Source organism: Schistocerca serialis, chromosome 8, assembly GCF_023864345.2.
Source record: "Schistocerca serialis cubense isolate TAMUIC-IGC-003099 chromosome 8, iqSchSeri2.2, whole genome shotgun sequence".
Taxonomy (NCBI): domain Eukaryota; kingdom Metazoa; phylum Arthropoda; class Insecta; order Orthoptera; family Acrididae; genus Schistocerca; species Schistocerca serialis.
The window spans coordinates 167,883,285-167,955,373 of NC_064645.1; positions in this window are offsets into that span (position 1 = coordinate 167,883,285).

The following is a 72,089-nucleotide window of genomic DNA, read 5'->3' on the forward strand; positions in this document are numbered from 1 at the left end:
CAACATAGTTTCTATTTCATAGTGGGCGAGCCACTACAGATTTCGGCTGTGTAACTTTTGTTCGCGTCGATACCTGTACGGCTTCGCACCTACGTGCTCATCATCAGTGTAAATTTACTTATGCCATTGACTATATTTTCTATTAAATGTTCTGTTAAGTTAAACGCAGTACCGAAGCGTTTCACCTTTTCCTGCTCCTACTCACTTCCTACATTCGGCCTACCCTTCAGTTTACAGGAGCAGACCCGCGCGCCGCCGTCCAGGCGGGATACACAATATTATGTGGAAACAAAGTGATTGTTTCTATTCCTTGTGCAGGTAATCCGTTTATTTGATTCTAATTGTAACTGGGAACTGAAGTGAAAAGCCGGCCGGTGTGTACGAACGGTTCTAGGTGCTTCAGTCTGGAAACGCGCGACCGCTGCGGTTGCAGGTTCGAATCCTGTCTCGGGCAAGGATTTGTGTGATGTCCTTAGGTTAGTTAGGTTTAAGTAGTTCTAAGTTCTAGGGGACTGATGATCTCAGATGTTAAGTCCCATAGTGCTCAGAGCCATTTGAACCATTTGAAGTGAAAATTTTGAAATTGAATAACTTTGATTAACACAAATTAGCTTCGGGAAGGTGAGTAAATCAAATGAGCGCTGTGAGGAATGACACCAGTTTGTTCGGTGGCGTCGTAACTTTAGAAAACAGGTTTCATATACCACAAAAAATAAATAACCGTAGCATATTAAATGGTTCAAATGGCTCTGAGCACTATGGGACTTAACCGCTGTGGTCATCAGTCCCCTAGAACTTAGAACTACTTAAACCTAACTAGCCTAAGGACATCACACACATCCATGCCCGAGGCAGGATTCGAACCTGCGACCGTAGCGGTCAGGCAGTTCCAGACTGTAGCGCCTAGAACCGCTCGGACACTCCGGCCGGCGTAGCATATTAGCCGGAACGATTGTTGACGACGTTCTCATAGGTGCAAGGCTGTCGCCTGATGACACACGTGCACACGAAGCTGCATCGTAAGAAGAATCTACTGGCTGTTGCCTCGGTTGCCTTTTCTCCCTGTAGGCAGTCGTGAGTCGCCTCTCGACCAGCGGGTTACCCGCTCGGTCCTTCGGGAAGGCAGCGCCTCCCAGTCACTGTAGGCGGCCGGCCGGCGCTGTTCAATGCGCGCCTTGTGTAGCGGCCGCTCGGGTCTGAGAGCGTCGGCGCCGATTCCTATCGAAGCGGAACGCGCTCTGCCGAGCCGTCCATCAAACGCTTCCCCGCCCATTCATCACCGGCTATACCTTCTCAATGGGAGGCCTTCAGATTTCTGCGAGAGAAGGGACTGGCTGTCTGCCAGAGGCAGAAGGCTTCAACTTCTTTTGGGTTGCCCGCTGCTCAACTAAAGGTTCCTTGTCTTAACTGACCGTAACCTTGGCTGGCTGTCGGTGGCTAAGAGTCCTTCCAGAAAACCGATAAACATCTGCACTTCGTTCGTCGGCAGTAGTCACTTTTTTACGTTGAGCTACTCCTGAATGCTCTCCACAGTCGCTGTAGACATATACGAAAATCTATACAACTGGCCATTAAAAATGCTACACCACGAAGATGACGTGCCACAGACGCGAAATTTTACCGACAGGAAGAAGATACTGTGATATGCAAATGATTAGCTTTTGAGAGCATTCACACAAGGTTGGCGTCGGTGGAGACACCTACAACGTGCTGACATGAAGAAAGTTTCCAATCCATTTCTCATACACAAACAGCAATTGACCGGCGTTGCATCGTGAAACGTTGTTGTGATGCCTCGTGTAAGGAGGAGAAATGCGTACTATCATGTTTCCGACTTTGATAAAGGTCGGATTGTAGCCTAACGCCATTGCGGTTTATCGTATCGCGATATTGCTGCTCCCGTTGGTCGAGATCCAATGACTGTTAGCAGAATATGGAATCGGTGGGTTCAGGAGGGTAATGCGAAACGCCGTGTATCAACCCAACGGCCTCGTATCACTCGCAGTCGAGATGACAGGCATCTTATCCGCATGGATGTCACGGATCGTGCAGCCACGTCTCGATCCCTGAGTCAACAGATGGGGACGTTTCCAAGACAACAACCATATGCACGAACAGTTCGATGACGTTTGCAGCAGCATGGACTATTAGCTTGGAGACCATGGTTGCGGTTACCTTTGAAGCTGCATCACAGACAGGAGCGCCTGCGATGGTGTACTCAACGACGTACCTGGGTGCACGAATGGCAAAACGTCATTTTTTCGGATGAATCCAGGTTCTGTTTACAGCATCATGATGGTCGCATCCGTGTTTGGCGACATCGCGGTGAACGCACATTGGAAGCGTGTATTCGTCATCACCATACTGGAATATCACTCGGCGTAATGGTATGGGGCGTCACCTCTTGTTGGCACTGACGGCAGTTTGCACAGTGGACGTTACATTTCAGATTTGTTACGACCCGTGGCTCTACCCTTCATTCGATCCCTGCCAAACCCTACATTTCAGCAGGATAATGCACGACCGCATGTTGCAGGTCCTGTACGTGCCATTCCGGATACAGAAAATGTTGGACTGTTGCCCTGACCAGCACATTCTCCAGATCTCTCACCAATTGGAAACGTCTGGTCAATGGTGGCCGAGCAACTGGCTCGTCACAATACGCCATTCACTACTCTTGATGAACTGTGGTATCGTGTTGAAGCTGCATCGGCAGCTGTACCTGTACGCGCCATCCAAGCTCTGTTTGACTCAATGTCCAGGCTATCAGGGCCGTTATTACTGCCAAAGGTGGTTGTTCTGGGTACTGATTTCTCAGGATCTATGCACCCAAATTCTGTGAAAATATAATCACATGTCAGTTCTAGTATAATATATTAGTCCAATGAATACCCGTTTATCAACTGCATTTCTTCTTGGTGTAGCAGATTTAATGGCCAGTAGTGTATGTGGTCAATCAACGTCAATATGAGTATTGAAATGAGACAAAAACCCATAATATCATCAAATTTTATTTGAGTGTGGGCTATTATGGTTCATCACGAATACATGATCAATCTGCCTCTGTAGGACTAAAGTAATAGGCGAGAACCGATGTAATGAACACATTTGCTTGCACTATTGTGATCTATGGAAATTATAAAAATATTGTAGCTTGAACGAAGTACACTGAATCATGGGATAGCGGTAGGAACATACTCGAAATTTCCGTAAGAGCGTGCAAAAATGTAACAGGACATAAAGGATGACCCACTGAACAGTTTCAGACAGGGAACCTGTGGTCGGAGAACCCAGCTTATGAAGATATGAAAGTGAAATTGTCTACCGCTTTGTCTAGCAGTACTGTTTTTCAACTTATTTACAGTTAACATGTCTACAACTTTACAACTAATGTGCTGTTTTTTCACATGTACACTCTTTATTTTCCAGCAAGGTAGCAAGGAGGACGAGCCTGATTACCTCGAGCAATTAAACAGAGAACCGACTCGTGGAGATAACATCTTGGACCTACTGATAACAAATAGACCCGAACTTTTCGACTCTGTACGTGCAGAACAGGGAATCAGTGATCATAAGGCCGTTGCAGCATACCTGAATATGAAAGTTAATAGGAATATAAAAAAAAAGGGAGGAAGGTTTATCTGTTTAGCAAGAGTAATAGAAGGCAGATTGCACACTACCTAACAGATCAAAACGAAAATTTCTGTTCAGACACTGACAATGTTGAGTGTTCATGGAAAAAGTTCAAGGCAATCGTAAAATGCGTTTTAGACAGGTACGTGCCGAGTAAAACTGTGAGGGACGGGAAAAACCCACCGTGGTACAACAACAAAGTTAGGAAACTACTGCGAAAGCAAAGAGAGCTTCACTCCAAGTTTAAACGCAGCCAAAACCTCTCCGACAAACAGAAGCTAAACGATGTCAAAGTTAGCATAAGGAGGGCTATGCGTGAAGCGTTCAGTGAATTCGAAAGTAAAATTCTATGTACCGACTTGACAGAAAATCCTAGGAAGTTCTGGTCTTACGTTAAATCAGTAACTGGGTCGAAACAGCATATCCAGACACTTCGGAATGATGATGGCATTGAAATAGAGGATGACACGCGTAAAGCTGAAATTCTAAACACCTTTATCCAAAGCTGTTTCACAGAGGAAGACCGCACTGCAGTCCCTTCTCTAAATAATGGCACAAACGAAAAAATGGCTGACATCGAAATAAGTGTCCAAGGAATAGAAAAGCAACTGGAATCACTCAACAGAGGAAAGTCCACTGTACCTGACGGGATACCAATTCGATTCTACACAGAGTACGCGAAAGAACTTGCCCCCCTTCTAACAGCCGTGTACCGCAAGTCTCTAGAGGAACGGAAGGTTCCAAATGACTGGAAAAGAGCACAGGTAGTCCCAGTCTTCAAGAAGGGTCGTCGAGCAGATGGGAAAATTATAGACCTATATCTCTGACGCCGATCTGTTGTAGAATTTTAGAACATGTTTTTTGCTCGAGTATCATGTCGTTTTTGGAAACCCAGAATCTACTATGTAGGAATCAACATGGATTCCGGAAACAGCGGTCGTGTGAGACCCAACTCGCTTTATTTGTTCGTGAGACCCAGAAAATATTAGATACAGGCTCCCAGGTATATGCTATTATTCTTGACTTCCGGAAGGCGTTCGATACGGTTCCGCACTGTCGCCTGATAAACAAAGTAAGAGCCTACGGAATATCAGACCAGCTGTGTGGCTGGATTGAAGAGTTTTTAGCAAACAGAACACAGCATGTTGTTATCAGTGGAGAGAGGTCTACAGACAAAGTAACCTCTGGCGTGCCACAGGGGAGTGTTATGGGACCATTGCTTTTCACAATATATATAAATGACCTTGTAGATAGTGCCGGAAGTTCCATGCGGCTTTTCGCGGATGATGCTGTAGTGTACAGAGAAGTTGCAGCATTAGAAAACTGTGGCGAAATGCAGGAAGATCTGCAGCGGATAGGCACTTGGTGCAGGGAGTGGCAACTGATCCTTAACATAGACAAATGTAATGTATTGCGAATACACAGAAAGAAGGATCCTTTATTGTATGATTACATGATAGCGGAACAAACACTGGTAGCAGTTACTTCTGCAAAATATCTGGGAGTATGCGTGCGGAACGATTTGAAGTGGAATGATCATATAAAATTAATTGTTGGTAAGGCGGGTACCAGGTTGAGATTCATTGGGAGAGTTCTTAGAAAATGTAGTCCATCAACAAAGGAGGTGGCTTACAAAACACTCGTTCGACCTATACTTGAGTATTGCTGCCGGCCGAAGTGGCCGTGCGGTTAAAGGCGCTGCAGTCTGGAACCGCAAGACCGCTACGGTCGCAGGTTCGAATCCTGCCTCGGGCATGGATGTTTGTGCTGTCCTTAGGTTAGTTAGGTTTAACTAGTTCTAAGTTCTAGGGGACTAATGACCTCAGCAGTTGAGTCCCATAGTGCTCAGAGCCATTTGAACCATTTTGAGTATTACTCATCAGTGTGGGATCCGTACCAGATCGGGTTGACGGAGGAGATAGAGAAGAAGCAAAGAAGAGCGGCCCGTTTCGTCACAGGGTTATTTGGTAACCGTGATAGCGTTACGTTGTTTAACAAGCTGAAGTGGCAGACTCTGCAAGAGAGGCGCTCTGCATCGCGGTGTAGCTTGCTCGCCAGGTTTCGAGAAGGTGCGTTTCTGGATGAGGTATCGAATATATTGCTTCCCCCTACTTACACCTCCCGAGAAGATAACGAATATAAAATTAGAGAGATCAGGGCGCGCACGGAGGCTTTCAGACAGTCGTTCTTCCCGTGAACCATACACGACTGGAACAGGAAAGGGAGGTAATGACAGTGGCACGTAAAGTGCCTTCCGCCACACACCGTTGGGTGGCTTTCGGAGTATAAATGTAAATGTAGAATGTAGTAGATGTAGATTACCTGGAAGTCATGATTCATATTTTGTTTACTTCACTTGCCATAAGGCTGCTCTGTTCTATCGTATTTACAGTGTATCATGACAGAAGATGGTATGAATCAACAACAGACCCATTCATTACTCGGTGCTATTCAGAGACGTACAGTACAGAACGATGGAGCATTACCAGTACAGCAATTCCTGGTCGTTGGATTGGAAGGGGAGGTTCTATTCCACAGCTTGCGAAGTAACCTGATTTGTATTCCTTTGTTTATTTCTTATGGGATATCTAACGCCACTTGTGTACGTGAGCCAAGTGGATATGGAGATGGAATTAGTTCCCAGAATTATAGCTGCGTGCGATGTGATTCGAAGCACACCAAGGTTATTTGTCAGAGTGCGTCGGAATCTAGTTCGTCGATGTCATGCTTGCATTGAGATTGATGGCCGTTAGTCTCAGCACATTTTGTAAGATACAGCACAAAGGGTACGTTCATTGTGTCAATAATGGCATTTGTAGTAACTAATGTAGCTAAAGAAGTATACAGTAATGAGATTTTATTCCTACTTCTCCTTAAGCCGACTACTCCGACCCCAGGTTTCTTACCTCAACTTGTTCAGTGGAGCATCCGTATGTCCAGTTAAATTTTTGCACGCTATTATGGAAACGTCCTGTGCAAAGATGTCGGTAGTATCGCTCATGCCGGCCGGTGTGGCCGAGCGGCTCTACGCGCTGCAGCCTGGAATCACGCGTCCGCTACAGTCGCAGGTTCGAATCCTGCCTCGGGCATGGATGTGTGTGATGTCCTTAGATTAGTTAGGTTTAAGTAGTTCTAAGTTCTAGGGGACTGATGACCTCAGATGTTAAGTCCCATAGTGCTCAGAGCCATTTGAAGTATCGCTCACACAAGGTATACAAGGGCGTAACTGTCATTTGTATGCAGGTGATATGTGAGAAGGTTTCCGACGTGATTATGGCCACACAACGGGAATTAAGAGACTTTCAACATGGAATGGTAGCTGGAGATAGTATGGGACATTCCATTTCAGAAAAAGTTAGGGAATTCCTTATTCCGAGATCCACAATGTCAAGAATGTGCCAAGAATACAAAATTTCAGTCACCACCACGGACAACACAGTGGTCGACGGTCTGCACTTAACGACTGAGAGCAGCGGCGTTTGGGTAGAGTTGTCAGTGTTAGCCGACAAGCGACACTGCGTGAAATAACTGCAATCATTGTTGGAAATACGACGAACGTATCCGTTAGGAAAGTGCGGTGGAATTTGGAGCTAATTACGGCAGCAAACGCCCGACGCGAGTGCCCTTGCTAACAGAAAGACATCGCCTACAGTGACTCTTCGGGCTCGTGACCATATCGGTCGGACCCTAGACGACTGGAAAACGGTAGCCTGGTCAGATGAGTACCGATTTCACTTGACAACGGCTGATAGTACTTTTCGGGTGTGCAGCAGACCCCACGAAGCCATGGAGCCAAGTTGTCAAAAAAGCACTGTGCAAGTTTTTGTGCCGGCCGCGGTGGCATAACGGTTCTAGGCGCTCAGTCCGGAACCGTGCTACTGCTACTGTCACAGGTTCGAATCCTGCCTCGGGCATGGATGTGTGTGATGTCCTTAGGTTAGTTAGGTGTAAGTAGTTCTAAGTTCTAGGGGACTGATGACCACAGGTGTTAAGTCCCATAGTGCTCAGAGTCATTTGAATCATTTTTTTTGCAAGTTTTTGTGGCTCTATAATTGACTGTGATGTGTTTACATGGAATGGACTTGGTCCTCTGATCTTACTGAACCGATAATTGACCATTTTTAGCAATTCATAGACTTTATGTTCCCAACCATCGATGGAATTTTTATAGACGACAATGCATCATTTCACCTGGCCACAGTTGTACACGATTCCTTTGAATAACATTCTGGACAATTGGAGTGAGTGATTGGGCCACCTAGATCGCCTTACATGAAAGCCATGCGGCATTTATGGGACATAATCGAGAGGACAGTTCGTGCATGAACTCCTGCACAGGCAACACGTTCTAAACTATGGACGGCTATAGAGGCAGCGCGGTTCAGTTTTTCTGCAGGGGGCTTTCAAAGACTTCTTGACTCGAGTTGCTGCACTGCGTCGGGCAGAAGGACTTCCGACACGATGTTAGGACGCATCCCATGACTTTTGTCGCATCAGTTTACGTGTGTTGTCTTGAGTCAGGAGACCGCTTTGATGCAGCTACCTGTGATAATCTTTCGTGGACATGTCTCTCAAGACTGCACAACTACTGATACCTACATCCATTTCAAGGTACTTGCTGCATTCCAGCCTCGGGCTCCATCATTAATTTTTATCCCTGATCCCCCTTTACGAAAGTGACGCGAGTCCACGATGGCTCAGGATATGTTCTGTCAACAGATTGGGAAATTTTTGGTAAGTTCCTAGGGGACCAAACTGCTGAGGTCATCAGTCCCTAGGCTGAAACGCTACTTAAAGTAACTTAAAATAACTTACGCTAAGAACAACACACACAGCCATGCACGAGGACTCGAATCTCCGACGGGGGTAGCCGCACGAACCGTGGCAAGGCGCCCCTGACGGTGCGGCTACCCCGCGCTGTTATCAACAGACCCTTAATTTTCTTTTTTCTCCCAAATCCTATTCAGTACCTACCTGTCTAATCTTCAGCACTCTTCTTTAGCACCATTTCAAAAGGTTGTAACCTTCTTGTATATAATAATTTCCCATACAAAACTGACTGAGAATTGGAACTGATAAATTTTGGACGTAAGCAGCGCTATGTCATGGCCCTGTGAAATCAACCTGAATAAACTGAAAAATTCTTACCTCTTAATGGTGTCGCCGGACAACGCTGTCTATACATCTGCTCCTAAATGGCACAGCTTAGTGCAATATTGGCCTATCTACTACTACTGAACAACATTTGTCTGAGATTTGCAATATTAAAAAAAAAAAACTGGCTTTGCTTTTTGACACAGGTGCAAAGCTGGTCCACTGAGTATTAAACAACACATGAGAATGATCTTGGAAAATTTGTAAAATATTTAAATTCAAGTAAATGACTAGTAAAAAATTATGTTCTGAAAAACGTTATTCTTGAAAACATTTCTGCAAACCATTACATCAAAAAATTTGAACATTAAAAAAAAATGGTTCAAATGGCTCTGAGCTCTATGGGACTTAACTTCTGAGGTCATGAGCCCCCAGAACTTAGAACTACTTAAACCTAACTAACCTAAGGACATCACACACATCCATGCCCGAGGCAGGATTCGAACCTGCGACCGTAGCGGTCGCGCGGTTCCAGACTGTAGCGCCTAGAACCGCTCGGGCATCCCGGTCGGTTTGAACATTACAAGTCTGACTTAATTAGTGCTGACAAGTCGCAAAAAGATTGAAACAAATTCATATTAACTTCTCAGACAGCAAATTTAAGTATGCGCATGGCGATGAAGAATAAGAAAGTTTACCTTACACAACATTGCAATGAACTGAGCTGCAGCAGCGGCGACTGCTATTACTCTTACATGGCTAGCAGCTGTACTGTAGCGGTGAGCTACTACGACTTTAGCTCTGTGGGAGCGAGCTATTACTAATGCTCCATAACAACGAGGTATTGCGACTGCTCTGTAGGAGCGAGCGATTGTTACTGCTGCCGACACTGCTCTGACCTGCGATTCTATTGCAGAAGAGATGCTTTATATCGCAGGCAGCGCGTGAGCTATACATCGAAGTTACGTTTGCTCCAGTAGGGCAGTGAACAGTAAACCTCTTACATAATGAACCCCTTACATATGCTATTGCAGCAGAGATATTTTATATCGCAGGCAGCGCGTGAGCAATACATCGACATTACATTTGCTACAGTAGGGTAATGAACAGTAAATCTCTCTCATAATGAACACCTTACAAGTTTCTATTTTTATTTTCGGTACAACTGTTTTGCGTCCGCATTTCACTTTCGTGCAAGGATACACTCTAGACAAATAATTCAGGGAAGGCTGCCTAACAATTAAATTTGATTACAGTAACTCATTTTTGGTAATTCTTTTCTTGATTTTATCAGGTTGCCAAAGAAGTAACTTATATGAAAACTTCTGCAATTAGCATCATTGTGGAAACTACCCCAACCGAGTAAAACATACGTATTGTGCAGTAGTTTATTTTTCAGCTATTCGGTGTGACTTTTCAGATACTCCTGAAACAATATCACCACAACTGACAGCTGCTCCCATTATTACATTATACAGTAGTCTCAGTAAAGGTTTCTAGCTGAAATTATCACTAATATATGCTTCTATATTTATTCAATAAGTTTCCATATATGATCGTTTTTTGTGTTACTTCTGTTATGTGATTATGCTCATAATTTTATGTGTCTTTTGTTTTATCAATAAGTACGAAATGAGCTTATACGTTGGCCACAAAAGCCTTTAATAATTACCATAGGTGCGAGAGTCATTCTCAGAGAAAAAGGAACTTATGAACTAGCGTAGTTACGAATAGTCGATGTATGATGCCCAACTATTCTCCGTTAATACTTTCCATCCCTAAATTACGAAACTAGAAAATGTGGAATATACCTGTCTGCAGCTAAAGCCCAAATATTCCTATGTGCGAAACGGTCGGAGGGTGTCTATTGTGGCTGTTAAGGTCCTGTAACGACAGAAAGAAAAAATGACATCCACACTTCACAAATAGTACAATTTCTGAACAGGAATCCGTATGAATGCGCTCGAGGATGTTCTGTTCTGACCAGATTAAATTGAAAATAAATCAGTAGCGCAATTACGAACGTGACGGCTGGGCGTGGTCACTGATTAATGCAGTCGGACTGGTTCGTATCAATTATTCGGCAATTACTTCGCTGTTGGGTGTTCACTTCACCCTCTACTACTAGTTATCATTAACTGTCTACTTAATTAGACAGTTAACATAACTGTGTCCCATTAAGTTAACACTGACGCAAAAATGGTTCAAATGGTTCAAATGGCTCTGAGCACTATGCGACTGAACTTCTGAGGTCATCAGTCGCCTAGAACTTAGAAATAATTAAACCTAACTAACCTAAGGACATCTCACACATCCATACCCGAAGCAGGATTCGAACCTGCGACCGTAACGGTCACTCGGCTCCAGACTGTAGCGCCCAGAACCGCACGGCCACTCCGGCCGGCACACTGACGCAACTCTCGGGAATTTGCATCCGGAAAAGTTCTTATATTTTTACTGTGTTCAAGAGAATGCCATGCATTATGCTGATGGCCAGTACTTAAACAATAATTCGCCGTAACTGGTTTCAAACGTACTTTCTGACTACATACTGAGCTGCATATAATTATAATGTTAGTTATTGCTGTTGTTACTTTTGTGATGTTCAGTCTTAAGCCTTCAAATAACGTCCGAGAATTCAGCCAGGTAACACTTTCAGCCACCGCCGATATTTCGGCGGGAGAACACCCCGCCATTTTCAAGGCAAACTGCAACGGACAGGCTGAAAGTATTACCTAGCTGAATTCCCGGAAGTTATTTGAAAGTTATATACGCCAGGGGAAACTCAGGCCTCACAGTCCTAAGCCTGGTACGGTACAGCTCTCTACACCAGTTTGTCTTGTACAAGCCTCCTAACCTAGAAATAACTACAGCCCCCTACGTCTATTTCATCCTGCTTATTGTGTTCTTTCATAGGTTACCAGTTTCGTACACCCACACTTTTATTCATAAGCAATCTAACGATTCCTTCAAGCCCCATGATGTACCCAATCAACTTGTGCTTCTTATACTCAAGTAGAGCCATAACTTTATTTCTTTCACAATTCAATTTAGTACGCCCTCACTAGTTATTTATTCTACACATTTAATTTCTTCTGTAGTGGAATTCAAATGAGCGCTGCACGACATAAGATCAAATATGGCAGACGAGATCGATAACATTTAATCGGAATTTCTAAAATCATTTGGGGGAGTGGCAACAAATCGACTGTTCACGTTGGCGTGTAGAACTAATGATACTGCCGATTTACCATCACACAATCGGAAAAACATCGTCCACACAATTCCGAAGATTGCAACAGCCGACTACTACGAGAATTATCGCACAATCAGCTTAAGAGCTCATGCATCCAAGTTTCTGACAAGAATAGCGTACAGAGATCTGTGTACAGAAAAGTGTTAGACTACGATCAGTTTGGCTTTAGGAAAGGTGAAAGCCGCAGAGGTTTTGTTCTGAAGTTTCGGCTGGTAATGGATCAAAACTGAAGAAAAAACAAGACACTCTCATAGGATTTGTCGACTTAGAAAAAGCATTCGACAACGTAAAATGGTGCAAAATGTTCGAAATTGAGAAAATAATAGCGATAAGCTATAGGAAAAGCAGGGTAACATACGAGTGCGTAGAACAACAAACGCGGAACAATAATACCGTGAGACCAAGAATGAAGTTCGTGGATTAAAAAGAGTATAAGACAGGGATGTAGCCCTTCGCCCTTTCTGTTAAATCTATACATCGTAGGAGCAATAACAGAAATAAAATAACGGTCAAGATTGGGTTTAAAATTCAAGGTGAAAGGATACCAATGATAAAATTCGCTGACGACTTTGCTGTCGGCAGTGTAAGTGAGGAAGAATTACAGTATCTGCTGAACGGAATGAACTGTCTAGTGAGTACAGAACATAGACTGAGAGTAAATCGGAGGAAAACGACAGTAATGAGAGGCAGAGAAATGAGAACAGCGAGAAACTTAACATCAGGGTTGGTGGTCACAAAGTAGATGAAATTAAGCAATTCTGTTGCATAAACAGCAAAATAACCCATGATGGACGGAGTAAGCAAGGCATAAGAAGCAGTCTAGTATACGCAAAGATAGCATTACTACTACTACTACGTGATCAGGCCCAGTAGACCGCACGCATCTACAAGTTTCCTCCTCTACTGTATTCTGCCCATTGCTGCTATCCGCCATTCGTCCACATCTATTGACATTTGTTTTAAATCTTCAGGGAGTCCATCCCTCCAACGCTTCTTGGGTCTCCCTGGCGGTCTCTTTCCTGTAGGTGTGAAATCCAGGAGCTTCCGAGGCCATCTGTGATCCTCCATCCGGGCCACATGGCCAGCCCACTGCATTCTTTTGGCTTTGACAGCTCCTGCTATGTTGGGCTGCTGGTATAGTTCCTCAAGCTCTTGGTTGTATCTGATCCTCCATTCCCCTGTATCTGCATCCAGAACCTGACCGAAGATCTTCCGAAGCACTTTTCTCTCAAAGACAAGGAGCTTATGGAATTCCTGGCCAAAGCATTACTGGCAAAAAAAGTCTGCTACTATCAAACATTGGTCTTAATTTGAGGAATAAGTTTCTGAGAATATATGTTTGGAGCACAGAATTGTAGGTTGCGAATCACAGGGTGCGAGAAAACCCGAAAAGAAGACAGTCGAGACATTTGAGATAGTGTGCTAGAGACTAGCATAGAAAATGTGGTGGACCGATACGAGCAAGGAATGAGGAGGTTCTCAGCAGAATTGACAAGGGACGGAAAACTCAGACAAGAAGAAGACAATAATAAGACATCAGGGAATAATAACCATGGTACTCGAGGGAGCTGTAGAGGTTCGAATTCATCCAGAAAATGATTAAGGACGTAAGCTGCAATTGCTGCTCTGAGATGCAGAGGCTGGCACAGGAAAGGAATTCAAGGTGCGCCACTAACCAGTCAGAACAATGAAAAAAGAATGACTTTTCAAAAGATCCTACTGCAGTCTTTTCTGAGCTTTTTATCGTTCACGTTTCAAGTGCACATTAGACCACACTCCAGACGAATACGTTCAGAAAAGCCTTCCTAGCCGTTAAATTTGTATTCAGTGTCAACAAATTTCTCTTTTTCAGAAACAGTTTTCTTGCTGCTTACAATCTGCATTTTATATCCTCTGTGGTTCGGCCAACGCCAGTTATGAGAGATGATGTCTATGCAAATTTAGCGCTAATCGCGGAAGAATCGCGCTAGTAGAACCCCTATGAGAATGCAAATCGGTTTGCTATAAGTCATGATGTAACGGTCGTGAACGTTAGTTACCTTTGAGATTGAATTTGGTGAATTGATGTTTATCAAGAACGCCATTATCAACCCCCCCCCCCCCCCACCACCACCACCAACCGAGCTTGACCGAGAGGTCATGCAACAGGGTCACGACAAGCTGATCTACCTTCTGCGATACAGCAGGAAGACATGGCAGGAAAGTAGTCACCGTGCGTGATTGCTGGCAGCGATGGTCGTAAGAAGACGGGGTCCCTGACGGTCACTTGGCACTATGGAGAGGTAAGACAATCATATTCGGTGTATGGTTCTGGTGCATCGCACTGCATCTGCAGGAGTAATATGAGCAGCAGTTGGCGCCACTGTGTCACAACGAACTGTTATTAATCGGTTACTTCAAGGACGGGTCCAAGCCAGAGCCCCTTATAACTGCCCACGTCGTGTTGTGCCGACTCCACTGTAGCTTGAATGGATTTTTAAGTTTGTTTTATATGCCCGACTTCTAATTTCACCACACAAGTCTCCAGGGTTGAGCAGTTATTGCCCGATGACGACATGCAATACAGTTTGTTTAAGCGGAGTCCACCGTTATTAATTATGTTTTTAGATTTAATTTTATTACTCGTTCAGAGACTCAACGTTCCTTTGTTTAACAGCGCGTCGTCAAAATAAGTATGAAATGCTAATGTCTTTGCAATACATAATGTCGACTATTGAGTTAAAGTTCGTACCTATTTTGCCATTTTAGAGAAGAGAAACCTTAAGCGCTTCTGCTTCTATAGTCTCAGTGTCAAATGTTCACTAATTTCAATTTACTTTCTATCTCAGTTCAGTATTTAACACATATTATATATCATTGTCATTTCAGAGATATTACGTCGGTTCCACACTAACGGAATAACACGTAATTATCATTTAACATCACTTTTATTAATAATCCTATTTCTTATGACGTAAATGTTAATGAATGATCACTATCTAAGAGGAAAGAGGGATTGATCCTAATCATGAGATAATAGCTTTTAATGAGCCCGCAATCGTTAATTAAATAAAAAGTCACGTTCACGGATGATATGCGAACAACTTTCGTTACGTCCGTTTTCACGTATCTGTCAAAACTAATCCTGTCACTCACAATTCAAATTAACACTGACGTTAACCCCTTTTGTCGGATCATCGAATCGAAACTATTACGTGACAGTTTATTCTAGTCCCCGAATTAATTCCTTTCAGATACGCGCGCGACCGAACAGCAGAACGGAACACAAACGACTTGTTTTAACTACCGACCAACGCAATGACGTTACATTACGACAATGTCCGCGCAATGAACATCTGTTTGACTTTATCGTCTCTACTCTGCTTAGTTAAATTATTCCTAATTACAATTAATTCAGCTATTTAACGAAAACATCTAACAAAAATAAAATAAATTTATCCCAACGTAAAAGATCCCTTATACCCTATAGCATTCATTCCACTGACCCCGAACCATCGCCATTTGTGACTTCAATGGTTTTTAGTGAGAGCTCATTGGAGAGCAGGTGGAGGTCTGTTCTTTTTTCTGGTGAAACGTGGTTCTGACACGGCGTCAGTGATGGGTGTATGTTGGTTAAAAGTAGGCCAGTTGAGAGCTGTATTTACTGGACGTACATCGGGAGTTATGGTCTTTGGTGCGACTTCAACGCTCGCCCACATACCGCTGTTGTAATCCAACATGCTCTACAGTGTGGCCAGCTCGATCACCAGATCTGTCTCTAATCGAGCAATATTTGACATCATTGGACAACAATTCCAGCGTCGTCTACAAACAGCATTAACCATACCTATATTGACCGACCAACCGCAACAGGCATGGAACTCCATGCCATAAACTGACATCTGTACAATACGACGGGTGTTACAAAAGTCCGTGCAAAACTCAAAACTGCTAACGTGTTTGGGGTAAACCTTTTTTATTTTTCGACATAGTCTCCTTTTAGACTTATACACTTCGTCCAACGCTGTTCTAATTTGTTGATCCCTTTCGAATAACAGGAATTGTCCAATTCTGCCAAATATCTATTAGTTGCTGCAATCATCTCTTCGCTTGAATAAAATCTTTGTCCCGCCAGCCATTTCTTCAGATTGGGGAACAAACAGTAGTCCAAGGGAGCGAAGTCTGGAGAATAGGGGTGATGTGAAACGAGTTGTAATCCTATTTCCATTAATTTTACGACCACAACTGCTGAGGTGTGTGCTGGTGCATTGTCGTGATGGAAGAGGACTTTTTTGCGGTCCAATCGCCGTCGTTTTTCTTGCAGCTCGCTTTTCAAACGATCCAGTAACGATGAATAATATGCACTTGTAATAGTTTTACCCCTTCTCCAGATAGTCGATGAGGATTATCCCTTGCGAATCCCAAAAGACAGTCGCCATAACCTTTCTGGCCGAAGAAATGATCTTCGCCTTTCTTGGTGCAGATTCTTCCTTGGTAACCCACTGGTTAGATTGTTTTTTGGTCTCAGGAGTGTAGTAATGTATCCATGTTTCATCCACAGTGGCGAAACGACGCTTAAAGTTCTGCGGATTCTTCCTGAACAGCTGCAAACCATCCTTGCAACACTTCACACGATTCCGTTCCTGGTCAAGCGTGAGCAATCGCGGAACCCATCTTGCTGATAGCTTTCTCATGTTCAAATGTTTATGCAAAGTATTATGTACCCGTTCATTCGAGATGCCCACAGCACTAGCAGTCTCACGCATCTTTACTTTTCTGTCATCCATCACTATATCATGGATTTTATCAATGATTTCTGGAGTCGTAACCTCCACAGGGCGTCCAGAACGTTCAACATCACTTGTGCCCATATGGCCACCCCGAAAATTTTGAAACCACTTATAAACTGTTCTAATCGAAGGTGCAGAGTCACCGTTATCTTTATCAAGCTTCTCTTTAGTCTAATGAGACGTTTTGCCTTTCACAAAGTAATGTTTAATCACCACACGACATACTTTTTCGTCCATTTTTTGACAATCACTCGACTTCCTAGATTCACACGAATGCCAAACGCAAAGAAATAGACCAATATGGCTGAAACTTGGTGTGCGCTCTTTGCAAAGATGTTACTAACTAAACATGACCTTGGTACGTGCCGGTGGTGCCATCTCTCGGACTTTACGCGGACTTTTCAAACGCCCCTCGTTCAATGCATAGACATTCTGGCCGCTCACCCGTTCTTAACGTACCAGAATTTCACATTTCCAGTGAATTATCACGCTCTTACATTTAGCTGTGATCTTCCAATGATAATCACTTAAATATATTACCTAAAAACAAAAGCTGATTTCGAGGTTTTTTTCCGCCACTGTGCCAGTATTATTCGACTACTTTTTGTCTGTCATTTCTTAATCGTATTCCTTCAAACCAGCAAAATCTTATTCGATTGTATTCCAATAGCCTTGTTTCACTTTTGTTGATATTCATACGAGAATCTCTTTCCTAGGCTTCTTGGATTCTGTTCAACTGCTGTTGCAAGCCCATTGCATACTCAGACGAAATTACGGTGTGACATCAAACCTCAACGTTCTGCAAAGGTAGGGTGGGAAGGAGATACGGAGAGGAAGAGAGGGAAAGAGAATGAGAATGAGAGTGAGAATGGTAATAAGAATGGTTGGTGGTATATCAACCAGACTGGAAGATCTTCAGACCTAACGTTGGCTGTTATCATGACAGCTGCGCACAGGACGGCGATGACACGTGTTATCAGTCAATTTATTCGCAATCGGATAAAGAGTATTTCCAACGGCACTGCCGCATTTGTAATACCGGTTCCCACCAGAGCATCGAAGTTGAGCAACGTTGAGCTTAGCTAACACTTAGTGACCTTACAGTCTGCCAAGCGCTGTAGCAGGAGGGGTGCACTCTGCCCCTGTGAGGCAAATTGAGGAGCTTCTTGATTGAGTGGCTCCGGTCACGGAAACTGACTGCGGCCGGGAGAGTGGTGTGCTGATCACATGCTCCTCCATGTCTGCATCCAGTGCTACCGATAGGCTGAGGAGGACACGGCGGTTATTCGGTACCATTGGGACTTCCGAGGCCTGTTCGGACGGAGAGAGATCGAGGGTACGAGGCGCATTTAATGAATAACACCGTGTAGATCACTAAATAAAATGCTTTATTTATAACGTTGTTTTAGCATCTGCCATCGTAAGTTATCAAGCAACTTTGAAATTGCAAAACAACATTCATTGTCACTACAGGTACCTAATCGCGGGGAAACGTCATAAGAAACAAAGGCTTTTCTTGATATTTTATTATACCACGTGCGCGAACGTTGTAATAAATAAAGACATATTAGTTTGCGATCCAGACGGTTTTATTTATTAAATTCATTTCCGCTATCAATACGCATGACAGACGCATGCCGCACTTCATTTCCACGGTAACAAAGCAAATGCGTTCTTCATGTACGCTACGTCAAGGATGTACTTTGGATAACTCTATTAGAGAGTACCAGCGGCATGCAGTGTCTACTTATCTCTACGTTACGGGGTCGCCGTCTTCTGCCTGAATGTAACAGTGCAGAAAATTACTCGGCATTTCACTGGTGGTGTTGTCCATCACTGAGCAGACAAGCTGACATGCCTCATAAAACCATCTCTTGGTTGTGGCGTGCATAAACCACCACCCCACATATACAATTCTTTGCTACAAAAGTGATAGTGCATGGAGAGTGCATGGGGCATGAACATAGTCAACGGACATTCCAAACATGGAGAAAGGTCGCCTCTGTCCATGTTTTGAGACTCATACTACTACGAGGAACCTTCAATAAGTAATGCAACACATTTTTCCTGACAATTTCTGTCGAAAAATGCGGAATTTGTTGTGGAGCGTCCTCGAATGTCCACACTTTAGCTCCTATAGTTTCATGAAGTTCCTTTACGTGGCGGCGCTATCGTAGCCTTAAAAACGGCGTCTGTAACGGAAATGGGTTCGAAGCGGAGAGCTGTCATTGATCTTCTTTAGGAGGAAAACCAGAGGATCGGAGATATTGATATGCGCCTGCACACTGTCTACGGAGACCTGGCAGTGAACAAAAGCACAGTGGGTCTTTGGGCATTGCGTCTTTTATCATTGTTACAAGGTTGAGCAAATCTATCCGACCTCTCACGTGTCGGCTAGATAGGTGTGACTCCTGCAATGTTGGAACGTGTGGACACTCTCATTAAAGGTGATTGACAACTCATAATCCGACACCTCGCTGCTCAATCCGACGTTTCTGTTGGTAGTCCTGACACACTCGTCTGCCCGTTGGAATACTCAAAGGCGTGTTCTCATCGGATTCCTCGTCGCTAACAGAAGACCATACGGAGCAACGAAGGATCATCTGTGCTAGAATTGCTAGCGCTTTACGAGGCTAATCGTGACATTTTTTTGTGTAACATCGTCACAGGCGGCGAAACGTGGTTCATCACTTCGAACTGGAAACATCAACAATCTATGGAGTGGCGCCACACGACCTCTCCTTCGAAGAAGTTCAAAGCTACATACTCATCCGGTAAAGTCATGGGGAGGGTCTTCTGGGACTTTGAAAGTGTTATTCTGTGTGACGTCCTTCCTCATAGTGTAACGCCCAGCTCTGAAGAGTCCTGTACTACAAGCAAAAGTTGAAGAAACGACTTCAGCGTGTTCGTTGTCACAAAAATTCAAACTTCTGTTTCTCCATAACAACGCAAGGCCTCACACAGTCTGCGCATCAGAGAGGAGCTCACAAAACTTCATTTGGCTGTTCTTTCACATCCATTCTACAGCCCGAATCTCGCACCTTCTGACTTCCATCTCTTTGGCCCAATGTAGAATGTACTCCAAAGGAAGCAGTGCGTGGATGATGTGGAGGTTATTAATGCAGCAAACCGCTGGTTCCGACTTAGACCGGTTGAGTGATACTGTGCGGGGATACAAGTCCTCTCGGAAGGATGGAATAGGGCCGTTGCACTGATAGACGTTGTATTGAAAAGCAGTTTTGTAGCCGAAAGAGTGGTGAACAATATGGTGTACTGGAATCCCGAATAAAAAGAATCTGCTTTCAGAAAAAAAATGTTGCATTACTTATTGACTGTCTCTCGTACTTGTCAGTGGCAGAGTACGTGTATCTCACATCCCACCTCCGCTTCCCATCTCTACTAACAAGGCAAGGTTCAGCTTTTTTGTGCAGCTATTGTCGTGCAGCGGATGTTTGCAGGGGGTGAAACTGCAACCCTTATATATCTGCGCATATGCATATCAGATGAACACATTAGGCAGATTCAAAAGGATGTAGGCTGCAGTAGGTACTGGGAGATTAAGAAGCTTGCACAGGATAGAGTAGCATGGAGAGCGGCATCAAACCAGTCTCAGGACTGAAGACCACAACAACAACAACAACATACATATCAGGTATTTTGATAACTTGCAAAGTGAAATCGAAACGATTGCCAGGTTGCAGAAATTCTGCTGCAACTAGTTTTGGACTTAGGTTCCAGAAAGCGAAACATACACTTCAGGGTTTTACACTTCTGAAGTCTATTAACTATATTGTGATCATAAGTTACCACTGATAGCAAGGCTGTGTTTGGATAGCCTCAGCTGAGGCTCATTTGAGTGCTTTACCACAGGCGTCCGTGCTGAAACGGTTCACTTTGCGGACTGCGTCGAGAGCGTAAGAGACGCGTAAATATGCCAGGACATATGAAATAATGTGCATGATCTGAAATCGAACCCGGAGCTCCGAAACTCACTGCATTCGAGGATTAGTATTTCTCAGCCAATTTTATTGATGTCGATTTAAGTCATAGCATAGTCATTGATTACTTCCTCTTTGATTCCATTTGTTTCATTTCAGTGGATTTATTTAATAAGTCGTGCCACAATGCGTGACAGACTATACGAGAGAAATATATACTGCTATATAAAGTCAAATAGTAGTTTAAGGTTGGTACCAAAATTCTCGTAAATTTCTTGGCCGATTTACTTCAAATTATATCATGACGCGTTGATAAACGCTTGGAGGGCCATAGACAGTATTCTTTTTAACATACGTAATATACACTGAAACGCCAAAGAAATTGGTATAGGCATGAGAATTAAGATACAGAGATATGTAAACAGGCAGCATTCTGTCCCGCTGTCGACAACGCCTGTATAAGACAACAAGTGTAGGGCGCAGATGTTAGTCGGTTACTGCTGCTGCAATGGCAGGTTATCAAGATTTAAGTGAGTTTGAATGTCGCATTATAGTCGGTGCACAAGCGATGGGACACAGCATCTCCGAAGTAGCGATGAAGTGGGGATTTTCCAGTAGGACCATTTGACGAGTGTACCGTGAATATCGGGTAAAACATAAAATCTCCGACATCGCTGCGCTCGTAAAAATATCCTGCAAGAACGGGACCAATCAGGACTGAAGAGAATCGTTCAACGTGACAGAAGTGCAACCCTTCCACAAACTGCTGCAGATTTCAGTGCTGGACCATCAACAAGTGTCAGAGTGCGATCGATTCAACGAAACATCGTAGATATGGCCTTACAGAGCCGAAAGCCCACTCGTGTACCCTTGATGACTGCACGAAACGAAGTTTTATGCCTCGCCTCGGCCCGTCAACACCGACAGTGGACAGTTGACGGCTGAAAACATGTTCGCTGGTCGGACGAGTCTCGTTTTAAATTGTATCGAGCATGTACGGGCATGGATAAATCCTCCTGAATCCATCCATGGACCGTGTCCTGTCAGCAGGGGACTGGTCAAGATGGTGGAGGCTCTGTAATGGTGTAGGACGTATGCAGTTGGAGTGATATGGGATCCCTGACACGTCTAGAAACGACTCTGACAGGTGACACGTACGTGAACATCTTGACTGATCACCTGCATCCACTCATGTCCACTGTGCATTCCGACGGACTTGGGCAATTCCAGCGGGACAATGCGACATCCTACACGTCCAGAATTGCTACAGAGTGACTCCAGGAACATTCTTCTGAGTTTAAAAACTTCGGCTGGCCACCAAACTCATCAGACATGAACATTATTGAGCATATCTGGGATGCCTTCCAACGTGCTGTTTAGAAGACATCTCCACCTCCTCGTACTGTTACGGATTTGTGGACAGGTCTGCAGGATTCATGATGTCAGTTCCCTCCAGCAATACTTCTGACATTAGTTGAGTACATGCCAAGTTGTGTTGCGTCACTTTTGGGTGCTCGCGGGATCCTACACAATATTAGTCAGGTCAACAGTTTCTTTGGCTCTTCACTGTATTTGCGTGTATATCATCAAATTTTGTTACCAGAGATCTCCACATTTGTCGACTGAATTACTTCAAACTTTAATACTGTAATTAATGTTGGACGGACGTAGGCTACTTATCGTTAAATATATGTTGTTGTTGTTCTCTTCAGTCCTGAGACTGGTTTGATGCAAATATATAAGGTAAATAAATAATAAATATACTATAGGAAAGGTAAATGTTGTTAGCAAAAATCTGGAATAGTTCTTGACCAACTTCCTTCAGTTTTTATACAACACTCTAATAACGATGCAGACTTACATGGACAACATTTTATATATACTGCTTATAATTATTTATGCATTATGTAAATGAGAAACACTGTTAGCAAATATGTCGAAAAGTTCTTTACACATTTAGTTCAAACTTTCATACGATACTCTAATAAAATTCGGACGGCCGTATAACGTATGTTTCAAATATATGTAATATATAAATAAATATGAGGTACAGTAGACAAACGCTCAGACAGACAAAGGCTACCTACTGTATAGGTTTTTTATTGGAACCGACAGCGAGAAAAAAAAACTGTGCTGTTCTGTGAATATTTGTGGTTTAGTTTTCTTTCTCGCAATCGGTTTTAATCGACTTACGGTTACAATAGTACCACGGAACTGGCATCATCTGAATCTTTGTAAACCTACTAGTTCGCAGACTAAGGCGATGCCAAATACTATCGTTGGAGATAGTATCCTCTCGGATCCAGCGGCTGGAGAGGTAGGTGTCTCATAGCCAGCATACCAGAGATCGCAATCAATTCATCCAGTGTTTTAAAGCGACTGGAATTTCTGGTCAACGTTTCCTTTACATCACCATCAAGCAGGGTTCAAGGTAGTACTGGTGGCGGAAGAAGGTAGACAAACGTGGTGGAGGAAATGAACACTAAGAGCGAAAAGGAGCAAATGGAGAGGAAGCAGAACAACAGAGAGAGGAGGTGATGGACAGGAAAAGGGGGAGAAGGAGACAGACAAAAGGATGGGGGAGAAAGAGATTGACAAACAGAAGCGGGCAGACGGAGATTACGACGCACATCCAACTCCCATACACACTTAGCAATTACGAAGCATTGCCAGCTTAGCTAGTAATATACAGGCTATAACAAAAATGTACGGCACAAATTGCAGAACACATACGTCATACGTACACGACGAAATTATGTTGTATGAACATAGGTCTGGAAAGGCTTTGTTTCCATGTTACATCTCATTGTCTCCAACTCATTAATCATGGGAAACGCACAAGAACAGAAAGCTAGAAGAATGGGGAAGATGCACTCTTGGTGACGTCTGGTTACGTTTTACACCGTCAGTGTTTTGTTTTACATGACCCTGTTGCCATGCGACTTATGTCACTGCTTGCTCAAAAGTAACATCAACTGTTCCGGTGATCAGTACGACCATTGCAAGCATACGGGCTACAATGTAGAATTAATCACAGGCTTGGCTCGTGCAATAGCTGTGAACACAAATGCAGAGATGGCAGACACCCTTTTCATATATATGTATTATCTGACGTTAATGGCGCTCGCGCTTGACGTTTGTAGCGGAAAGATTTCCAGGACGAAGTTCCTCCGACATGATAAACGTTTGAAGCCGTTGATCGTCGTCTTAGGGATCATGGGGCATTTAAGCCACATACTCGCGCCAGGGCGAGGCCTAGAAGTACGAGGACACGGCAACCAGAGGCTGCATCTGGCGACGACCCTAGCATAAGTACAAGACATGTAGCTGTAACACTAAATGCTGACCACACGCCGTTTGGTGAGCGTTACACGAGGACCAGCTGTATCCATACTATTTATAGCTTGTGCAGCTACCATCATCAGTTAATCTTCTTTCGAATTGTTCATTAAACGAAGTGTCAACCTCAGTTTTAGTGCAAACGGTGGTGTTCACATACGAGGCGTCTCTTGAAAGAGATAAGATTGTAAATTTTTACACTCGGCCTCTACGGGCAAACGTCAGTCCTCAAGAAACTGTTGAAGCTAGTCATCAACAATTTTCTATCAATGTTTGTATCGGCTTTGTTGGTGAGCGTTTGGTAGGACCTCACTTTCTTCTACCCAGGATCAATGGACAAAGTTATCTTAATTTAGTGGAGAATGTTCTACCTGAACTGTTAGCAACTGTGCCTTTAGCTGTGAAACAAATCGTGTACTACATGCATTCCTAATTTTAATATTAATGTCCGTGGGCTTCTAAATAACAGATTTGTTGACAGAGGGACAGGTAGAGCTGGACCAATTGCGTGGCCTTCACGCTCTTCAGAACTAAATCCACTGGACTTTTTTCGTGAAGGCTTTTCAGATCCCTCATGTATGGAATCCCACTACAAGGTGTTCAGAGTCTCCGTGCCCGTATTAAGGAAGGCTGCGAAACAATACGCAATGCTCCACGAATACGTCATCGCATCCGAGATTCTCTACGACGGCGGATTGATGCACGTACCATTCTTTCTCCTGTGAGAAAGAAATGGATGTGGTATGCTGGTGCATTTTGTTCACGTGTGTTCCCCATATCTGATGAGTTGGTTCAAATGGTTCAAATGGCCTTGAGCACTATGGGACTTAACATCTGAGGTCATCAGTCCCCTAGAACTTAGAACTACTTAATCCTAACTAGCCTAAGGACATCGCACACACCCATGCCCGAGGAAGGATTCGAACCTGCGACCTTAGCGGTCCCGCGGTTCCAAACTAAAGCACCTAGAACCAATCGGCCACAATGGCCGGCTATGAGTTGGAGAAAATGAGTTGTAACATGGAAACAAAGCAGTTCCAGACGCATGTTCGTATAACATAAATTCTTCGTCTATGTGTGAGGATTGTGTCCTACAATTTGTGCGGTACATTTTTGTTACACCCTGTATAATAGCAGTTTTATGGTATGAACTATTTGCTGGGAGGACCAAGAGACACATACGCAAATTGAGGAATAACATCTATTAAAACTAGAGAAACTGAAAATAGGTAAATTAATAAACACTCTAAACAAGACCGACAGAGCTCGATATTCACCGGATGGCTACAGAATATTAAGTACATATAACACATGGACTCAACCGTAGTATAACAAAAGACTTGCCTCACAAATTTCGTCCTCAAAAAACAATATACATTTGACATGTAAACTATTAATGGTTGCAAGCCGCCAAACCATTCACGAACTTGTTAGGAATATTTGTAATTCAAGGTGTCAATACACGAAACATTATGTCAACGTTAAGTCTTTTATGAAACCTCAATATTGTCAAAAACACATGTTCGAAAGGAAAGAGGTAGACGTAATACCACAAAAAGATCCCTGGAAAGGAAAAAAACAGCAGCACATATTCCCACATGCGAAAGCAAAAGTGTTGAAGTCGCTTTCTCCGCCGCTCGGGGATCGTATGGAACAGCAGAGCTATTCGTCTCTGTCGCCAGCTGGGGCTTATTTATCTTTTGCCGGAGACTTCGAGAGACTGCTTCTTTCCAGTTGTTTTCACCACCAGCAGGGGAGCGACCAGACGCGATGCCAAGGCGGAACGTAACATACATACATTACTCGAATAAAGAAAGCATCACAGAGAGGACAAAGGCAGGCCAGTGTGGCCGAGCGGTTCTAGGCGCTTCAGTCCGAAACCGCCCGACCGCTACGGTCGCAGTTTCTAATCCTGTCTCGGGCACGGATGTGTGTGATGTCCTTAGGTTAGTTAGGTTTAAGTAGTTCTAAGTTCTAGAGGACTGATGACCTCAGATGTTAAGTCCCATAGTGCTCAGAGCCATTTGAACCATTTGACAGGACAAAGTACGAGACAAAAGAAAGCCAAATGTCTGAAGTAGAACGAAGACTTTTCCACATGCATAATTACGGTAGCGTAGGTGATACCGAACAGGACACCGAAAAAAAGTGCCACTTCCTCAAGCACAAGGCCATTGTATTAACAGGTGATGTGGCAAGCAGTTCATCATTGTAAGACTAGCAAATTCAGACCAAATAAAACACACATGTAACAGTTGCCTCATTATACAGTGTGAGTGTGCGTATATGTTGGCCACGCATGCGTTTGTTCTCACATTTCACACAAGCAAACGATCGTAAATCTGACGGATGGAATACTCTTATAGCAAGTACCAAACACACTGCCACTTCGTTGCAACTTGTTAGTAATTCTTCTGGAATCTGGAGAATGAGTAAGTTTCATCCTTACCGTATCCCATTCGTGTTCGATGGGTGAGAGATCTGCTGATCTTGCTGGTCAGAGCAGTTGTTGTAGATCATGAAGAGCAAGTTGCGTGGACAAGCGTTGCCTTGCTCAAAAATGGCAGTAGCACGGGAATAACAGCCTGTGCAAAGCAGCGTCAGCTGGTTACTCTACCCTGCAAATGACCGAGAGTTGTAGCTGATTCAAATGTACGTCCATCACTCACGTTCAGACACAACTCTCATCATTGAAGACAACAGAGTTGTATTCAGTTTTCCAGTTGACTCTTTCACGACAGTAGAGTTGCCGTGCTTCGCGGTGCCGCGATTTCAGTAGTAGCCTAGCCAGAGGTACAAGTGGTCTCAAGTACCGTTCCAAACAGACGGTTCCCAATGATCGTTGGTGACACGTCAAGTGCAATGTGTTCCCAGATATCTACCCAGAATAATGTTCTGTCGGCCACTGCTGCTCACATAATGAGTCGATCTTTATGTGCATGTGTGTCACGTGAACGTCCAGAACCTGGTTACGGGTCTGGGATTGTTCCACAGATCACTGTCGAAAGCAGCGACACAGCACAGACAAGTACTCAACACATGAAGAAGCCTGTCGATACGTCCGTGCAGCTTCCCACGGATCAGTAATGCGGCCTCTTTCAAAATGCCGAAGTTCTTCAACGGCGGTGCATGGTTTTACGTCAGAAGAAATGTTACACACACTGTTCACCTGTAAACTCATCACACTTACTGCCCACAGAGTGAAAGCAGAGGGCGCACTTCACAGACCACCAGAGTGCCACGTGATCGCCGATGACCGTGGCAAATTGATCACAAACACTACAACCACTCAATATGCACGTATTTTACCTTAGTGCCACTGAACACGATCCTTTAGGGTGCTGCATTTTTACCGGGAGTTCATTAATTCATTTCCGTGTCCGGGCAGCATTTCCAAAAAAAAGCTGCGATAGCTTTGTCATTTCCTTCGTAAACATCTTGTATTGTGCACGGTTTGTCCAGGAGGGGGCGTACAAGTAGGTGGCCTGGATCTTCTGCCCCGAATTCGCAAAAGGTGTCAGCGCTTGCTGGCAGCATTCCCCATTTCTTCAGGTTGGTCTTGCATTGGGGTACGCCCACTCTTAGGCGGTCAGGAACCTTCATACTGGTTATTGTAGGTTTGCATCTGGAGTTAGTTCTTCTTTTGGTGAGACATGTACGGCCAGTGAGCTCTTCCATGTTGCAAGACTGGTGCTCCCTCCAGTGACGCATTCCTAGCATGGAAACCCTTGCGGAATTCAAGATGACGATACAGGGGATGTCGGCGGTCATTCTCCTGCTTTGTCCTCTCATTGTTTGCAGCAGTGGCGCTCCGGATGTTGGGTGGGGCTATTCCAACAATCGGATACAATTTCTGCTCTGGTGTTGGCTTCAAGCTTCCTGAGATGATCCTTGCAGTATCGTTGATCGCAATATCGACTTGCTTAACATGAGCTGAAGCCTTCCAAGCAGGAGCAGCATACTCAGTGGCTGAGACACAAAGTGCAAGCGCAGAAGTCCTTAGGAGATGCGGATCGGCTCCCCAGCTGCTGCCAATCAGCTTCTTAAGTATCCCACTGCGAGCAATGACTTTCTGTTCCCTGACTTTCTGTTTCAGATTGAGACATTGCTGCCTGTACGTTAGGACCCTGTCCAGTGTGACACTTAGGTAGACTGGCGTGGGGCAATGTTTCAGTTGCTCTCCTCGCCATGTGATGTCCAGCTTTTGCTGCGCTTTCCTATTTCGCAAGTGTTAGGAGCTCACTTGAGTTTTATTCAGATTGGGCTTCAGGTGGTTGGTGTCATAGTACTTGGAAAGTTCATCCATTGCTAGAGACAGTCTTCCCTCTATTTCTATAACGTTTGGCCCCAGAACAGCTACTGCTGTGTCATCGGCATAGATGAAGAGTCTAGTACTTGCTGGTATTGGCTGATCATTTGTTTAGATATTGTACAGTGCTGGAGCAAGCAAATTGCCTTGGGGGAGACCGTTCTCCTGCGTTAGCCATCTACTTCTCTTACCCTGTAATGAAACTTGGAATCCATCGTTCTGAAGGAAGGTGCTAATAAGGGATGTTAGTTGGTAGCTCTTAGTAAGGTCATACACTTTTCTTTAAGAGTTTCCTATGACTGACAGTGTCGTATGCAGCTGTTAGATGAACGAAGGCATCTCCACGCTCAAAACCGTTCTCGATGTGCTGGGTTAGAACCAAGATCTGGCTACAGCATCATTTACCAGCACGAAAGCCTGCTTGTTGTGGGATAGACTTCACTTAGAGGGTGGCACTTATTCGGTTAAGTACCAGCCGTTCTAATATCTTGAAGGTGTGGTATAAAAGGGAGATAGAGCGAAATTTTTTTGGATCGTTTCCGGCAATGTATTCTCGGAAATAAACATGACACGGAAATAGAGCAAATTACGTTATACATTACATAGATTAATTTATTACCTAAGTAGCGAATTCGACAATGTTTCGCAATTGCTAAACATGTGCGGGAATTTGATATACGTGTGGGATATCCATGGGAATTATGCCAGGACGAAAATTTCAGCTCCTCGTGTCATCTTCGCCCAATTTGATGATATGGGACTCTCAATTACAATGAGTCATATAGAAATTGATTGCAAAACAGTCCTTTCTTTCCGTCTTCGGCTTTTATTGTGTTTCAGCTTTTATACCAAAATTACCAAACATGAGAATTTACAGCATTTTCTGTTCTTCTGATACTGTGTGATAAGAGTATGAAACGGATTTTTAAATTACTTGTGAAAGGTCACATACATTTAATGGTGATAGAAACACTCTGTCCGCTAATCATTTCCAAAGAATTCGGCAGTTCGATCTTGAGTCGTTTATTGACATTGCATACAAAACCTTGATTCGCTTAAAATGAATGGGAAAATTGATTGGGGTCATTGGTAGACGGCGTATGAGGGAGACTTCTGAAGCTGCTGTATCTGTGAGGATAGTAGCGATAATGACATCCTTTCTCATAAGTTTAATCTGTGAACGAGCACCATTACAAAGTTTCGGACGATTCAGACTCCGTATTATTATGTTAATTATAACTCGATTTGTCATAAATACTACGTTCTTAATGTACAGGTCCCTGTGTTGGATATTGTGTTATGTGAACTATGCCGAACCACAATGGCATATTATGCATTCAGAGGTCAAGTACGTGTAAACGGTTGACATTCCGCGCGGATATTCCGAGCAAGTTACAATGATACTTCGGGTGCAGTGGAGGTTCTAATATGTGGCGTCGATAGTTTCAATGCCACAACGTTCATTACAGTTTCGGTGGTTTGTGACATCATCTTCTTTAATATGACACATCATGTAATGAGAATTCTCAAGTTGGTTCTATAATGTATTCTATGTAACACGATTTCATCGTCCTTATAATTATTCTAGAATTAAGCTTGAAGATCATTGAGCTCATAGCATATTTTTTGGTGTACATGGTTTGTTGGTAACTTGTTCATAGGGTCTGCAGAGTAGTTTTGTTGAAAATATAATATTCATCTTTCATTTCAACCGCCTTATCCGCCAGTCATTCGTGTCCACTCTTCAGCCAATCGTGTACGCTCCAGCATCAGTAAAATCCCCACACTCTGCCCACCCACCTACATGCCACACACACCTACCTTGGTCAACCAGCCGGCACTCACTATTGCCTCTAGCTTCGTGAGCCGTATTCCCCTTAATGTCTCAATACGACAGAATCACCCAACTTACAAAATCTTTGCATTCACATTTCGATGTCGAAATGAGCTTGTACCATTTCAAAGAGATCAACAACCTCCATGGCCACAAGGTGCTCCTACACCATCTCGGAATCAATAGAATCTACATGATACTGGGATCAACGCAAGTACATACTCGATACATGTGACCCATCACGAGGAAGGAAGCCGGAGAACGTTGTTGCGTGTCCTGGATGGAAAATAATTCTATGCCTACCACCTGCAACGTGTGCAGGAATTATAAATAGCGTGTTTCCTCGAGCAAGGATTTGTTGTTGCCTGTCGCAACAGACGGTCATAACAACAGGATGGAGTCTGTATTCTTCTTGAAACAAGCGATGTATGGGAAGGATGCACTATATTACCAAAAGTATCCGGACACCTGGCTGAAAATGACTTAGAAGTTCGTGGCGCCCTACATCAGTAATGCTAGAATAAAATATGATGACAGCTTCCACTCCCGTAGGCATGCGTTCAATCAGGTGCTAGTTGGTTTCTTGGGGAATGACAGCCCATTCTTCACGGAGTGCTGCACTGAGGAGAGGTATCGATGTCGGTCGGTGAGGCGTGGCACAAAGTTGGCGTTCCAAAACATCCCAAAGGTGTTCTATAAGATTCACGTCAGGACTTTGTGCAGGCCAGTCCACTACAGGTACGTTATTGACGTGTAACTGTTCCGCCACAGGCCGTGCATTATGAGCAGGCGCCGGCCGCGGTGGCCGTGCGGTTCTAGGCGCTGCAGTCCGGAACCGTTGGACTACTGCTACGGTCGCAGGTTCGAATCCTGCCTCGGGCATCGATGTCTGTGATGTGCTTAGGTTAGTTAGATTCAAGTAGTTCTAAGTTCTAGGGGACTGATGACGTACGATGTTAAGTCCCATAGTGCTCAGTGCCATTTGAACCATGAGCAGGTACTCGATCGTCTTGAAAAAAAAAAAAAAATGGCTCTGAGCACCATGGGACTTAACATCTGTGGTCATCAGTACCCTAGAACTTAGAACTACTTAAACCTAACTAACCAAAGGGCATCACACACATCCATGCCCGAGGCAGGATTCGAACCTGCGACCGTAGCAGTCGCGCGGTTCCGGACTGAGTACCTAGAACCGCTAGACCACCGCGGCCGGCAATCGTCTTGAAAGATGCAATCGCCATCCCCGAATTGCTCTTCAACAGCGGGAAGCAAGAATATGCTTAAAACATCAATGTAGGCCTGTGCTGTGATAGTGCCACGCAAAACAACAAGGGGTGCAAGCCCCATCCATGAAAAACACGACCACACCATAACACCACATCCTCCGTAATTTACTGTATGCACTTCACACGCTGTCAGATGACGATCGCCGGGCGTTCGCCATACTCACACCCTGTCATCGGATCGCCACATTGTCTACCGTGAATGGTAGCTCAACACAACGTTTTTCCACTGTTCAACCGTCCAATGTTTACGCTCCTTACACAAAGCGAGGCGTCGTTTGGCATTTACTGGGTTGATGTGTGGCTTATGAGCAGCCGTTCACCTCTCACCTCCCGCCTAACTGTCATAGTACTTGCAGTGGATTCTGATGTAGTCTGGATTTCCTGTGTGATGGTCTGGATAGATGTCTACCGATCACACATTACGACACTCTTCAATTTTTGACGGCCTCTGTCAGTCAACAGACGAGGTCGACCTGTAGGCTTTTGTAATGTACGTGTCCCTTCACGTTTCCACTTCACTATCACGTGGGACACAGTGGATCGAGGGATGTTTAGGACTGTGGAAATCTCGCGTACAGATGTGTGACGCAAGTGACACCCACTCACCTGACGACGTTCGAAGTACGTGATTTCCGCAGAGTTCCCCATACCGCACTCTCGCGATGTCTAATGACTACTGAGGTCGCTGATACGGAGTACCTGGCTGTAGGTGGCAGCACAATGTAACTAATATGAAAAACGTATGTTTTTGGGGGTTTCCGGATAATTTTGATCACTTATTGTAGCATCATAATCGCGTACATTCATCATCTGTGGATTGAAGAAAATCCTCGATGAATGGTTGAAGCGTCTCTTCAGCAACGGCTCAGCTTCAGTGTTTGCTCAGAGATTATTGGGAACCACCTAACTTCACTATTTGTTTTACACTTAGGAACAAAACATAAGACTGGTCAGAAGCGAATAGTAAGAAAAATATATGGTGTCACTGGTACTAACCTACTGGATACCTCCTCATGGACTCATGCGTTTTAACTTCAATGAAATTCGTCGTAAATAATCCATTACGATTCCAGAATCATAGTGATGTCCGCACAAACAGCACTACAAGAACAATTGGTTTTTATTACCCACTATAAATGTCAGTAGCTCAGAAGAGAGATCAATATGCATCAACAAAAGTGTTTCATCATTTGTCCAATAACACAGAATGTGGTAAAGGTGCAAAACAAATTTTAAATTAAAAAATAAAAAAATAAAAATTCTTTAGGAAAATTGCTTCAATTCCGTAGCGATTTTTTAAAAATTTGTAGGCTTTAAATCAGAAAAAAGTTTATAAGTACAGTTGCTAGAGTATGAATGAAAAAATATATGCTCATTAATGTTAAATCTTCATGTAGAACTATCCTATAAACTAATTCTTTTCACATTATTTCAACAAAATAAAGTTAAAACGATATATGGAACACGTAATTAGCTCAATGACTAACTAACCAACTATCTGCACCACCTTAATAGACACACCTTTGATGGTGCACCACCCCAAATCCGTATCACTTCCACATCTTGCCAAGGTTATAGATACATTCTTGTTCATGGCCACCTCAACCTGTATCTTCATTCCCTCGAACTTAAGTTGTGTGGGCATCTGAAAACTGTTGTGTATTCCGAATCGGTTGCTGATGTGCAGACCCGGGTACAGCCTGTCCGTATAGTCTGTGAGGCTATGCTTCAGCCTGCAGGATTCGACAGAGTCAGACGTTCCATAATGCGACGTATGAACGCTTATGTTGCATCTCATGGTGGCGACGTTGAACATTGTTTGTGTCATGGAACAAATTTATGTCGAGTAATGTCTAATGTAACGTACCAATACCAACTGATTTACTAAGGACTCACCATTCCCTTCCGAATATGCACTGACGAAACAAAGCATTACTACCACCACTTCAACAGCTTTTTGGTCATCAATGGAGCGCACTACAGCAGCGATTCTGCTTGGCTTGGATTCGACAAATACTTATCAGTTTTCCGGAGGTATCTGGCATCACATCTCTACGCACAGGCCACGCAACAGTCATACATTTACGGACCGATTATTCGTTGACTAGGCGCTGGCTCCGAATGGAGTCTCAGATGCGTTCCATCGGTTTCAGTTACCGCATTTGTTAGCAAGCACATCAACATTTGTTTACTATCGCGCCCCTCGAGCCACTACAGTAGTAGATAGTCTTGTGAAACGGGAAATTATCGTGCTGGAAATACAGCCGCCGTTGGGGAAGACATCAAGTGGGAATGGATGAAGCTGATTCCCAATAAAGTGCACGTTGTCCACATCTGCCATAAGGTTTTCGATTACTACCTGAATCTGCATCTACATCTACATACACACTCCGCAAGCCACAGTATGGTGTGTCTCAGTACCAGTCATTTCCTTTCCTATTCTACTCGCAAGTAAAGCGAGGGAGAAACGACTTTCTATGCCTCTCTATGAAACGTAATCTCTTTAATCTTACCTAAATGGTCTTTATGCGAAATGTACGTTGACGGCGGTGGAATCGTTCTGCAGCCGGCCTCAAATGCGAGTCCCCTATATTTTCTCAGCAGTATTCCTCGGAAAAAACGTCGTCTTTCCTCTAGTGATTCCTATCTGATTTCCCGAAGCATCTCCCTAATACTTGCGTGTTGTTCGAACCGATCGGTAACAGATCTACAGTAGCAACCCACCTCTGAATTGCTTCGACGTCTTCCTTTAATCCGACCTGGTGCGGATCACAAACACTTGAACACTGCTCAAAAATGGGTTACACAGTGTCCTACATGCTGCCATTTTACAGATAAACTACACTTTCATAAAAATTCTCCCAATAAACCGAAGTCGCCCATTCGCATTCTCTACTACAATCGTTGTATGATCATTGTTTTCCATATCACTTTGCAACGTTGTGTCTGGATATTTAATCGATGTGACAGTTTCAAGCAGCACACTGTTAATAGTCTACTCGAACATTATGAGGTTTTTTTTTTTTTTTTTTTTTTTGCTTCTCGTCGGCTGCCATTCATCACACCAACGAGTGACTGGATAAAAGCCTTAGACCCACTTAGCGGCTTTACGTAGAATCAGATTTTTCTCTGGTTCTCGGCAAGTCCTATTGCTAACGAATGGCGGTGGTAGCTGCAGTAAGCTTCGTGCGCTGATCATTTTAAAGATGCACGAATTTACATCAACTTTTGCCTTTCATCATTAGAACGTTCTCTTGTGGACCGAGAATGCATTTCATAACACTGTTTCCACAGGTCTGAGTCTGTAGCGCGGTGTATGTTTCAAGCACCTTTTCGCGTGCATGACGGAGCATCTGGACACAAACATAAGCCTGCTGTAACAAGGAATGATTCATCCAACCAGGTGACACGTCTCCACTGATCCACGATCCAATTTCGATAATCCTTAGTCCACTGGAGTAGTAAATGAATATCTGTCTGGGGAAACATTGCAACTCGTAAGAGTCGTCTGATGAGGCGCCCCGTATTCAACAGAGCACGCTGAACGTCTTGATTTGAAACGCTTATGTCTGTAGTCAGATATGTCACAGACTGCCTATGTTCTTTTACAAGAGGAATACCTCCAACCTCCCCCTTCTGTAGTGCAAAGTATACGTCCAAAACCGTCTCGCCTACTCGCAGTTTTGCCGTTTTTCGCTTTCCATAGACGCTCAAGAGAGTACACGCCAGCAGCCGACCAACTTTTTCGCACCTGATATGGCTCGATCCCATAACAACCTTCCCACTCTCAAAGATGCTAACGGCCATGGATTTCCCCATATGCAGCCTATATGTAGCTAGAATAATTCCCCATTCGGATCTACTCCTCTTACGTGCTTTCCTAAACTGTCGTGTCCAAACAACGTCACGAGGCAGCAATCAGTCTATCGGAAGGAAGTGGTCAAATACACTCATTCTCTGGTGGGCGGTTTGCGGGTTTAATTCATCTCGGGGTATGACCATGCGGTGCATCTGACCTGCGGTCATCGCACGGTGGCGCTGGCAGCAGTCCACATACGCAGAGGTGCGTTGGTGCATGTCAGCGTACTGTGCAGCTAGTAAGTGTGCAGACGTCTTCAGACGTGATAATGGTTACAGTGCTTGAAAATGGCTCAAAGAACACATATTGATGAGATTATGAGGGGTAGAATACTAGGGCAACTGGAGGCTGGTCAAACACAGCAGGTCGTAACACGGGCCTTCCGTGTGCCACAAAGTGTGATCTCAAGATTATGGCAACGATTCCTGTCGGAAACGTGTTGAGGCGCCACAGTACGGGACGTCCACAGTGTACAACACCGCATACCCATATCTCACCATCAGTGCCCGCAGACTGCTACGGAATACTGCAGGTAGCCTTGCTCGGGTCCTTACCGCAGCCACTGGAACAGTTGTCTCCAGACACACAGTCTACAGACCACTGAACAGACATGGTTTATTCGCTCGGAGACCTGCAAGGTGGATTCCACTGACTCCTGTTCACAGGAGAGCCCGTATAGCCTGGTGTCAAGAACACAGTACATGGTGATTGGAACAGTGGTCCAGGTTATGTACACGGACGATTCCAGGTATAGTCTGAACAATGATTCCAGCCAAGTTTTCATCTGGCGTGAACCAGGAACCAGATACCAACCCCGTAATGCCCTTTAAAGTTACCCGTTTGGAGGTCGTGGTTTGATGGTGTGGGTTGAGATTATGATTGGTGCATGTACACCCCTGCATGTCTTTGACAGAGGAACTGTAACATGTCAAGTGCTTTGGGACGTCATTTTGCACCAGTATGTCCGCCTTTTCAGGGGTGCAGTGGGTCCCACCTTCCTCCTGATGACGCATGGCCCAACCGAGCTGCCATCGTGGTGGAGTACCTTGAAACAGAAGAGATCAGGCGAATGTAGTGGCCTGCCTGTTCTCCAGACCTAAACCCCGTCGAGCACGTCTGGGATGCTCTCGGTCGACGTATCGCTGCACGTCTTCAAAGCCCTAGGACACTTCAGGAGCTCCGACAGGCACTGGTGCAAGAATGGGAGGCTATACCCCAGCAGCTGCTCGACCAACTGATCCAGAGTATGCCAACCCGTTGTGCTGCCTGAGTACGTGTGCGTGGTGATCATATCCCATATTCATGTCGGGGTACATGCGCAGGAAACGGTGGTGTTTTGTAGCACATGTGTTTCGGGACGGTTTTCTCAACTTATCACCAATACCGTGGACTTACAGATCTCTGTCGTGTGTGTTCCCTATGTGCCTATGCTATTAGCGCCAGTTTTATGTAGTGCAACGTTGTGTAGGACCAAATTCTGCAATTATCCTTAATTTCTGAGCGTGAATGTATTTTGGCTCAGTGGTGTATGTCAATTTGAACATTTTTATTCCTTTAGTGGTCAGCGATTGCGTAGGTTTGTCCCCTTAATTAACGTACACCATAAACGGGGTGTTTCACCTGCCCATACCTATGGGTTTTATGAAACCCGCAACTATTTCAAGTACAACAAGCAAGATTTATGTATTCTCTCCCACACTACACCCAAACTATTACCTCCACAAAAAAATAAACAAGACTGTTTTGTAGGAAATTTAAAGTAGCTAAATGTTGTTCTGGGAGTCGTATTCGCTATGGGCCGTAGTGTTCGAATTATTCATCTTACAAAGGGACCTCTGGGCGCATTTTTTCCTCGAATAACTCGGAAATCCTGGTCTAAAGCGAATACGTACCTCAGTACAAAATTTTACCTACAGAAAGGTACAGTTCATTTTTCTCTGTAGGACTAACAGTTTGCCCGTAGTGAGTGAGAGAATATGAAAATCTCACATGAGGTTCTGGAAGGCATTGCGGTCTGCATAGATAAGGGCAGTTGATCCACCCTATATGTACTGAGACTTTAACGGCCAATGAAAGCTGTAACATAAAGCCAATAAATGTGATCATGAGGCTGAGCGCAGTTCCCCACCTGAGAAAGTCCCCTGGTAGTACCAGGAATATAAACTGCTGAAACTGCACAGCACTCAGTTGTTCTGACATCAGAAACAGTGGCATACAGATCTGAAGCATTAACCGCAAGTAGTGACCCTGATACATGTCCCGAGCAAAAGTTTCCAAATTTCATAAAATCAGGACACAGTCACACATCAAGACACGTTTTATGAAAGTGTTAATGTATGCTTTCCCGGCGTATACAGCTGGCGAGAGTTCTCGGGCTTCCAGCCGGGTGGCGATGTCTTCAAACTGTGACGTTTCGACGAGTGACATACTCATCATCTTCTGGCGAAGTGCCGAGACTTTGCGGATGCCGGTCCCTTTATACCTGCTGTGTGCCCCCCACCACCTGGCCGCGGGAGGCTGGGTCCAGCGGAGCCGGCGGGCGGGGTGGAGGGGGAAGCGGGTGCGCCGTTCGTGTCTCCGTCAGAGCATTCTGATCGCGTCTCGTGAGCTGGACGGTTCTTATTGCGTTCCTGGCGTACTGCGGCTAATGCTGGATTCCAGGTCGCGCTCAGTTGATAGCCTGTTCACAAGATTCTCGTGGACCCGTATTTCTATTGATTCTTTAATGACGCTATCCCAATAGCTCCCGGCTCGGCACAGCACCCTGGTGTTTTCGAAATCAAAGGTGTGGTTTTCTTTGATTCTATGTTCAGCTATAGCAGATTTCTCTATCTGTCCAAGTCGAACACGCCTGATGTGTTCCTCGCACCTTTTAGATATGCAGCGCTGCGTTTGACCAATGTACTGCACACCACATTCGCAGGCAATGCTGTATATACCAGGTGTGTTTAGTTTGAGTGGGTCTTTAGCTGAGCCCAGCAGCTCTTTCATCTTCGGCGGTGGTCGGAAGACGGTATTTATGTTCGATTTTCTTAATAGCCTCCCGATTTTGGGTGATGTGGGCTCCAAATATGGAAGAAAGGCGAGTCTCTTGTTAACTTCCTCTTCCTTTTCCTGAAATTTGTCAGCCTGTCTCCTCTTGAAGGCCCTGCCAATCTGTGTTTCACTGTACCCGTTTTTCCGAAATGCCTCTCTTAGGTGGTGTAATTCTTCTGAGAGGCTTTCTTTGTCCGCTGGACCCAGCCTCCCGCGGCCAGGTGGTGGGCGGCACACCGCAGGTGTAAAGGGACCGGCATCCGCAAAGTCTCGACACTTCGCCAGAAGATGATGAGTATGTCACTCGTCGAAACGTCACAGTTTGAAGACATCGCCACCCGGCTGGAAGCCCGAGAACTCTTCGCCAACGTTTTATGAAATTGCCTCTGCACAGAGAAACATACGAGGGCAGTTCAATAAGTAATGCAACACATTTTTTTTCTCGGCCAATTTTGGTTGAAAAAACCGAAAATTCCTTGTGGAATATTTTCAAACATTCTCGCTTCGTCTCGTATAGTTTCATTGACTTCCGACAGGTGGCAGCGCTGTACGGAGCTGTTAAAATGGCGTCTGTAACGGATGTGCGTTGCAAACAACGGGCAGTGATCGAGTTTCTTTTGGCGGAAAACCAGGGCATCTCAGATATTCATAGGCGCTTGCAGAATGTCTACGGTGATCTGGCAGTGGACAAAAGGACGGTGAGTCGTTGGGCAAAGCGTGTGTCATCATCACCGCATGGTCAAGAAAGACTGTCTGATCTCCCGCGTGCGGGCCGGCCGTGCACAGCTGTGACTCCTGCAATGGCGAAGCGTGCGAACACACTCATTCGAGATGATCGACGGATCACCATCAAACAACTCAGTGCTCAACTTGACATCTCTGTTGGTAGTGCTGTCACAATTGTTCACCAGTTGGGATATTCAAAGGTTTGTTCCCGCTGGGTCCCTCGTTGTCTAACCGAACACCATAAAAAGCAAAGGAGAACCATCTGTGCGGAATTGCTTGCTCGTCATGTGGCTGAGGGTGACAATTTCTTGTCAAAGATTGTTGCAGGCAATGAAACATGGGTTCTTCACTTCGAACCTGAAACAAAACGGCAATCAATGGAGTGGCGCCACACCCACTCCCCTACCAAGAAAAAGTTTAAAGCCAAACCCTCAGCCGGTAAAGTCATGGTTACAGTCTTCTGGGACGCTGAAGGGGTTATTCTGTTCGATGTCCTTCCCCATGGTCAAACGATCAACTCTGAAGTGTATTGTGCTACTCTTCAGAAATTGAAGAAACGACTTCAGCGTGTTCGTAGGCACAAAAATGTGAACGAACATCTCCTTCTTCATGACAACGCAAGACCTCACACAAGTCTTCGCACCCGGGAGGAGCTCACAAAACTTCAGTGGACTGTTCTTCCTCATGCACCCTACAGCCCCGATCTCGCACCGTCGGATTTCCATATGTTTGGCCCAAAGAAGGACGCATTCCGTGGGAGGCACTACGCGGATGATGAAGAAGTTATTGATGCAGTACGACGTTGGCTCCGACATCGACCAGTGGAATGGTACCGTGCAGGCATACAGGCCCTAATTTCAAGGTGGTGTAAGGCCGTAGCATTGAATGGAGATTACGTTGAAAAATAGTGTTGTGTAGCTAAAAGATTGGGGAATAACCTGGTGTATTTCAATGCTGAATAAAACAACCCCTGTTTCAGAAAAAAAATGTGTTGCATTACTTATTGAACTGCCCTCGTACATGCTTGTACAATACTACATGCACTATTATTTTGGACCCAGCATATTTAAATAGTACTTGGTTACAGGTACAGAATAAATAGTAATAGTGTGTTCGCCAAGTTGTTTAACGGCTTAAAGGATCAGCATTCTGCACACACAAAAAACATCCTGTTAAATGTTCTGAACAATTACACTACTGGCCATTAAAATTGCTACACCAAGAACAAAAAAAGATGATAAACGAGTATTTATTGGACAAATATATTATACTAGAACTGACATGTGATTATATTTTCACGCAATTTGTGTGCATAGATCCTGAGAAATCAGTACCCAGAACAACCACTTCTGGCCACAATAACGGTCTTGATACGCATGGGCATTGAGTCAAACAGAGCTCGGATGGCGTGTACAGGTACAGCTGCTCATGCAGCTTCAACACGATACCACAGTTCATCAAGTCTAGTGACCGGCGTATTGCGACGAGCCAGTTGCTCGGGCCCCATTGATCAGACGTTTTCAGTTGGTGAGAGATGTGGAGAATGTGCTGGCCAGGGCAGCAGTCGAACCTTTTCTGTATCCAGAAAGGCCCGTACAGGACCTGCAACATGTGGTCGTGCATTAACCTGCTGAAATGTAGGATTTCGCAGGGATCGAATGAAGGCTAGAGCCACGGGTCGTAACAATCTGAAATGTAGCGTCCACTGTTCAAAGTGCCGTCATTCCGAACAAGTGGTGACCGAGACGTGTAACCAATGGAACCCCATACCATCACGCCAGATGATACGGCGGTATGGCCATGACGAATACTCGCTTCCAATGTGCGTTCACCGCGATGTCGCCAAACACAGATGCGACCATCATGATGCTGTAAACAGAACCTGGATTCATCCGAAAAAATGACGTTTTGCCATTCGTGCACCCCGGTTCGTCGTTGAGTACACCATCGCAGGCGCTCCTGTCTGTGATGCAGCGTCAAGTGTAACCGCAGCCATGGTCTCCGAACTGATAGCCCATGCTTCTGCAAACGTCGTCGAACTGTTCGTGCAGATGGTTGTTGTCTTGTAAACGTCCCCATCTGTTGACTCAGGGATCGAGACGTGGCTGCACGATCCGTTACAGCCATGCGGATAAGATGCCTGTCATCTCGACTGCTAGTGATACGAGGCCGTTGGGATCCAGCACGGCCTTCCGTATTACCTTCCTGAAGCCACCGATTCCATATGCTGCTAACATTCAGTGGATCGCGACCAACGCGAGCAGCAGTCTCGCGATACGATAAACCGCATTCGCGATAGGCTACAATCCGACCTTTATCAAAGTCGGAAACATGATGGTACGCGTTTCTCTTTAGACGAGGCATCACAACAACGCTTCACCAGGCTACGCCGGTCAACTGCTGTTTGTGTATGAGAAATCGGTTGGAAACTCTCCTCAAGTGAGCACGCTGTAGGTGTCACCACCGGCGCCAACCTTGTGTGAATGCTCTGAATAGCTAACATTTGCATATCACAGCATCTTCTTCCTGTCGGTTAAATTTCGCGTCTGTAGCGCGTAATCCTCGTGGTGTAGCAATTTTAATGTCCAGTGGTGTATATGTACTTAGACGTAAAAGTTGTGCCTATGGAGGTAGCTGTAGTCTGAGGCGGCAAGTCATGAGATAGTGATATGCACATAAACAGGTGGCGGTAGTATCGCATACACAAGATACAAAAGGCCAGTGCATTGGCGAAGCTGTCATCTGTACTCAGGTGATCCATGCGAAAAGGAGTCCGACTTGATTATGGCCGCTCGACGGGAATTAACAGATTTCGAATGCGAAATGGTAGTTGGAACTAGACGCATGAGACATTCAATTTCCGAAATCGTTGGGGAATTCCATATTCTGAGATCCATAGTGTCAAGAATGTGCCAAAGGACGTACAACGAACGTACCCCTTAGGACAGTGGGGCGAAATTTGGCGCTAACGGGCTATGGTAGCAGACGACCGACGCGATTGCCTGTGCTAAACAGGACGACGTAGCCTTTAGCGTCTCCTGTGCGAATGACCATATCGGTTGGACCCCAGGCGAGTGGAAAACCATGTCCTGATCAGATAAATCCAGATTTTAGATGGAAAGAGCTGATGGCAGGGTTCTAGTGTGGCTCAAATCCCACAAAAACAAGGACACTTGTTGTCAGCACTGTGCAAGCTAACGGCTGCTTCGTAATGGTGTGGGCTGTGTTTACATGAGTGGAATAAACTGGATCCTCTGGTCCAACTGAACCAATCATTAATTGAAAATGGTTATTTCCGGCTACTTGGATACCATCTGCTGCCTTTAATGTACTTTATGTTCTCAAAAAACGGTGCGCCACGTCACCGGTTTTTGAAGAACATCCTCGACAATTCGAGCGAACGATTTGGGCACCCAGTTGGTCCGACGTCAGTCCCATTGAACATTTATGGGGCATAAGCCAGAGGACACTTGGTGCACAAAGTCCTGCACCGGAAACACTCTCGCAGTTATGGACGCCTATAGAGGCGTATCATGAAAGGTTTCGTTTTGAGTGTGGCCCTATACGGATGTGAAACTTGGACAACTGGAAAACAAGAGAGAAGACGGCTAGAGGCCCTGGAGATGTCGTGCTACAGAAGGATTATGATCAGCTGGAGAGACAAAGTAACAAATGAAGAGGTGCTTAGAAGAGTACAGGAAACCAGATCTCTGTGGAGGCACACCCAATCAAGACGAGACAAACTTGTAGGGCGCATCCTACGACCCAACATCGTTGGAACAATAGCAGAAAGAGCTAGTGAGGGAAGGAATCTACATCTACATCTACAATCATATTCCGCAAGCCACCTGACGGTGTGTGGCGGAGGGTACCTTGAGTACCTCTATCGGTTCTCCCTTCTATTCCAGTCTCGTATTGTTCGTGGAAAGAAGGATTGTCGGTATGCCTCTGTGTGGGCTCTAATCTCTCTGATTTTATCCTCATGGTCTCTTCGCGAGATACTCGTAGGAGGGAGCAATATATTGCTTGACTCTTCGGTGAAGGTATGTCCTCGAAACTTTGGCAAAAGCCCGTACCGAGCTACTGAGCGTCTCTCCTGCACAGTCTTCCACTGGAATTTATCTATCATCTCCGTAACGCTTCCGCGATTACTAAATGATCCTGTAACGAAGCGCGCTGCTCTCCGTTGGATCTTCTCTATATCTTCTATCAACCCTATCTGGTACGTATCCCACACTGCTGAGCAGTATTCAAGCAGTGGGCGAACAAGCGTACTGTAACCTACTTCCTTTGTTTTCGGATTGCATTTCCTTAGGATTCTTCCAATGAATCTCAGTCTGGCATCTGCTTTACCGACGATCAACATTATATGATCATTCCATTTTAAATCACTCCTAATGCGTACTCCCAGATAATTTATGGTATTAACTGCTTCCAGTTGCTGACCTGCTAGTTTGTAGCTAAATGATAAAGGATCTTTCTTTCTGTGTATTCGCAGCACATTACACTTGTCTACATTGAGATTCAGTTGCCATTCCCTGCACCATGCGTCAATTCGCTGCAGATCCTCCTGCATTTCAGTACAATTTTCCATTGTTACAACCTCTCGATACACCCCAGCATCATCCGCAAAAAGCCTCAGTGAACTTCCGATGTCATGCAAAAGGTCATTTAAGTATATTGTGAATAGCAACGGTCCTATGACACTCCCCTGCTGCACACCTGAAATCACTCTTACTTAAGAAGACTTCTCTCCATTGAGAATGACATGCTGCGTCCTGTTATCCAGGAACTCTTCAATCCAATCACACAATTGGTCTGATAGTCCATATGCTCTTACTTTGTTCATTAAACGACTGTGGGGAACTGTATCGAACGCCTTGCGGAAGTCAAGAAACACGGCATCTACCTGTGAACCCGTGTCTATGGCCCTCTGAGTCTCGTGGACGAATAGCGCGAGCTGGGTTTCACATGACCCTCTTTTTCGAAACCCATGCTGATTCCTACAGAGTAGATTTCTAGTCTCCAGAAAAGTCATTATACTCGAACACAATACGTGTTCCAAAATTCTACAACTGATCGACGTTAGAGATATAGGTCTATAGTTCTGCACATCTGCTCGACGTCCCTTCTTGAAAACGGGGATGGCCTGTGCCCTTTTCCAATCCTTTGGAACGCTACGCTCTTCTAGAGACCTACGGTACACCGCTGCAAGAAGGGGGGCAAGTTCCTTCGCGTACTCTGTGTAAAATTGAACTGGTATGCCATCAGGTCCAGAGGCCTTTCCTCTTTTGAGCGATTTTAATTGTTTCTCTATCCCTCTGTCGTCTATTTCGATATCTACCATTTTGTCATCTGTGCGACAATCTAGAGAAGGAACTAAAGTGCAATCTTCCTCTGTGAAACAACTTTGGAAAAAGACATTTAGTATTTCGGCCTTTAGTCTGTCATCCTCTGTTTCAGTACCATTTTGGTCACAGAGTGTCTGGATATTTTGTTTTGATCCACCTACCGCTTTGACATAAGACCAAAATTTCTTAGGATTTTCTGCCAAATCAGTACATAGAACCTTACTTTCGAATTCATTGAACGCCTCTCGCATAGCCCTCCTCACACTACATTTCGCTTCGCGCAATTTTTGTTTGTCTGCAAGGCTTTGGCTATGTTTATGTTTGCTGTGAAGTTCCCTTTGCTTCCGCAGCAGTTTTCTAACTCGGTTGTTGTACCACGGTGGCTCTTTTCCATCTATTACGATCTTGCTTGACACATACTCATCTAACGCATTACGTACGACGGTTTTGAACTTCGTCCACTAATCCTCAACACAATTTGTACTAGAGACAAAACTTTTGTGTTGAGCCAACAGGTACTCTGAAATCTGCTTTTTGTCACTTTTTCTAAACAGAAAAATCTTCCTACGCTTTTTAATATTCCTATTTACGGCTGAAATCATCGATGCCGTAACCGCTTTATGATCGCGATTCCCTGTTCTGCATTAACTTTTTCAAATAGTTCGGGTCTGTTTGTCACCAGAAGGTCTAATATGTTATCGCCACGAGTCGGTTCTCTGTTTAACTGCTCAAGGTAGTTTTCAGATAAAGCACTTAAAAAAATTTCACTGGATACTTTGTTCCTGCCACCCGTTATGAACGTCTGAGTCTCCCAGTCTATATCCGGCAAATTAAAATCTCCACCCAGAACTATAACATGGTGGGGAAATCTACTCGAAATATTTTCCAAATTATCCTTCAGGTGTTCAGCCACAACAGCTGCTGAGCCAGGGGGCCTATAGAGACATCCAATTACCATGTCTGAGCCTGCTTTAACCGTGACCTTCGCCCAAATCATTTCACATTTCGGATCTCCGTCAATTTCCTTCGATACTATTGCACTTCTTATCGCTATAAACACGCCTCCCCCTTCACTGTCCAGTCTGTCTCTGCGGTATACATTCCAATCTGAGTTTAGGATTTCATTACTATTTACGTCTGGTTTCAGCCGACTTTCTGTCCCTAGTACTATATGAGCGTTGTGACCGTTTATTAACGAGGGGGCGCCCAAGAATATCATACATGCAACAGATTGTGAATGACGTTGGATGTAACACATACGTAGAAATGAAGTGGAAGGCAGACAGAAGAGAGGTATGGAACTCTGTTGCAAACCAACCTCAGGGTTGAGCACTAAAAGAAATACAGAGGCATCATGGTTCGGTACTTCTGCATGGGACTTCCATCCACTTGTTGAGTACACGCCACGTCGCGTTTCTGCACTACGCCAGGCAGAAGGAGATCCGGCTTGATATTAGGGGTGTCGCATAACGTATGTCACGTCAGTACATACTTTAAATTAGCTCGTGGACGATGTGTCACTACCTAAATTAAAAGACAATTGGCGGTTAAAGGCAGAAATTTCATTCCGAGACCCAGTTCGATAGAAATTTTAAGCGTGTTCGAAACTGTCTGCAGAAACTAAACACTTGAGAAAGAGTACAGAAAATTCCACCCTCATCGTGCAGATTATTAGAGTGATAACAATGTTAAAATTAGCAGCAAGATCTTGCACGTCTTTGTCGTAAACCTGATGCAACTGAATGACATTTTTTGCCTCTGTCACACTGAAAATCAAAATACAGTTCAGGGATGACTTGCCAACTCTTATAGCTTTTTGAAAGCATCATACGCCCATTCTGGTACCAGAAATCTTCAGTTTCTTGCGGAAGACGATCTAGTTAAGGACTGTGGCGTTCGCCGGAAAGACAAAGGCGATTAGGTGCTTTTTCTCTGTGGAACGCCAGAACATACGGCAGTTAAGGAGCGAAGCACCGGAGACGTAGATCGATGAGTGCGGCTCTGATAATGGGCAAAAAATAGATGAGCAATTTAAAGGAAGAAAGGGATCGGCAACTGCAATCCCCATTTCTTACAAGAAGCTGTGGGACAGGTAGAGGGGGTCGTTGCAGTTCTCTAAGAAACAGAATAGTAACGAGCGGTCATTAGGAGAAAGAGGAACTCGCAAAACCATCAAGGGTTGGTGAAAGCAAGCTGTATTCCACCATTCATCAAATACGTTAATTAAAGAGCTACAACAGTCTTGATAAAAAATAATTTGAACGAAAGTTTATAACACGAAAATATACCTGTGTTACTAGCGAGTTCATCTGATTACGGAACGCTTTGAAGTGGAATGACCACATAAAATTAATTGTTCGTAAGGCGGGAGCCAGGTTGAGATTAATTGGGAGAGTCCTCAGAAAATGTAGTATATCAACAAAGGAGGTGGCGTACAAAACACTCGTTCCACCTATACTTGAGTACTGCTCATCAGTGTGGGATCCGTATCAGGTCGGGTTGACAGAGGAGATAGAGAAGATCCAAAGAAGAGCGGCGCGTTTCGTCACATGGTTATTTGGTCAGCGTGATAGCGTTACGGAGATGTTCAGCAAACTCAAGTGGCAGACTCTCCAAGAGAGGCGCTATGCATCGCGGTGTAGCTTGCTGTCCAGGTTTCGAGAGGGTGCGTTTCTGGATGAGGTATCGAATATATTGCTTCCCCCTACTTATACCTCCCGAGGAGATCAAGAATGTAAAATTAGGGAGATTCGAGCGCGCACGGAGGCTGTCCGGCAGTCGTTCTTCCCGCGAACATACGCGACTGGAACAGGAAAGGAAGATAATGACAGTTGTACGTAAAGTGCCCTTCGCCACACACCGTTGGGTGGCTTGCGGTGTATAAATGTAGATGTAGATTAGGTTAGTGCCGTATATCTTATATTGGTACATATGTTTAGTTATTACTCGTCTCTAAAAACTGGATTTAATTTTATCAACTGAACATACCGTTTAAGCATATTCATTGGCCTACAGATGAAATAACTTTACAGGGTGGCTTGAAACAGTCTAAAAAGCTTCTGAGTGTTGCAGGGTAGGTTATGCTGAAAAATAGTGGTTCGTAAAAAATCGATATACGATGTCAAATTAAACACCTTTTAGCTGTCTAGTTTCCAACCTAATTTTATTCGGCAACCAGTATCAACGTTAACGACACCATCTTCAGGCCCTTAACCGATGTGTAGGAAGCTTCTATCTCGGCTGTGATCAAAACTGGTATTAGAATTTTGCTGTAGCGATCACTTCTACATCTACATCTACATCCATACTCCGCAAGGCACCTGACGGTGTGTGGCGGAGGGTACCTGGAGTACCTCTATCGGTTCTCCCTTCTATTCCAGTCCCGAATTGTTCGTGGAAAGAAAGATTGTCGGTATGCATCTGTGTGGGCTCTAATCTCTCTGATTTTATCCTCATGGTCTCCTGGCGAGATTTTTTAGGAGGGACACTGCTTGACTCCTCGGTGAAGGTATGTGCTCGAAACTTCAACAAAAGGCCGTACCGAGCTACTGAGCGTCTCTCTTGCAGAGTCTTCCACTGGAGTTTATCTGTCATCTCCGGAACGCTTTAGCGATTAGTAAATGATCCTGTAACGAATCACGCTGCTCTCCGTTGGACCTTCTCTATCTCTTCTATCAACCATATCTGGCACGGATCCCACACTGCTGAACAGTATTCAAGCAGTGGGCGAACAAGCGTACTGTAACCTACTTCCTTTGTTTTCGGATTGCATTTCCTTAGGATTCTTCCAATGAATCTCAGTCTGGCATCTGCTTTACCGACGATCAACATTATATGATCATTCCATTTTAAATCACTCCTAATGCGTACTCCCAGATAATTTATGGTATTAACTGCTTCCAGTTGCTGACCTGCTAGTTTGTAGCTAAATGATAAAGGATCTTTCTTTCTGTGTATTCGCAGCACATTACACTTGTCTACATTGAGATTCAGTTGCCATTCCCTGCACCATGCGTCAATTCGCTGCAGATCCTCCTGCATTTCAGTACAATTTTCCATTGTTACAACCTCTCGATGTACTACAGCGTCAGCCGCAAAAAGCCTCAGTGAACTTCCGATGTTATCCACAAGGTCATTTATATATATTTTGAATAGTAACGGTCCTAAGACAGTCCCTTGCGGCACAGCTGAAATCACTCTTACTTAAGAAGACTTCTCTCCATTGAGAATGACATGCTGCGTTCTCTTACTTAGGTACTCTTCAATCCAATCACACAATCTGTCTGATAGTCCATGTGCTCTTACTTTGTTCATTAAACGACTGTGGGAAACTGTATCATACGCCTTGCGGAGGTCAAGAAAGACGGCATCTACCTGGGAACCCGCGTCTATGGCCCTCTGAGTCTCAACCATCACCTGCTGAGACAGAAGCTTCCTACACGTCGGTCAGGGGCCTGAAGATGGCGTAGTAAAATACAGCTACAGCGGACAATTGCACATTGCACTTTTCATTCAGTTTATATTTAATAGTCTCAACACCAGTATTTAAAAAAACTGCTGACCGTATGAGTTGTCACTCAATACTGTAATAACTATTTTAGCTGTGGTTGTCCCAGTTTCAAAATTATCGCAACGTATCGAATTTTTTTCAGTAATTACACTCTTAAAAGTTTTTCAGACTTTTTACGGCGATGCAGTATATCTCTTTCCTTAATGTAATTCATTGATAATTTCGTTATGTTGTGTTTCTGTGCAGGAGTGTTAAGCTGCCTTATTATACAGAGTGGTTTTGCTAAATGGGGAACACTGCAGGCAAGACTCCTCAAAGCATAAGGAGCAAGGAATACGGAGATATGGACGGTAATAAGTTCACTTGAAGTTGAGATCTTTAACGGTGTAGCTTTCAATGGCTGAAAGCACAGCAGAGAACAGAAGTTGGAATGTACTGGCTGTAGTAGTATTTCAGCTGGGCATTCAAGTGGGTAGTAATGTTGCTGAAGATGGCTACACGCTCACACATCGGTACTAGGGACCACCCGCTTCCTGCTGTTGTCGACTCACTTTGATGATGTGGTGTCACCGCCAGACACCACACTTGCTAGGTGGTAGCTTTAAATCGGCCGCTTTAAATCGGCAGGTCTCGAGAGACTTACTAGCACTCGCCCCAGTTGTACGGACGACTTAGCTAGCGATGCAACACTGACGAAGCCTCGTTTATTTGCAGAGAAGATAGTTAGAATAGCCTTCAGCTAAGTCAATGGCTACGACCTAGCAAGGCGCCATAGCAATTGATAGTTATCGTATGAAGCATGTCTCATCAAGAACGATGTATACAAATGATGGATTAAAGTTAAGTATTCCAGAAGCTACGTACGTTTCTTTATAGCAATCATTACGTATCCTGTTTTAGACCTCACGCCATCCTGCGTGAGCTTATAGCGTGCATTTCGGCCTTCTGTAGCAATATAATAGATGAGAGACGGTGGCACGGTATATCAGCCACGAACGGATCGACTTGGTTTTTACATACCGATACAGACAGACAAATGGCAATGGGCGGGCGATAATACGTCTGTAGCGTGAAAAGTATCCCTGCCGACAGCAGCCGCACCATAGACTTTTTGCAACAATGTTTTGACGTTTGCTGAGTACGCCCTGTCTGTGTGGTGATTTAATTTACCCCTTTTTTGTATGGTAACTTGTGTACCAACGCACCAATATTCATATGCTTATCCAGTAGACACCCTATGGTCTCCGATATTGTTAAACATCGTATCTTTTCCTTCGTGCCTCTTTGTATGAATAGTTTTCCTGAAGCATGCTCGCTTCTGTGTCACATTTACTAGCTGTTCTCATATTTGTGTTTATTACAATGTTGTGATAGGTTTCTTCTTTTAGTTATTGTGAAGTATATGATATCACTTTTTAATTTTCCTGTTATGTTCATTGATGAAATTTCTTCTGGTTAATACAATGCCTTTAGAGATACAGTTCTTACGGTCGGATATTGATATTCCGGAACTGTAGTACATAATTTATTTAATTTTCCGGCTTTTACTTGCCTTTAGGTTCTCTTACTTGTTGTAAAATTCAGACAAACATAGTTTTGTTTCCATTTCCATTGTATGAAGTCCCTCGCTGGATGGACACTCTTCTACATAATAGTGTTTATTGAATCAACAGACTTTTTTTTTGAGTCATCAGTCTTCTGACTGGTTTAATGCGTCCCTCGATAAATTCCTGTCCAGTGCCAACCTTTTCATCTCAGAGTAGCACTTGCAATCAATGTCCTCAATTATTTGCTGGATGTATTCCAATCTCTAACTTCCTCTACAGTTTTTACCCTCTACAGCATCATTCTGTCCCTTTTTCTTCTCAGTGTGTTCTATGCATTACTTTCCTCACCGTTTCTGCGAAGAACCTCCTCAACACTTACCGTATCAGACCACCTATTTTTCAACATTCTTCTGTAGCACCATATCTTAAATATTTCGATTCTTTTCCGTTCCAGTGCCCCCAGAGTCCATGTTTCGCTCCCATACAACGCTGTGCTCCAAACGTACATTCTCATAAAATTCTTTCTGAAACTGAGGCCTATGTTTGACGCTAGCAGACTTCTCTTGGCCAGGAATGCACTTTTTGCAAGTGCTAGTCTATTTTTTATATGCTCCTTACCCCATACATCGTGGGATCTTATGCGGCGTAGGTAGCAGAATTACTTAACTTCACCTACTTCGTGATCAGCAATTTTGATGTTATGTTTCTCGCAGTTTCGTTATCTGCTGTTTCTCATTACTTTCAGCTTTCCTCGATTTACTCTCAAATAGTAATAGTAATAATTAATGGTAATAGTGTGACTAATTTTATAATGTACACCATTTTCCTATAACGACGTCTGTGATTTCTCGGTTCCAGTCAGTTATTCCCATACTGTTTCTACTCTTCTTGAATTATACTGAATTCTACACTTTCTTTCGTCTGTTTTGGGATGTTATTTTTAGTTTTGAACCACGCCTGCAGCTGACGTCTTGTGGGAATGTTCCGAATAGATTTCAGTATTCGGCAGCAGCAGGACCGAAAAAACAAAGTATTGCCCCACTGTACGGATGCTAGCTATATCAGCATTAGCACTGGAAAAGATATCTAGTGGTGACCTGCAGAACATCGCTGCCCAACACATCATAGGCAGGGAAAGGCAGTGAGCTGCAGGACATAGACGTCGTCCGTACTGCAGAAGAAGCTGTTAACTTAAAATTCAGAGACAGGACATAGATGACGATGTGAACCAAATCCTTATTCCCATCTAATAGACGTAGCGTAAGGTGAACAGTCTTCTCACTGCTCAGTACTGCGTTCAAAAAACAATTTTTGTCAAGTGCTCGATGCCTCGACTTCCCGTCCTTTACTGTGTTTACCATTTGCATTGCACTCTTCTGAAACTCTAAATTTCTAAAAGTGAAATATTAATAATTTTCTTAAAAATTGATTCCAGGGCTCTTGTATTCCTGCAACCACTGACAACTTTCACGCTGAATATGTGCCGTGACTCACCTTAAATAAAACTCTTATCATAACGTCTAGTGCCTAGCCTGACCATTCTGTAGACAGGGAGATCAGAAATGAAATTCCCGCAGCCGAACAAATCCTCTGCGACGCTTAATTAGCCTTTTGGAAGCCGCCGTTCGTACAGCGCGGATCAGCAGTATGTCCGCCCACAGCTCATAGCGACACGGAGTTTCCGATTTCAATCTTATGAGCGATACGCGCACACGCACTGCCCCATCGATATTAATTTTCCGGGTTCAGCGTCGGGCGGTGTGCGATTGGATAGAGACTTTTTTTGTCAAAGGCGAAATCCGCTTACAACTTCGAAAAATGCTCGAGCAGGGTCCAGACCACAAAGCTACAGCAGAATAAGTCTGTCAAATATCAAGGCCTTATATATCTCTCCTCTCCCTCTGCCTGTCTGTCTCTGTGTCTCCATTTCTCTCTTTGGGATCAGTGGCAATTGTTCGTCGTAGTAGGATACTTCCATTTGGCATTGTTTTCTGGATGAAGGCATCCAGAAGCAGGCTGTCGTATTCATTACACAGCACGCTTCAGAACTTACGAGAAACAATACTTGATGTTGTCACGACAAATGTGAGGTCCTCACCATATAGACTGGGAACTGTGTTGACACAGTTACCTTGCTGTGAAAATTTTGGAACTGCACAATATCTAAGATAACGCGAAACTGTCGCCAATTCATCAGCTTCTAGAAAAGATATTGGTACGTAATGTCTGTTTGGTGTTCTAGCTTCATTTTACTATCACTGGTGTGCGCTAGGGAGGCCATTCGCTAAAGGTAGTATTCGAAATGTTAAATTTCTACTGCTCTCAACCCTTAGTTCTGTCCCAGTGGACAAATACTGGTTGTCACCCAAACACCCTGAAGCTGACAAACTGCATACACGTCAGTAGATTTCTTTCGTAAGTGATATACACATTCCCATCCATCTTCACAACTTACTTTTCTTATTCAAAATAGAATTTATGAGAACACTGCCAGTCCAACGCGTCACTTTTTAAGAGAAACGTATTTTCAAAAACTTTCTAGGAAACCTGAAAAATTTGGGAAATATTACGTCTTTTTTAATAACACGCACAACTTGTGTAAGGGAAATGTGTTTTCGTTTACATACTCTATGTGTAATGCGCGTAGTCTGAGTGTTTATTTATTCTAATCCTTTGATAGTCATTCTCCTCTTTTCTTTTCTCTTTATTCTCCCCTTCTCCCATCTCGCCTCCTACTCTCCCCTCCTCTCTTTCCATTTTGAAGTCGTTCGTTTTGTATTAAAACAATTAATTTCCCTGATTATAAATATCATAAAATGATCCACTCCAAAGACGATAAAACTGGGAAAGTGCAACTATTCTCATTGCTTATTGATATTGTTGTAAATGCTGATTATTTTTGCTTTCAATGAAATTATGTTCATTGACTTTAATAGAATGGATAAAATTGACCTTCAGGCCACAAGCCATTTTTGTTTAACAGCATGCTAGGTGAACTATGACCATATATGTAGCTAATGCTCACACAGAAGAAATCGTTTTGTAAACGATTAATAGGACTTTGAATTAAGATGCATTCTAGACATTTTATGGTTAATAAAATAAATAATGATGGGGCACTTATGGTGCTTGATCGTTGCGTCACCAAACAAGTCGCTTCAAACTTAATTTAAACGGCCAGAAATTACATGAATCATTCAGCTAAAACAGGAGAACTGAAACGTTTGTCGTCTTACAAAATGAAAACAAGTTTGAAATATGATGGTCCAATTATTTTTCACAAGAAGATAGGTCAAGTACATTTACATTCGTGCCGTGCAAATACCAGAACGAGAGGAGAATCAGTATAGAGTGGCATCTTTATCAGACAGAAAAAAAATATATTTATAAATGACTGGAAATTGGTACACCATCAGTGTGTTAAAAATATTAATTTTTCGAAGATATTGCTTTTCATAAGTACAACCAAAATGAGCCATTTTCATTATCATTAGAGACTTTCTGCAGAATTATACTCACTTCATTAATTATTTACTGATCTGATAATGTCTAGATGAGGTAATTAGGGTCACAGCATATTGTTCAAGTCTGAAATATTGTATCAACGCTCAAGGTCACATTCAACATGGTTGTCCACCTATACAGGCAGATCATACGGGAAACGTGAGCAAAAAACCGAGATAGGGCCTTCAGACTTTAATATCACCCACGAAAATATGTAGTTTGCATCCAGAAGTGCATCTTACACAAAGTTAGGAATTTATTTTATATTCCGTTGATATTGTATGTAACGTCCTTGAAATCCAATATAAGTATATGGCTCTTAAACAGAATTCATATGCCTGAAATGAGATTAGTAAAAGCACATAGATTTGAGCGAATGTAGCATCCAACAAATTGTACATTTCGTCCATGAGCAGTGAACATAGAGTTGCGTTTAACATGTTTACTCTTAGAACAAATAATTGAATTTTATAGAGTTAATTAGATCATAATTATTTTTGTAATAGCAGCATGCATAAACGTAATGTAATTTTAGTTTGTAGAAGAGATACATTCAGATTTTACGAGCATTATGCAGTTTTGTTAATGTAAGGAAAAAGAGAAACACATGTCAGTAAGTGTATTAGGATAAACTGATTTAGAATGTTTGGACATTATGAATGGTAACTGTTGATATACGGCCTGCAGTGTTGAGATAACAAACTGCATCCTGGGTATGAAGTAAATGTCAGTCATCGACAACAGTACTCACTATAGAAGGATAGGGACACAGACAGCGAAGCTGATGCAATAGTAGGTGGTGGCAGATTTAAATTATTGTCAATTATTCATGAAATGTAGTATCTTTTACAAGTGAATCTTATAAATGTCAGTGTCCACTACAAGCACCGAATGAATGTCTTTTTTAGTCTAGTTTAAAAACTGGCACCACACTAAACCAAAAAGGATTACACGCTCAGTGTTGCTTTCTCAGAGTGACCTTGTGTGTGTTTGCTTACATAAACAGTTCATTAGATTCGTTTGAAACTCAGGTTTGTCGTCGGACCAAGGGATTGAACACATCTTACTACAAACTTGAATAAGATGATTTAGAAATTAAAGTTTATTTACTTATGCACTAGATCTGCTATCGATGTCAATATCTGATTATTAGAGCATCTTGACTGTTTGCTTTGCATAGCTTACATGCAAGCGGTTCTATATAGAGTTCGTAGTACTACAGTCATACACTGAAGAGCCAAAGAAACTGGTACAGCTGACTAAGCGCAACCGCTATGGTCGCAGGTTTGAATCCTGCCTTGGGCATGGATGTGTGTCATGTCCTTAGGTTAGTTAGATTTAATTAGTTCTAAGTTATAGGGGATTGATGACCTCAGAAATTAAGTCCGATAGTGCTCAGAGCCATTTTTGAACAGCTGCCTAATATTGTGTAGGGCCCCTGCCAGCTCGCAGAAGTGCCGCCACAAAACGTGGCATGGACTCGACTAATGAATGATTCAGTGCCGGAGGGAACTGACACCACGAATCCTGAGAGCTGTCCATAAATCCGTTAGAGTACGAGGGTGGAGATCTCTTCTGAACAGAACGTTGCAAGGCATCCAGATATGCTCAATAATGTTCATATCTTGGGAATTTGGTAGCTAGCGGAAGTGTTTAAAGTCAGATGAGTGTTCCTGGAGTCACTCTGCAACAATGCTGAAGGCGTGGCGTGTCGCACTGTCCTGCAGAAATTGCCCAAGTCCTTCAGAACGCACAGTGGAAATGAATGACGAAGGTGATCAGACAGGATGCTCACGTACGTGACACCTGTCAGAGTCGTTTCTAGACGTATCAGGTATCCAATATCACTCCAACAGCATACTCCCCACACCATTACAGAGCCTCCACCATCTTGAACAATCCCCTGCTGACATGCAGGGTCCATGGATTAATGACGTTGTCTCCATACCCGTACGCGTCCATCCGCTCGATATAATCATAAATGAGACTCGTCCGACCGTACAACATGTTTCCAGTACACATCAGCCCAAACGAGGCGTCAAGCTTTGTGTCGTGCAGTCAGTAATCAAGGGTACAATAGTGGGCCTTTGACTCTGAAAGCCCATATCGATGATGTTTCGTTGAATGGTTCGCACGCTGACACTTGTGATGGGCCAACAGTGAAATCTGCAGTAATTTGCGGAAGGATTGCACTTGTACCACGTTGAACGATTGTCTTCAGTCGTCGTTGCTCTCGTTCTTGCAGGATCTCTTTCCGGCAGCAGCGATGTCGGAGGTTTGATGTTTTACCGGATTCCTGATATTCACGGTACACTCGTGAAATGGTCGTAGGGGAAAATCTCCACTTCATCGCTACCTCGGAGTTGTGTCCCAACACTCGTGCGCCGACTATAACACCACGTTCAAACTCAATTAAATCTTGATAACCTGCCATTGTAGCAGCAGTAACCGATCTAACAACTGCGCCAGATACTTGTCTTTTATAGGCGTTGTCGACCGCAGCACCGTTATCACGCCTGTTTACATATCTTTGTATTTAAATTCGTATTCCTATACCAGATTCTTAGGCGCTTTAGTGTATTTATCATATTATGTGAACAAACATTTAACATTGTCCCTACAAATTGCACTGTACCAAGACGCAAAGTATATAGAAAATGTTTTGTATATAGATGTTTCGTAGGAATCAAGAACATTACAAGGACATTAATCCACAATGATCACCTATATTTATAAGAGTATGATATTTTGGCCACAGCCTTACAGGCTTGTGCACCATCAGAGTTTATTATATTTACTGAAGGTTTAGGACATCACTGTTTATTTTCAGATGTATAAGTCTCTACATGTACTACACCTGTTTATATATCAGAATAGAGGCAAGAGACTTTAGTTTGTATGAACGGCAAAGCAACCATAAGATCAGGACTGACTGAAATAAACGCTTCTCAGCCACAAACTAGTGTCAGTTCCACAGTAGAGTTTTCGAAATCAATATATATCCAGCATTACTGTCCCTAGGTCTTTGAACATCTATGGACATGAACTTGGAAACTGTACCTACACTATAATCTTAAATTATCATACGTATGTAATGTATATCGGATCATGATGAATCTAGGAGTGTGTACTCCTTCTAAGTTACTCTTGTATATTCTTTTGCACCAGTCCTGTCCATCGTGACAGGAGATATACATTTTTTACGGTGTGCCAGTGGTTACTCGTGGAGCAAAGCTATTGAACCTTGTACAGCATGTACGGTGAGTCTCCCATTTTTATTTCAGTGATGTCTGTGTGGCTTTCAACCGGTATCTTATCGAAAATACATTCTACTTTAAAAACTATATGAAAATTTACTTGGTAAAAGATACTGTTCTTCATCCTACAATTCATTTGTGCTTTTCTAAGTGAACATGGGAGTACGTTGTTGGTCTGAGTATTTCATCGACTGTCTCATCATAAGATCGTTAATGTCCATAGCTCTATGAACTAGTGATTAGTATCATAGTAGACACAGTTGACAATACCATTGTGCGTAGTCTTTAACAGCACAGTGATGTTCCTACCTGAAATACTTTAGAAGGAATTTTATTATGTGTGATTACTCAGAATACATATGATTTCAATAGGTGTATAGAGGATTAGCTAGTCATGCACTTACACTGTTTTGCAGCTTAAATATGTTTTTGTGTGACAGTCATTTAACTGGCAGAACACAGTTTCTGTTTTTGTATGTTCTTTGAACTACGCACTAACCAGCTATAGAGCATACATATGTCATACTTACAATGTGTACATGAGTATTAATTACTGCAGCTTATCGTACCCATGGACTTCTGTATTTTTTGTCAATTTCGGTATAGCAGCTGACTTACGTATAACTCAGAGCTAGTATGTAACTAGACGAACCAGTATGTGTAATGTAAAATTACTATATGTATTTCCGTAGTAACAGCCCCTAGCGTCGACCATGAGGTGGAATAAGATAGATGACTACAGGATTTTTGAGGAATTACCCCCATATGGAATTCATAAATTCAAATAATACCTCCTTCGTCTCAGTAATAAACTCAGAACGTCAGCTTCTTGCAGCGAATTAAGGTTCTTTGATTCTGACACTTTGTCTCCAATATTATCTTCACTAATGTTCATATTTATACAATGAAATTGCTGATTGCTCACATGCAGCACTTTTGTTTTTATAAATTTAACTTTTACACCTTGACGGTACTTTCCAAGATTGGCTTCCGTTTTCAATGAAACTATATTGATATTCATTCCATCAGCAACATTTACCCTTAGAGTGGTCTAATCCCTCTCTGGTAAAAATTCAATACCAAAGGTACAATTCAAGATTAAACCTTCTACAATTAGGATGTGCATCTAATGGGTCCATTTCCTTGAGTTACAGGCCCTTGTATTAGCACCTTGACATTACACGACCTTGTACCGACCACACCGACAATTTTACAGGCCATCAACCACAAAGCAGGCTCTTTCGTAATCTTATTAATCCTAATGAATAACTGAGTGGACGACACATTGGCACTAGCTGCAGTACTATTACAGTCACAGGTAGTACATTTGCCACTACAGCATTAACAGCATCCTGTACTATGTTTTCACTTAGCTTATTAGATACATGAAGTTCAGTACAGGACTCGTCTGTGATATCTGTTTCATCATTGTATCACAACAGGTTAACAGAACTGGCATCGTTGGGTTCACCTCATCCTGTGACTGACATTTTAGACAATAATGAGGTCGCTTTCAGTTTGTTGAGTTTGACTCAGAGGGACGGCTCTCATCGACCGCCTAAATCACACTGTTACATTCTGAGTGTGTCTGTTCATTTTGGCAGTGCAGTTTTGCACTTGATTGTTTCCCTGGTGAGTGTCATTTACAATAGGTTGACCATAATTTTTTACATTATGATTCCATCAACTGTGATGATTATTACGCCACTGATATCTCCCATTAACAGGGTCACTGGGATTTTATTTACTGCCATATCTCATATTTTATTTTGTTTCCTCAGACTTCGATTTCCTTGCATACGGTTGTTCATCAGAGGCCCTGTTGGTGGCATTACACAGTTGCTGTACCAATCGTTTATTTTACTTTGATTGTTAAAACACATTTCACATTATTCAACTTACAATCCTCATGTACCAAGGCAGTTGAAACCAACACAGACACAAAATTCTCTAAGTTTGTTCAGAAATATTTACTAACTTTTCTTTGACACACTGGTAATTCGGCCTCAAGAACCCGCAACACAACACGTCTTGGTGTCAGATTGGTTCATCCCGCTATCATGTTTCATTCAAATGTTTTTCGAAGTTTTTGCATAAGCCGTTTGAAACTGTTCGTATGACTACCAACACTCAGCAGTTTCCACTGCCCATAGTGCTGCTTTATCTTGTAAAAATCCTGTAGTGAACTTCATTTCTTGCAAGTCACACTACATCACCTAGGTCAGACTCTTTAAATGATTTTATGAAAGCAACTTGGTGTGTGCTCTTTTTGTCAGACCAAAAGACTTGGAACCTTAAATGCTTTAGCAGACCTTCCTCTAAAAGAACAGATGACAAAATTGGAGCTCCCTCATCCCATATAACGCTCCATTAGGAGAGTGGATATTATGATCTACATCACATCACCAGACTGACTCAGAATGTTATAAGCATCACCTTCCCGAAAACAAAGGGCTGTTGTTGTCAAGCACAATTTCTTTAACACTGCTCAACTCCCTCCTCAAGCCATTAGTTGATGTGGCCACATTGTTATGCAACTCAGCGAAGCCCCTACTTAGCATAGTTTTAATTTCACAACTCAGATTGAATTAGTTCCCTAAAGTATCTTGTCCTAATGCTGCTCGAGTACTAAACTGTTCTACAGCAAACTTTAACACGGAATCAAGCTTTCCATTAATCTGTACATTCTTCTCAGACATCGATTTCATATATTAATGTGAAAAATTCCGGCTCTGTACATTAAACAGTTATTTTGATTTTTTCTTCTTGTTCATCTGGGGCTCAGCTTTTAGTTAGCTGCCCAATAGATTGTTTTATTTTGGACTGTTGTGATCGTATTGAACCTATTCGATGTTTTATTTTTCTATAGCAAGGGCGAATGAAGGGAAAAACATCATTCATTTTTCCTTCTACATGATTTTGTTTCTGACTCTGTCGTATGTAGGAATTTCTGTGAAGAAGTGCTGCTCGGAGTGTGACGGCCTACCAGTGTGTTGTGTCATACATGGTTCGAAATAAGAGAAGTTTTGATATCAGTATTGAGTATTCTTTATTGAAGTGAAGTGGAACCAAGTAAGGAGGACTATCTTATTTTTGACGCCCACTGGTGTCCCTGAAGTCCGTTGCCTGTGTCTGGAATTGAAATGTGAGAGAGTAAGTAGTTCAAGCGCAACATTTCTAATACTTCAATTGTAATATACTTTAAATTAATTTTCTCTCCATTTATATATGTAGTATTATTACTTTTTTATTATAACGCACAGTTTGGACCGCAAGGTGACCGGATTGGACTGAAAAGTGTCCTGTTATGCTGCTATGCAATCAGAATTAATTTTCATCACTGCTTCTATTCTTTTATTATGCTCCAAAAAAGAGCCTACAGTGTGGCGAGTTTGTGGAACACACTACGCATCTTCAGTTAGCAATTCTATTTCGTTCACTGAAGGTTCTGCATTATTAACTACCAATTCAGTAAATTCGCTGCAATCGGCATGTTTTTCATGATCACTGTTTTCTACAGATTCCACATTTATAACTTTACCTGTTTTTATCTTGCCACAGATTACTGAAGTTGTTTTAATACACCTCCTATCCCCGTTACAAATAGCAGTTTACAGGCAATATTCACTCAAATCGTGAATGTTGAATAAGAAATTATTGATCTACAGAAACGAGATGGCAGCGCTGTTCTGTGTTGAACATGCTGTGCACAAAGTCAGCCATCTTGTTGACCCTAATTTCATGGGTAATTTAATTAATTATGTAATCTGAACACTGAAGTTTGAGATAAACAAAGGCTGTGAACTATCTACCCATTCATCAAAATCTTATGTGACATATAGGCGCAAGGATAAACAATGATATCATTGCCTCATGTGTGGTGGAGTATTGTAGATAGTAAGTAAATATATCCCTATCAGAAAAGGTTACTTAGGAATTTATGATTTTTTTTTAGTTTCCCTCTTTTTATGATTACAGCTAATTCGCTTCCTTTCTCTACATCAGGTTACCTCATTGGACATGTATGTGTGCATGAAAACGAAAAATACAAGTCGTATTTATATGCTAAATAAATTTTGTCTATAGAGGAAAGCGAATAAAATTACATTTATGTTTTGATGGATGATCAAAGTTTGAACTGGTTCCCATTGTGTAAATTGATCAATTTTCACTATTATAAGCGTCATAGAGCTCCAAACAAAGGCAAGCACCCCCAATGTGATAAAAAGAGGAAGTGCAACTATTCTCATTTATAACTGTCATTGTTGTAAACGCCATTTATATTTACTCTTAATGAAGTAATATTCATTGACTTTAATACAATGGATAAAAATTATCTTCAGGCCAGAAAGCTATTGTTGGCTAACGACATGCTTGATGACATACGACCGTGTGTGTAGTTAATGTTCATATAAACGCAATTGTGTTGTAAAAGGTTAATCGATTTATGATGCAGGTTCGACCCGTTAGGATTAATAAAGAAAATGACGATGGAGCACATAAGGTGCTCGACTGTTGCGTCACCAGACAAATTGCTTCCAATTTAAGCTTTAATGGCCAGAAATTAATTGCATATTTCAGTAAAAATAGGAGAACTGAGAGGTTTGAAGTATAAGGGTCCAATTATTATTACACCAAATCGTCTTATACTCCAGTGCGAGACCAACACGAGGAAACAGCCTAGCGCCTAATCTTTTTTAGACAGAATTACAATTACCAAAGAACAAAGACTGGTACACCAACAGTGGGTTACATATATAAATTATCCAGTACTTCGCTTTTTCGTAAGTGGAACAAAAAGGAGCAGTTTTTTAAGTTTAGTTGAATGAACACATCCAATGTACACAAAATGAACATTTCACTCTGCAGCGTAGGGTGTACTGTTGTGAAACCTACGGATTAAAACCGTATGCCGAACCAAGACTCGAACTCGAGATATTTGCCTTTCGCGGCAAATGATCTACTGACTAAACTACCCACGCATGAGTGACAACTCAAGAGCTTCTGTGACATCTGGAAGGTAGGAGACGCGGTACTTGCGGAAGTAGAGCTTCGAAGGCAGTCGTGCGTCGTGACTGAACAGTTCAGTCGGTAGAGCATTTGCCCGCGAAATGAAAAATCCCGAGTTCTAGTCTCGGTCCGGCACACGGTTTTAATCTGCCAGGAAGTTTCACAATCAATGTAGTTGGCATAATCATACAAACATTTTAACTGAAATAATAGTAGGGTTTCTTATGTCGTAGTTCACAAGCAGGAATAGTATTTGACAAAAAATGGCTCTGAGCACTATGGGACTTATCTTCTGAGGTCATCAGTCCCCCAGAACTTAGAACTACTTAAACCTAACTAACCTAAGGGCATCACACACATCCATGCCCGAGGCAGAATTCGAACCTGCGACCGTAGTGGTCGCGCGCTTCCAGACTGTAGCGCCTGGAACAGCTCGGCCACATAGTATTTGACATAATTATTATTATGTCCCTAAAGGGTCGCCCCTATGCACGTGATACAATACTGTGGGTAATACCGAAGGGATAGACTTCAACGCTCACACTTCACCTCTATTCAAGTCTCCCCCATTATTCTTCCCCCTATGAAGTCATTCAAATGTCTGCGGGCCATGTTGTAATAAAGAACACCACCACAGAGCATCGTAAATGTTCGCTGATTGACGCACACTGCCTTTTACCACTACTTCAACTACCTCATGTTGCGGAGACCGTCCCGTTTGGCGGTATAGTCAAGAAGCTGAACTCACGACATGTCCAGCTCCCTGTGCACGTCTGGACGACCGCGCGCAACATGTTCCCGAACTTTATTTCAGTTCCACCGATGGGTAATATGTTATGTTTCTTTATCTATCTCGTCCTCAAGTTTTGCACAGAAACCTCGAAGAAATTCTAGCTGCGACCAAGAATTTTGGCGATATTATTGCTCCTTCTCTACGTGTTTATCCTTCAATGCCGTAATTTTTTATTTCCCTACGAAGAATGTTCTGCCAAAGACCTGTCTGCATTTTGGCTACTCAGGAAACGTTCCGCTCTGAAAACTGTGTCGCCGTCTTTCTGGAAGTGCTTGCGGCACAATGTTTTCTTCATCTGAGGAAAGAGGAAGAAGTCAGCAGACGCCATGGCAGGAAAACGCCGATGGTGAGACCAAATTTCACAGCCAAAGGAAGCTGTACACGTGACAGTGCACTACGCGGGTTGAGCTGGGGAATTTTCTTGGAGCAATAACGCCCCTGTTGACCGATTCCCGCGAGATTTCTTGCTGACAGCGTCTCGTAACCTCATCACAAGATTTCTTCAGCATCCTCCTGTGATGGTTTGCTCCTAAGATCAAAGCATGTTTGGAACACAGCACAGGAATCATAAAAAAGCACCCAGCATACAGTGCCAGACAATGGCTAGGTCTTCGCTTTTTTCAGTAGTGTGAATCGACACGTTTTCAACAAATGATTTGCTCATTTGTGTCCGGGTCATAGTGATACACATAGCACTCGTCCTATGTGGTTATTTGGATAAAGACCTCATCTGAATTGGTCTCAGACACCTACAACATTTCCACTACTGTCTCAGTTCTCCGTCTTTTGTTTCATAGCCGGTTACATATTCCGCTTACCATTTCAACGAATTTTTAACCGAAATCATGTGCGCCGACTCAATTTACAGGATGTGTATAGTTCATTTGTTTTTGTCGATTGTTATATTCTCACTATGTAAAAATTCCTTATGTCACATTGCCCTAAATTTAAATTTATTAATCATATTATTTTTCAATGCTGCTCATGCAGCTAGAGCTACAGACAGGTTTTCTTTAAAAGGCTCCCAGAGCTTGCTTTACAAGTTGTAAGATATTTCGTGTTATTGTGCAAGTCATGAAAAATATTAGTTGCTGGATAATGGAGTCCTTTGTAAGACACTGACATGTTTAATAATTAATAATAAAGGTGATTTTTCTTTCCAGTTTTCTAGGCATTGACATCGATGTTCTTAAATTGTGATTACGAATCTGATTAACGTATTTGTAAGTACAAGTAACTAACGGGAATGCAGCCGGGTGACGTCGTGGACAACCGTCGACGTCACCTAGTTGCATTCTCGCAAGTTATTTGAACAATGTATACACCGGGAGAAACTCAAGTCTCATATATGGGAGTACATTGTGATGGTGCAGTTAATATGCCAAACTTTTTGAAAATAGCTGCAGCTGCACACAACTTATTAATATTATTGCTCTCTTTTCTGCAGTCAATACTTTCCAAGTGACGAGTTAGCCCAGAAATTACGTAAGACATTACTGAATGGGAATTTGCAGAGTATGTTAGACCAAGTTGACTCTTTTGTTTCCATGACAAGCAAGCAGGGCAAAAGTGGATGAATTTAATTGATTCAGCAGATTAGTTATTACTTTCTTCTGTTTCTGTTTTCATCAACATGTAAACCCAAAAAATTGGAATTTTCTTCCCTGTTTCCTGGCTCCTGTCCATATGCTACTTCATCTGTTAGTATGACTTCATTTGTTTTCAGAACCGAACTGTTTTCTCAGGGTTAAGGTAGAGTCCATCATTTTCGGAGAATAACGCAATACTTTTTTATAGATCTTCATTAACTGTTCTCTCTAATATGATTTATAGTATTAAACACTACTATCGTCAGCAGAACGTAGCAATTTTGATGGGAGAAAGCGGTCACCGAATCAAGTGCGCGACGAACATCAACATGTTCAAAATGTCGTGAAAGGTGTTGAAACCTGATCCATGACTCATTTTCACATTGTTGACTATCGCATTTTGTAATACACTGGCGTTGGAGCGCCAGGGCCTCTATTTCTCTTCTCATTTCCGGTTCTTCGCAGAGAGATGGTCACCCACTTCGATCTTAGTCATTCAGATTTTATCGACCAGACTGGAAGCTTCTGCACCACACCATCTACCGTTTGCGTCCTATCTTGCTATATTATGTCCGTACACTTTTGCCAACTCAACGTGGATTCTTGCGGCGTTGTTCGCCTTCAAATGCAGGACACTAATCATCAATAGGCTGCGCCATCATGGCCTGGCTTTTCTAGCGGCCTGCTCTGTTGTGGAGCGACGATTTCAGTATTGTCTGGGATTACCGATATGCCCCTCAAACAATCAGAAAATTAATTACATAAATATGCAAACCTGATGCCCCTACTGCAATGGCCCTTTCTTTCTCGTCTATACTGTACTGTACTATTGACTACCAACTCCGCTGATAACAGAATTGTTAAGGCTTTCTACATCTACATCTACATCTATACTCCGCGAGCCACCTTACGGTGTGTGGCGGAGGGTACTTATTGTACCACTATCTGATCCCCCCTTCCCTGTTCCATTCACGAATTGTGCGTGGGAAGAACGACTGCTTGTAAGTCTCCGTATTTGCTCTAATTTCTCGGATCTTTTCGTTGTGATCATTACGCGAGATATATGTGGGCGGTAGTAATATGTTGCCCACTTGTTGACAAACTGCTATTGGCTTCTGTCTTGGGTTCTTCGGCCGACGTTCATCTAATGATTATTCTGACGTTTCGCCAGCACGAGTGGCTGGCATTGTCAAAGCTTCATCCCCCAATGCCGGCCGAAGAACCCGAGACAGAAGCCAATAGGCAGTTTGTCAGCTGTTAACGTTTACCAAATAATTTGGAACGAATCTCTAAAGCTCAGTGTGCTACTAACACAGAAATATATCTAGTAAAATTAAGAAAACAGTCACCTTGTTAACTTTTATTTACACACGGTACTTTTGTATGTAAAATACAAAAAAATAGTTTAGAAAACTATTACCGTTTAGTTCCTGTAACCAAATTTAATTTTTCAATTCACACAATCACTAACCACATAATAATCGAACAACTACAGTATGTCTTGACCGTGACCTGTACAACAAAGAGGCTGTCAGAATCCGAAGACACTGGTCACTGTACAAATACCGTTGTAATTTCAGTCATTTCAAACAGATGTCACTTCCTAGCCGCTCATTAATTTCTTCTACGAAGCTCCGCTGTACTGGGACAGAGCTGCAACCACAGCTTACATAGCAGCAGTTACTCAACATAAGATTTTCCGGGTAGAGAACTGACCTCCAGGTTTCCTAAATGTTGTTCTTAGTAAGAAGAGTTTGCAGTGTCTGAATCTAGATTTACTGTTAAAGCTATTTGACAGAAAAATACTAAGTTGTAAAAAACAAGCATTAACTTAGAGGATTTCAGGAGCAGCCTTACCTGCACCAAACAGATAATGTGTTATTAAAATAAGCCGTGAGAGCAGGAAACTAACATTGCTTTGCTGCAGAGTCTGGTTATTTTATTTCACAGTAACTAGATATTAGCTACCTTGGTGTAAGATTGCTACTGCTGTTGCGAATTTTAGATAAAAACAACATACAATCTAGAGTTAAGTAGAGCTTTTCCTATAATGCAATACGAATTAAAATCCTATTATGCAAACTTTGATTGTGTAGTATAATTATTCACTTATTGTTACGTCGTTAGCTTTCAAATATAATGAAGTTTATATCTGGTATATCTGTAAAATGCTACTTGCGTGCCGTTCAGTAACACCAGTTAACCGTGAGGTCAGAAAGTAAAGTAGTTTTACTCATTAAATATCTCTGTATTTGTTACGACTGTTACGTTCAAGCATAATGAAGTTTTTTACCTGGCATATCTAGAAACTTCTACTTGCCTGCAATTCAGTAATATCAGTTATCTATGAGGTCAGAAATTAATGGAGTTTTACTTATTAAATGGCACTATAAAGAATCTGTACAATTAACAGTGCATTTTTATCAACTGATGCATTTCGTCAACACAAATGGCACTTTTTCTTACTTTGCTTACATATTTCAGGAGATAATGACGTTAATTTTCCTAAAAACCTTTACATACCTAACAGTGATTTTAATGAAGTGGATACTAAATAACAAAAATTCTAACGGTTCACATTATAATTTGCAAAGAACAATTATTATCAAAAAATGTTCAAATGTGTGTGAAATCTTATGGGACTTAACTGCTAAGGTCATCAGTCCCTAAGCTTACACACTACTTAACCTAAATTATCCTAAGGACGAACACACACACCGATGCCCGAAGAAGGAGGACTCGAACCTCCGCCGGGACCAGCCGCACAGTCCATGACTGCAGCGCCGCAGACCGCTCGGCTAATATCGCCCCGCACAATTATTATCAAAATGAAACCCGATTTTACAGAGAAATATAATTTAAAGTTCTTACCTTGGTTGCTGACGTGGTGTTTGACTGTACTTTTTAGTAGTGCTCACGTAACAACGAAGATTAAACTTAAAACGGCTGAATGTGTGTGTGTGTGTGTGTGTGTGTGTGTGTGTGTGTGTGTGTGTGTGTGTGTGTCTGTGAAATCTTTTGGGACTTAACTGCCAAGGTCATCAGTCCCTAAGCTTAACCTAAATTATCCTAAGGACAAACACACACATCCATGCCGGAGGGAGGATTCGAACCTCCGGCGGGACCAGCCGCACAGTCCATGACTGCAGCGCCTGAGACTGCTCGGCTAGTCCCGCACAGCGCTGAATGTGAAAGCTACAAATGTTTTGCTCGTTTTCCTCCTGATATATACATATACACATTCCTCTTGAAGTATTCATATGCGAAGGACCATTTGCAGCTGGTAATAGTTATTAATAGAACAATTAACGTCTTCAATAAATTGTAGTCTTCCGTGCATACAAAAACAAACTTCCAGCACTGAACTTCACAGTCAAAGCAATTACATTTATCACTGTGAATATACGTAATGAGTGTTTCCATGCAGTTTTTATCACTTTCAGACTGGTCTTACCACACAGATGTGTTCAAATTATTTAAATTATGGACTTATAGTGGAATGATGTTAAGAAAATCAACGAAAAAACAGTCTAAATAGCGAAGATACGTTATTAAAATGACAGGTTTCAGTGTAGGCTTAGCCCATCTTCAGAGAGCACCGTCAGCTGAAGTTGTCGATGCATGGAACAGTCAGTTGACCTCAGTCGCTGAAAATGATAGTTTCAGCGACAGAGGTCAGCTGACTGTGCTACACATCTCAGCTTCATCTGATGGTGCTGTCTGATGATGGGCTAAGCCTACACCGAAACCGTTTATTTTAATAACGTACTATCGCGATCTAGACCGTTTTTCTTTTTTTCATTGATTTTATATAGGTTACAAGATCGCTGCTCCTCGAAAAAATTATCAATAACTTTAAATGCTGTTAATGCAACCACGCCATATTAGCAACATACTTTCTCCTTCCTTCCTGCTACGGTAGTGCGCGCTTCTTATTTTTGGCGCGCTCCGCGTCGTTCCTACGCTCAGACTAACGGTACAACACTATTATTACAACTAAGATGGATTCGTATAAACTCTCTGTACACTACTTATGTCAACATTTGATAGATACGTCTACAGCATTGCACATGCAAAATTACAATTATTATTACTTCATAAAGGTGTATATAAATTTTCGAAGAAACTTCTTACCATATTAAGCCAAACATGATTTAAAAAAAAAAATTGTTGGCATATGATGTAGAAAATTTTCGTATTACCATTACACTACTCCTTGAACAGTTAGTTCCTCTGTTGGCAACACCCTTTGGCAGAACCGGGAACTGAGCCCTGGTACTGCGTATGGCAGTCAGCCACGCTGACCACTCCCTTACGGAGGCGGACTGTAAGAGAGGAAGTGGACGGAAGAATGGAAACACTTGCTTCCGCCTCGTCAGAGTTTGTTGTGTACCGATTGCAGTCATTACGTCAGTAACTGCAACAAGCAATTTCTGCTATGCACTTTCAAAGAGTCGCTGTCGTCTAGAGGCTATTCCAGTTTCAGTCTCAGACACTGCTGCAATTGCTCTTTAAGGAAAATCACCGTCTACTGCGTCTCCAGTTCTGTGGAAGGGCCGTACAGCAGTTCTCCCTCCCAACAACTCTCATTTCAGCTGCGAGTTAAGCTACCCCCACCCCCTCAACGTCTTTCGCTCATCCCACTCTGTCCTCCCACTTCAATTGGACTTCCTTCGCTTCCAAACTTCCTGTTGGCTGCTGGAATTGCACGCATTACGCTCAGTCACTGCAGGTCTCGCTACAGTAGTTACAGAGATTTACTTGCCGGTAAACAGGCACACAGATTCTTCCTTTTTCGGTGACTGTACTCAAGCAGGATGCTACGTCTCTCGAAAGCCAGGCCTTTTCACAACTAAAACAACGTCCAGTCGACATCGGCTTTCAGCACTGTTAAGAAGACTAATTTCCATAAATTAATGCCTCTGGGAATCAATGCGTTCAACGATTCATATGAGCTCTGATTGATAAGATGGGTTTGCAGGCCTCAGGACGAGGTAATGATACTTTGACTGGAAGCTACCCTAGGCTTAAAAATGCTGTGTTTGCGTTGCAATATCTAACTATAATCTGAAGCTGATACTAGTAGTATGATGCGGATAAGAAACGTTAATCCGAGGTTTAATGACCTTGTAACACAAGTCTTGGAATTCGAAGTGGCGAATAAGACTCTAAAGCGACATTCACTCATCAGCGAAAATACACACATCAAAAATTTTTTCATCACCCCGGTTCCCTGAGCTCCTGAAGATATATGTTGCCTGTGGATATTGTATCACAGATACAGTCTCTTTGACTGTTCAGAGATGTCACTAAACCCACCCAAAGATTGTGAATGACTTCTTTCAGGATAACGACATCGCTCGACTTGAGTAGCCAGCATGTTCTGGAGACATGATCCCTATCGAAAATGCTTCCCATAGATTGGAAAGGGCTGTTTATGAACGACGTGACCCACAAACCATTCTGATCTACGCCGAATCACCGTTGAGGAGTGAGACAATCTGGACCAACAGTGCCTTGATGAACTTGTGGATAGTATGCCGCGATGAATACAGGCATGCATCAATGCAAGAGGACGTGCTACTGGGTATTAGAGGTACCAATGTGTACAGCAATCTGGACCATCACCTCTGAAGGTCTTGCTGTATGGAGGTACAACATGCAATGTGTGATTTTCATGACCAATAAAAAGGGCGGAAATAATGTTTATGTTGATCTCTATTCCAATTTTCTATACAGGTTCCGGAACTCTCGGAAGCGAGGTGGTTCAAAACTATTTTTGTGTGTGTATTATAACCACTACTGATGGTTGCAATGTCTGTGTTTACAGATGTCCGTACCTTCACAATTTGAAGTTCTTCAGACATGCATGGGCCTATCAATGCCTCGACAGGCTAAAATGATGGTATCTTATTTTTTCTTCTTGTGCTGGAATCAGGAACTGTGCGAGCGTCAGGCTTGTGACTGACGTGGACATGCTGTCGACTGCTTGTTTGCTGACGGTAAGAACACAGTCCTAGATTTTTGACACTAATTAGATGAACGACACTGTAAGATCGTGTGGAACCACAAGTACCAGCAATACCTCAAATTTTCTCTGGAGCGCATACTGTAACCCACTTCTTAACTGGATAATCCGTGACAGAAGAAGTTGAACCACGGTCCCCTTTTATTGTTAAGATGAAACTACCAACGGTAATCACATTGATACGATAAGCCATGCATCGACAATTCCGCAGCGAGTAGCATCACGGAGCATCCTCACGACCTCTTTTGTTTTCTTCCTGTTTCGTAGCCGACGAGGAAAGGCTTTCATTTACCTTCCGGCCAATATTATGAATCATTCCATAGAATGCTCTCTTCCTAAGAGAGAGTCCCCATTGCTTTCAAGCTAATTATGTAAGTGTAGACCAGATATGGCTTAAATTCAAAGATACAGTATCGAAGCAATAGATAGATTCATACTGCGTAAGTTAATAAGAGACGGGACTGATCCACCATGGTACACAAAACACGTCAGAACAGTTTTGCGGAAGCAACTAGAAAAGCATGCCAAATTCAGAAGAACGGAAAATCCCCAAGACTGGCTAAGTTTCACGGAAGCTCGAAATTTTGTGCGGACGTCAATGCGAGATGCTTTCAATAGTTTCCACAATGTAATATTGTCTCAAAATATGGTAGAAAACCCAAAGAGATTCTGGTCGTATGTAAAGTACACCAGTGGCAAAAAGCAGTCAATACCCTGTCACTGGGCGATAGCGATGGGAATGTTATCGATGATGGTGCCACTGAAGCGGAGTTACTAAATACAGTTTTCCATAATTCCTTCACGAAAGAAGACGAAGTAAATATTCCAGAATTCGAAACCAGAACAGCTGTTAGCATGAGTGACATTAAAATAGATATCTTAAGTGTTGGAAAACAACTCAAATTACTTAAGAAAGACAAGTCTTTCGGTCCATATGGTATACCAATCAGGTTCCTCTCAGAGTATACAGACACAATAGCGCCTTTCTTAGCAATCATACACAACCGTTCACTTGACGGAAGGTCCTTTACTATAGACTGGAAAGTAGTACAGGTCACACCAACATTTAACAAAGGTAATAGGAGTGACCCATTGAATTACAGACCCATATCACTGACCTCAATTTGCAGTAGGATTTTGGAGCATATACTCTACTCGAACATTATGAATCACCTTGAAGAAAATGACTTATTGATACATAACCAACACAGATACAGGAAATATCGTTCTTGTGTAACACAGCTAGCTCTTTATTCGCATGAAGTAATGAGTGCTGTCGACAAGGGATCTCAGATCGATTCAATATTCCTAGATTTCCAGAAGACTTATGATACCGTTCCCCACAAGTGACTATTAGTCAAATTGCGTGCATATGATCATCTCAGTTTGGATTCGTGATTTCCTCTCAGAGAGGTTAGAGT